The sequence below is a fragment of the Cyanistes caeruleus genome, chromosome 3, assembly GCF_971803275.1.
Source record: "Cyanistes caeruleus chromosome 3, bCyaCae1.hap1.1, whole genome shotgun sequence".
In the NCBI taxonomy this organism is placed as follows: Eukaryota; Metazoa; Chordata; class Aves; order Passeriformes; family Paridae; genus Cyanistes; species Cyanistes caeruleus.
This window is the reverse complement of record NC_141703.1, coordinates 17,494,491-17,566,579: the sequence shown is the minus strand read 5'-3', so window position 1 is coordinate 17,566,579 and position 72,089 is coordinate 17,494,491. Positions and strand designations below refer to the sequence as shown.

Below are 72,089 nucleotides of genomic sequence, written 5' to 3'. Positions count from 1 at the left end.
ATGTGAGTTTTCTAGCAGCCAGGCTTTGGGATCTGCACAGTCCTTTTCTCTGACTCAGACCAGAGGTAATCTTTTCCACAGCAGCAGATTAGCATTAGCAGGGTAAACTTTGGACTAGATTTTCCTGATTGCCTGCTCACTTGGGCAAGAGCTATGCTGACAAATCAAACAGGGACAGGGAGCTGGTTTTCCAAGAACTTTATCCATGTGGATTTTGGATGTAGCAGCCCTGTCATTGGCAAGGTTGGAGAGTGTAGGCACGAACTGTGGAGCTGTGCTATGCCAAGCTTTAGATAATTTTATTCATTAGTAAAGTTGCAGCCATGAAACCTTGGTCTTGCTTATGGATGAGAGTGAGGTTCTGGTCCTGCATGTTATCTTGCAGAGGTCCAGCACATCTTTGGTTAATGTTGTAAAGCTTTTGTCTCTTTCAGCTGTGTTTTATGACCAGGGCTGCATAATGTACAGATTTGTCTTGGGTTGCAAAGTCCCTGTAGTAGGGCTGTGAGCCCTGAGAGCTACATTCCTCCTTGACACTTTTCTTGTTCAACCAGTTTTCTCATTTATTCCATTTGCTACTATCTAAGAGAAATCCTTCATTGGAATACCAGATATACCCATGGGTTGGGTTGCTTGATCTTGTGAGCTCTGGACACCCAGTGCAGGGCTGAGGACTCTCTGTGGTGCTGAAATAGGCAGTGCCAGGCACTGCAGTGCTGGGCTCTGCCATGTGGTGGATCAAGTGTAAGAACTTGCAGTGAACACACTGTATTGACATAAAAAATGGCGAAATATGTATAGTTGTGATGAAGCTACTTCCTGGTTTTCTTATGAAGAACTAGACCTACATGAAGCACCACAAAGTCCAGTCTGCATTTGGGGTGTGGCACTAACATATAATTTCTTTCTATTTTACTGCATAGTCTGATGCGTATCATTCCACATGATATCATGATAGTGCAGATGTTGTCTTGTTAGATCATCCCCTTGGTAGCAGGAACTCTGTAGACTTTAAAAAGAGCAGATTTGATCTATCACCTAGGCAGACAACAAAACCTAGGCTACAAGTAGAAGGAGAAACCCTTATCTTACTTAAAATTGAGCCAGAGAAATAGTCTCACAGATGCATGCCAAAATTTTTACTGGTGCTTAAAGCTCTGACTTCACTGGTACAATGATGGCAGGATGGAGTCTCTGACATCTCATTTTCTTTACATTATGTTGCATTGCACAATCTGTTGTTGTTAAGATAATACTTCATTGTCTGAGTGGCATTTTTTCTTTCTAAATAATGCTGCAGCTGCAGATGCTGCTGGTACATTAAAAAAACACAGGGTCATAAAATCCACTCACAGAAATAAACATAATCTAAACACCTATAAAGCTCTCTCAAAGTTGGTAAGAAATTATCTGATCATAGCTGCATTTTGGACAGCTAACCAGGTAATGCTAAAAAATTGTCTGTTTGTGTGTGTCATCAAGATGAAAAGCTGACTTTGTCTAATTAGCACTGCAGAAGAGAAACAAAAATCAGAACCAGAAGCAGCATTTCAACAGGGAACTGGCAGTCTTCTGGTGTGTACTCAACACTGTGAAAACCCTGACTTAAAGTTCTTGTTATAAAGTTTCCTATTTATAGTGAAAAAGTAGGATGTATAGTTTATTTTAAATTATGATTTATGATTCATAATGTCAAATATGAAACGAGAGTGTTTCTGAACTCTTAATCTTTTTAACCATTAGATTGGGAAGTTTTTCTAATTCCTGGTATTGACTGATGTTGTTTGCCTATTTGATGATTAACTTCTGAAATCAATTTGGAGCTAACTTACTGCAAACTGGCTTTGAAAGTAGATCAAAGAAGGATTTCAGAATTACTTTATTGTATTTTCTGTCGTGCTTGTGCAGTAATCTGAATAAGAGGATTTCAGAAGATGAGGGTGATTTAAAGTGGATCATTGGTAAGAAACTACACAGTGTTTACATCTAAGAGATAGAAGTAAGTTGATCTTGCATCTCATTTGCATGCTGAGGAAAATACATGTTTCCATCATAGATTCTACAGGTAACAATAAAATAGAGACCACATTTCACAGTAAGAAGGTGAGATATCTAATTTATCAGATTTTTTTTCTGCTTCTGAAGAGTGGGAGCTAAAAAACTCATGTTAACTTGCAAAGGAAGCTCCAGTAGGTACTATCAATGATATTACAAAATCTGACAAGAGTAGGAGTTTTTCAGATAAAAGTGCCTTTAGAATAATGCACTGGCTGACCCCTACAGATCCTTTTCCTAATGGAAATGCGTTGCATTTGCATTTCCTAATGCAGTGCTCTCACTGACATCGTAATTTCATTGTGCACTGACACATTTAATGAATGTACCTATTGTACACAGAAACTACCACTTAGATTCTCAGCCCCATGGAGCTGATTTGAAAACTTCCCTCTGAGTGACTTGAATAATCTTGAAAGAAAGGGGGGTTCATGCCCTGGTGTGCTTAAAAAGAGACCAACTGTCAATCTAAACTTTGAGGCATGGGCTGTTGCATGCCAGGAGTGTGGTGGAGGGTGATAAACCTATGTTTGCATTTCAGATGACACTTCTACATAAAAGGAACACCTATAAATAGTTTATGGAGGGTTAATTAGTGTTACCAGCATGTTACAGACATAAATAGATAGATACATGCACCCCAACAGAAGGCAGCAGGTAGGGATGAGATACTGTTTTAGACAGCCTGATCACCTGATGGTCTTGCTCCAGCTGGCTACAGCAATTTATTAAAATGTCTATTAATAATGTAGATAGATGTAAGCTAAATTTATATACTCCAGCTGACTGCAGCATTCCCTACAGAGGTTTGCATCACTTCAATGTGAGCTGGGAGTAAAAGTCAGGTCACCTGACAGGGATGTCAGGGCTGCTGCTGTAAAAGCAGAGAGCAAGCACAAGTGTCCTGCTGGAGAATTGGGCTGCAAGAGCCCAGCTCCATGAACACAAATGTCTTTCAGTGCTCTGATCTGTGACTCTGTTAGAGCACTGGCTTCTGGTCTCTGGGCTGGTGCAGTATTATGGCTAATAATAACTCATGGGCAGCTGATGGAGCTATGGCCACAGGGACTTCAGTCAGATCCTGCATCACTATAGTACAGACATATTCTCCCTTTCTCCAACCCAGGTGAGCTGTAGTGTGATACAACAGGACAGAGAGTGGATGGACTCACCACCAAACAGACTCTGACTATCTGCTCCTTTAAGGATAAGAGATATGGGTGTGAGCTGCCCGAGGGTGAGGATGAGCCTGAATCCAGATTTTCTGGTGTATGCAATGGCACTTGTAAAAGGCAAGAAGAGTAAAGTCTTACTCAGTTTTCATTTGCTTTGGGAGACATTTCAATTCAGGGCTTAACAGCCTCATTTCTGTGCCTCCACACTAGACAAGACTGGGCTTTCAAAGTATTTTCAGCCACATCTTAAAGATGAGCAAGATACAGCCCTCCCTGAGCACTGGGCTGCTCTGGCTCTCCATAATACAGTGCCCACAAATCAGCTCAGCAGTAGTGCTGCTCAGCATGAAATTCCCTCCTTAGAGGTGATGACATTAAATTTTTTGGTGATTAAATCCAGTTTTATTGGTTTCTAGGTGTGCTTGTTTCCTGCATATCACAGGGCAGGACTGTTAGCTACAGGGAAAGTGGTGGTGGGGGCGGGGGTGGGGGAGAGAGGGAAGGGAAATAGAGACAGAGGAAAAAAGGCTATGGTAGCCTGGATCACTGTAACTCTCCCAGAGCACAGCAGCTCTTGATTCTCTGGATTTTCCAACTGAGCAGGGAGAAATTGGAAAAATATACTTTTAAATAGGACAATTTTACTTTTTCACAGTAGTTTTTTTTCCTGGATATTGCTAAAAGTTGTTCTGTGATGTCTACCTACATAATTAACCTCTAACCCATTTCAGTTTTCTTTTTGCAAGACTGCATCTGCTGCTGATACGTATGGCTAGGACTAATCCCATTTAAAATGTTATATTAATTAGAATTTGCCATTGACCTTTCACTTTCACATAGATTGTGGCTTGAAGGAATCTTTTTAACTTATTACATTATAATTCTTCTTTGTGATGACTGTGTTGTTTCTTTCAACACACCAGCTGAAAAGTTGTCTCTCCTTCCTGCGGGATATGCTTTGGTTCCCTGCTCTTAGGGGACCTCCAATCAATCTTTCATTATTTTCTGAGGATTACAGAGAGGATAAAGACAAGATTTTTCTGAGTCTGTGTTTTCTGTGCTACCCTGTTAGAGGCAATTTCGAAGAGTACAAATCCAAATCAAAAACATACCTGGCATTGTCCGACTCCCTGCTTGTCTTTTGTGAGTCTTCCCCTCCTTCTATCACTGGGGCATCTCTGTGGCTTAGTGAATGGATTTCTTCTTGGAAAAACCTTAAAGCTCCATCTACAGTACATGTTTGGATTTACAACGGAAATTTACAGTAGGAATTGTAGTAAAAAGCCCAATGACTGGAAAAATGGACAGGCTGGGGGAAATAAGAAAGACATTTTTAATTGTTGCTATTTCTTTGCTTCAAAAACAAAAAGGAGGTGCCAATATTTCAAAGTGAGAATCAATAGGGAACTTAGCACTCAACACAATATTAAAAAAACCCACACGGTGTTGAAGCACAACAAATTAAAAGGCAGACACTATTCAGAGAAGCAAGTAAGTTACTAGGGAATAGCTCTGTAAAATACAAATGTAGCTCAAAAAGCAAGAGAGACTGCTGTTTAAATAAAGCAGAAGGAATTTTTGTCTTTCTAATTTTGCAATAAAGTGACAATTGTCACAGGGAGAGTCTGGTTTTGGGGAGAAACAGTGAAGGAGGGAAATTTAATTTGAGTAATCAGCCAACCAAAATTCGAGATTCAGTTGCTAGGATCCAGACTTTGATCTCATCATCAGGAATGTGAGTTAGGAGTAAGAACAGTGGTTTACCTAATGAATCCTGGCGACACTGAAGAATTATTGCAGATTTTTATGCCACCACGATGGCGATCACAAATTGACCACTCATCTTAAAATCTATAGAAAGAGAGGCTCCCTTCACAATCACAGCAAGTGTCCTGCCCTGCCACATTGTGCTAATGAAGGAAGAGAGCTCTTGTGATAAAATGTTCAAACAAGTTGTGTTGAGCTGATGACAGGCAACACAGAGCTTTTTCTCTAGCAAAACAATGTCTGTTTAGTTTTGCCAGTTTATGCAACCATCCCCTAAGAACAGCAACTTTGTGTCTTCAAAGTTCAAGTAACCTGCATCCATTTGATGGTTAGGCAAACCTTAATTACTTAGTGACTATCAAAACATTGCTATCCTTAAGAGACCTAAAGGTTGCTCTGGGCAGACTGACTACTCATCAACAGAGCCAGTACAGTCAGTCCAGACGAAATAATGTAGGAAAACCTATACTTTAGAGGACATAATTTGTATTTACAGACTCCCTCTGTACTTTAAATTCAGCTGATAATTCTCCTCCAGGTAAGGAGCCATTCTACACATGTTCATTGCTATTCTAATTCATGCTTTCATTTAATTTTTAATGGATAACAAAACAATTTGGTTATCTTATCTGTATTACTGCTGTAAGCCTTAAGAAACTCCAGAATTATTTAAGCTCACATCACCATAAACCTACAGAACTCAACCCTTGGCATCTGAAAATTTCCAGCAAGTAATTCAGTTAGCATGAAACTATACCACTTCAAGAATTCACCATACCCACATATACAATATTTCCACAAATTTCTGCATTGTGAGACCTTACATTTCCATACTTGCTTTTTTATTACTTTGTATCAAATAAATTTTCTTGTTCAGTCTTTTGTTGTATTTAAATCTCGATGTGTATTATGTAACTGTTTATTAAAAATACAGGTGTGAATTCCAATTTCAAGAGATAAAGAGGTTTAAGGTGTCTTCTGTTTAGATTCCATGAAGTTAAATTAGAGACTTCATAACATTTGCAAAAGTATCTAGATGGCTTAGGAATTTAGACCTCAGTTATTTAGGAAAAAAATTATTTGTCTCTTTGGTATGCATCCTATGCCCTGTTACATTCACATAGGCACTTTGAAATTTTCCCTTATCTTATTCTGACCCAGATTTTAGTGAAAGATCTGTGTGGTCTTTGTAGTACACTAAACAGGTGTCTAGGACATGACTGAAAATAATGCCAAAACCACTGAAAAATAGAAGATAAAAGCCAGACTTGCACCATCTCTGTGAAACAAGACCATTATTTCCTGGCCAGCTGACATGTGAAAGGTGGAGTATTCAGAAAATGGAAAACCAAAGAAAGATTTCCCGGGGTGGGATTTTCTCTCACAAAATGGTCTGCGAGTGGAGCAGCAGGACATTCACAGTGTCAGCCCAGCAGCACCACCTTGTGTATGTGTGCTCTCGTTACTCCCTGTATCACCTGTAAGGACCTCGTGAGGTCTGCGAGTTCTAGGGTTCATCCTGATGGAGTAGCATATTACATCTTGCATATAAAAAAAATTTAGACATATGTCAGTGGTAGAGGAATTAGAATACTTCTTACAGCCAGCAATCTTTATGAGCACACAGTGTTGATATGTGCACGTTTCACTCAGTCTCCAGGACTGTATTAGGGATATTTTCATGGGGTAGTATGTACATCTCTGCAGAGTTCTCTTATTTTCTTACAATGAAAGTTGAAACTATTTTTGGTCTGTTGTCTTCATAAGGTAAGTTTGATACATAAATAATTTGTGAACCACTTTATGAAACTTGTTCCAGATTTCAATACAGCTGGAACAATTTACTCCATGACTACAGAACTGGGTTTCCATGAAGGTTGGAAGATGTTTCTAGATGTTTCATGACATAAAACTGTGCTCCTTTTTATGTTTTCAGTACTTTCAGACTTGCCTAGTCCAGTTTACACTCAGTACCTCTAGAGCTGTATTAAGGATGCCATCTGCAGACTGAGGATGTACTATAAAGACCTGTAAAAGCTCTGTTTTTAGAAACAAACAATCTGGAAATAGAAAAGCCTAATGTGGACAAGACTGAGAACACAGAATATGATGAGGACTCACACACATTTGAGAAACATATTTGTTTCTATTTCTGTAACACAAAATGTGTCTGGTTAATATGTGTTCAGTTTGTGTTTTTCCCCTCAAGAGGATTCCACAATCAAGATTTTTGACTTGACAGGGACATCCCTGAGTCATCTACAAAAGGCAAGAGAGATAACATATTCCTGAGCTTGCATCTAGGGTTTATACCTGACTCTGTATAAGCTCTTACTTGCTTTGAAGGGTAGTAAGGTAACAAAGATGTTTAATGTAAGTTGTCTAAAATACTTTGCCAAATATAAATATATACCTTGTAAATGTTGCACCACCTCACTTTGGCACCCAGAACTAATATCCCTGTGTGCCTACCTTTGTTGCTTGGGGCAGAGGAAACTGTAAGAAAAAACTGCTTAAACTGTGTTATGAATCACAGAAGTAGAAAAGGCATGAAAATAAGCCCTGCTTCTTTACAAATCTTCTCTGCAGGAAAATAATTTTGGGTGATATAACTTGAAGAATACATATGTAAAAGATGTGCTCTTAAAGAATCACATAGCCAGTAAGGGGTTTAGTGGTCTAGTTCTCTACAAATTTGGGTATCATACTACTGGTTTCATTACACTCATCTGCAAAATTTTTGACAGTGCTGCCTGCTGCTAAATCAGTATTTGCTGTTGGGTAACACCCTTTGTTTCTTCACATTGAGATAGAAACAGATAATATCTCCTGCTTGACAGTATCATTCAAATACTCTGCAGAAACAAAACGTAATTCACAAGGCACATCTAGAGCTCACAGCTCTCAAGGGAATTAAGTTACACAAAAGCTGCTTTGTGGCAGTAAATTCCACTCCTTTTTACACATGTGGAAATAGAGGTTTTGGAGAGACTATCAGAGCACCAGACCAGAAGGTAGGTTCTGTGGCTCCCAGGACTGCCTGACAATAATTCTAGATTGATATATGTGTTAAGAAAGTTTTGAGCCAAAGGTCTTTACTGTTTTCACAAACATTTACCACTGTATTCAAATGTTTTATGGAGTGTTAGTGTTAAACCCTTGCTAAGCATGAGGCTGGCAAATGGCTGTGCCAAGTTCTGCTCTCACCCCTGCTGCGACTGCAGATGATCACATCTGAGTTAGCTCCAGCATCCTGGAGTGGTGGCAGCCAGGAAACTGCAGTGATGTGGGAAATAGTGAGCACATCCTGAGCACACACTTGGGCAGTTAGACCATGCTGGTGTCTATACAGCAGCACTGATGGCTTTTGCTGACTGTAGCTAGCTAATTATTAGCTCTGGCTGCAATCCTTGTAGTCACAGCGCTGCACACACATATCTTAGTCAACAGTTCAGCTTTTACCCAGTGAAAGTGGCAGGTTACTACAGACTCTTCCATCAGCAAATTCAAGCCCATTAGACATAGAAGCTCTTCCAAGCTGCTCCATTTTGTCTTTCTGTTATTGAATAAACTCTAACAACATTATCATGACAAGGAATATACAGCCACTTTCTATTTAAGAAAATGATGAAATTAAATCTACATTAGTCCCTGGAGTGGTGGAAACATGTCTGAAAACAAATAGTCATCCTTTCTAGTGAGAGACAGGTGGTTACCAGGAATTTACAGAAGACATCTCCTTTCATGTCAGTATAGCTTCCTTTTCTTTTTTAAGCTGCGCTGTTGGCTAAAGCTGAAAATGAGCAGTTGTCAGTGACAGATTTAAATTACTATTCTTTCTGTATTGACTCTGAAGACTTTTGACATGATGGATTAAATCATCAGTGCTGTTCCTTCTTATCCTCAAAAATAAACTTAACAGCAGAAAGCCTGTGTATCCTTGTTCCCATGTTACCCACATGAGGCCCAGCTCACACTGTTTACTCATGCCCATTTAAACATTGAAAATCACACCCTCCTCAGCTGAAATCATGTCTGTCTTCCTGCAGTCTGCACCACACTTTATATGAGGAAACTGAGCATCCATATAATTAAAAGTTATTCAGAGTCAGCTGCAGAAGACACAAGAGCACTCTGGAGTGTGTCCACTCTTCCTGTGCACAGCCTGAAGCTTGCCTAGCAAGTGCTGCTGCATTCCTTGTGTTTGCTCCCTGTCTTGGCTGTGGGAGCACTAACCACTGCCTCACTGCTTGGTTTGGCTTCCACAAGCTGTCAGATTAAAGGCACTCTGACTGCTGGAACATCCCACCATGCTCAAAGAAACTCAGAAGCACCCACTCCTGCGAGGTTTCATAGCCAGTTTTCAGGCTCCACTTGACTGTTTTACAGCAGAAAACATAATGCTGTCACAAGTGCTGAGGATTGGCTTTGCTGAATCAAGGAGTCTATAAATGGGGGGGTTCTTGAACCCCCAAACTCCACAATAGTTGTGATGCAATTGAAATGGGTTTCTGGCCCTTATTTCACTGATCCCCTTTTTTCAGGCAGCATTGCTAAATACAGACCCACTTCATTCTGCAACAACTGCAATGACAGGTGAACTGAAATTATTTCCAAAAGCAGGAAGGTACAAAAGACAGTCACTAGTCAGCCTTTGTGAATACAAAATCACTCCTGACCAACCTGGTAGACTTCTCTGACAACCTGACTAGCTTGATGGACAAGAGGAGAACAGTGGATGTTTATCTTGATTTTAGAAGGCTTTTAATACTGTTTCCCACACCATTCTTATAGTGGAAATTAATGAAGAAGGGACATAAATAAGTTAGGTGGACTGAAAACTGGTTGAACTGCTCAGCTCAGAGGTTTCTGACCAGCAGCTTGAAGTCCAAGCAGTGACCAGTCACTATTGGTGCCTCTCAGGGATCAACACTGGGGAAAACACTGTTTAATAACTTTATTAATGACCTGGATGAAGGGGCAGAGCACATCTCACAAAGCTTGCAGATGATGCAAAACTGGGAGGCACGACCACTGCAGCAGATTCAGCCTTGACAGGCTGGAATGCTGGCCAGTGAGGAATCTCCTGAAGTTCAACAAAGGCAAATGGCAAAAAATACCCCAGGCACCAGAACATGCTGGGGGCTGAACAGCTGCAGTGCAGCCTTCCAGAAAATGTCTCTGGGGTCTTGGTGGAGGTCAGGCTGACCATGAGCCAGCAATGTACACATGCAACAATTTTACTGTAGAGTTACACAACCCAGGAATCCTCCTGGTCTCAATTTGCCAGAAGGGAGGTAGTCCACTATGCCAAACATGCCATGTCTCATGAAATATTTCTTATGCTTATGGTTGATCATTTGCTTGAAGAGTTCTCTAGTAAGACTGTTGTAGGGAAGAGTATATTACTATCTAATAAAAAAAATTAGTTTCCTAAAAACAAAATAAAATGCATAACAACAAATGCAGTTTTGCCAAGGGATTTACTTCTTTCACTGCTAATATTTCTTCTTTGGAATAATTTGGAAAATCTGTTCTTTTGGGATTAAGGGAAAATCCTGACTTCTTTCCAAAACACCCCTTTTTATATGAGACATTTTAAGACATATATAGAGCATTTATATAGAGCAAATTTTTTCAGCACCCAAATTTCTGTTCCTTCTCCTCTACTAACTTTTCTATGGCAAATGAAGAATAAGCCTCCTGTGTCATTTCAGGGAAAAAAATAAAAGAAACCTGATGCTTGGTGCACTCTTACAGAAGTGTAATACATTTAGAAAGACACTCTCCCAGCAACTGCAACAGGTAGTTCTGAGTCCTGCTTATACAAATGGGTGTAAGAAACTACACATCCACTTCACATCTGCACCAAGGCAGACCTGAGCTAAATAAATGCTCACAGTGAGGGAGCAGAGTCCTGCAGGCAGAGCTGTGAATTCCCTCTTTTCTGTAGATTATTCAAGACAATTGTGTTAATCAGACACAGTGGTGCATGGAGGAAGGGTAAGGGTAGGCCTGGAGGAAGACTGGAAACAGCTATGTGGTACCACCAGGACACTTTATCTGCCCACAATCCTTTGTTTTTCTCTGAACTGAGCTTAAGAACAAAACAGAAGATACCATGGGTTAAATTAGTGGTGCTTGTGGCCAATTGCACCCACAAGGCACAGACCCAATTGGTAGAGCAAGGTAAAAGGTCAGTCTGAACAGAGGGTCTGGAGATGATCAATCCTTTTTGTGTGAGTCTCCATTAGTCTCATACCTACCTTCCTGTGATACCCTGGAACATATCTTTGGTGGCTTTGGATATCCAAATCAGGCAGCTGTGTTGCTTGCTGCATGTGGACCATGAGAGGAGTCAAGAGACAAACAAGACCTGGTGCCATGTGAGATGTCTGAGACACCTGCACAGGCTGGCAGGTTTGTCACAGGACCTAGGAAGACCCACTGTTCCCTAGAAGGGCAGGTGTAGCTCACCTGAGGTTCTCTAGGGTTTCTCAAACACACATGTGGATCCTACTCCCAGTTATTTTCTTCAGAGAGTGGTATTGGCAGTCATATAGCTGGTTGCAAAATGAAGTTTTTCTTTTTTCTCTATTGTAATATGTCTTCAGCTAGCAGTGTCTCTACAGCTAATATTTGTGTGGGCATGTGTCATCTTCCAGGGCATCTCTGAAATCTTTGCTTTGGTGCTTCTGTCACTTACTAACTGGTAGCTTTTCCTATTCCACACCAGGTGTCTGGGGACTTTCTGGGAGAAAGAGGGAACAGAGGGCAGAGCAAAGTTGTGTGTTCATAGTATAAATTGCTATGAATTGCTGGATAAAACAACGCTTTGTGACTGCAGAAAGGCCTGCTGCTGCTCACTCACAAGTTCCTCATGACTGAGCACATGGGACAGTGCCACTGTGCTACCAGCCACTCAAATAGCAATGGGGACTTAGCATGGAAAGAAAGGAATTTAAAAAATAACTGTAAAAGAGTTTCCCCCCATAAAAGGCAATTTGGGGCATACACAGATGCAGAACTTTGCTCTGACAGGCAGAGTGTGCCTCTGCAGCCTCCCCTGCCACACTGTGATTCAATCAAGCCATTCTCCTCAAAGCATTAGAGACTTGTTTCTTTTTTTTTGTCAGTTGCACGTATTTGGAGAAGACACAGGCAAGTGAGGTGCTCTTTGTGGAGTTGGCAAAAAGTTCCAAAAAGTATCACTTCAATGTCCAAACTATGACTGTAGAAATCAGTGACTTCATGTCTTCTTCCATTCTAGCCATCTCTGCTTTATCTGAAATACATGATTTGCTACCTGTCTTTTTTATTTTCAGGTTCTCTTGTCATAACCTAAGGAAATTAGCACACCAGATGTCTTTTAGTCTCCTTATGTAGTATCTAAAGCAAAATTTTAAAGAAAAATACCCTCTATTGGGTGAAAAAATGCTATTATGATAATATTTTAGTCTAGAAAATTGCTATCTGTGGAAACTTGCTCTCTGCTTTGCATCACCAAATGCAAAATGTCATTAAACACTTTTGCTTATTTTTGGGAAATCAGTGGCAGACACAGATCTTGCTCTTTGGCATAAGAAGAGTAAGATTTTGTTTGTTTGTTCTTTTTTTGCAATTCAGATCATGGTTTGCATTGTTTCAAACCCTTCATCTATGCTACACTCAAATCCTCAGGACAAAAACCTTATTCATAAGTCAAATGAAGGGATTTTTTTCTCTGGGGACTGTGCTCAAGTTATCATAGAACTCAGCAAGAAAATGTATTGATATTTAACTTCTGGGCCACTCAGTGTTATTGCTGACCTTATCTCTCACAGATTTGTGCTGTGAAAAACCCCACTGACTACTTTTGTTCTTTGCTGGCATAAAAAAATGCTGCAACGGTTTTTTACTCCCCTGTCATTTGTCATCTCTCGCCTCCTTTCCACCCTCTGAAATCCATCCTTTCCCTATCTGTCCAAATCAGTAACATGCCTATTCATCTCCGTTCTCAAGGGCACTAGATTTTCAAATCAGCCTTCTTTTGCCTTCCTCTAGACCTGGACAAAAATGAATAGCTTAATTTAATGAAAAAAAAAAAATAAAGAAAAAAGAAATCTCTGCATTCATTTCATTCCACATTTGAATGAATAAATTATGTACAGCTGAAAAAACCCCACAAAAGTGGCATGTTAGGCAGGCAAGAGCCCTGTTGCAGAATACCCACCTTCTCAAGAAAATCCTGGCAGCATTTGATGCTCATCCCACAATAACAGAGTTTCTGATTTCCTGGAAAGTGGCTGGAATTTGGGTCTTTGTATGTGACTACCATTTTTTGTCTTCTAATGTGTCAGTCTTTCCAAACTGGATAGAGAAGCCTAAGTTAAATGAGATGAATATAGGCCACACATTAGACAGATGGTTTGGGAAAGAGGCCAGTCTGTTGTGTATTTGAGCAGTGCCTAACAACTTATTTAAGTCCTGTGCAAGAGTGGAGAGAGGTTTGTAAGTGCTGTGTTAGCACAGATGACAGGAATACACACAAGAGCTGACATAAACATACCACATTTAGGTTTTGAGATCTCTTCTGGGGTATATATGGCACAGTATCTGAGAAGAAATATTCATCTGTGACAATTTCAGAATGTTTTACTCAACTGAAATGTGAGATGATCATCCTAACCTTTACATTAACATTTACATTACATGCTCTTTTTTCCACACCCACGAGCATATTTTACTGCTCACATATGTCTAAATCACACTACTTTGAATAGATCTACAATTCATGTGTGATGTAATATGATGTATACACACAAACAACACAATCTTCCCTTTCAATATGATTTTAAAACAGGCAGCCTATACTGGAAGCTCAAACATGTTTTTAGTATACTGATCCGCACAAGGAGTTCTGCTTAAAGAAGATGAGCTGTTCATTTAGATTTATTTTCACATCTATCAGGTACATTTTTGAAAGGTCTTTTCAGAAATCCTCTGCAAATGCAGCTGCTTTTTCTAAGATAAAGTACAACAACTAATTGGATGTCTATATAAAAGTCTTCTAATGGAGCTGAAACCACAGTGACATGAACCCTGACTATAGGTAATTAATTGCAAAATAACATGGCAATGGCCCTCTAAAAGACTGCCTGCCAGTAAGTGCTTAAACAAGGAAGGTCTGCAACTAATTTTTTCCTGGTCCTGTAAATCATTGATTCCTTCACTCAAGACCAGAGTACACTTTTATTTCCACACAAAGTTAGTGTTAAAATGCTTTAATGAGGTTGTTGGAAAGAGTCTTACTGATTCCAATGGATTTGGGGTCAAGTCTCTTGACCCTGGACCAACAAAGCATTTCTAGAAGACTTTCTATGTGCTCAGATACATATTGCTCTTTGAAGGATTTTTTCAGATTAAGGTTTCCAAAGGCTATTCTATAATTCATACTAATTTATGTTATGTTACTGTCTCAGAGTTCTTGTAAAGATGAAGACTGATCTTGACTGACGAAGACTCTGTATCTACAGAACAAATAGCCCTCACTGAATTGAAAACAAAGTCCAAGAACATATTCTACTAAAGGACCCCACTGACAATTGAATTCTTTACTCTGTCACATTTTATTTTGCCCAAGCACCAAAAGGATTTTATTTCACTCCCTGTGTATGAGAAGACTTCCTTGGACTTTGGAATGGTAGACATCTGTAAACCTGTGACAATTCTTCTGTATGGCCATATACCATTGACCAAACTCACTAAAATGGTTACCTCTCCACAGTTTGAAAGTGATGGATTTAATTAAAAACCAACCAAAGAAAATTTAAAATTTATGTGTTCACAGTAGCCATCCACAAAAAGATACAAAACAGAAGGGGTAGTAGACCTTAAATCTCCCTGTAGTTTGATTAACCCTAGTTAAGGGTAATTTCAGCTTGGTTTCATTTTTTTCAGTAGTTCAGTGGCATCAGACAGCACAGAAAAAGGCTGCAGAGCACAAAGACATCTCTGCACAGGTCAAAAAATAAAATTACTAAGGAAGCAGAGATGTGCCTCACTTATTTTTAGTGTTAAACTCATACCTAGGAATGTCAGCCTTGTGTTCAGCCATGACCTGGAAAGCTGAAATCACCCCAAATCCAGAAGTGTGTAAAGATATGTCCATGGGGTGTTTGGTAGTTTATCACATACAATAGAATTGCACAGGTTTACATCACTCCTGCTGTTGCCATATTGCCTATAGGGCAGTAGCTTCCTAAATTACCTCTCACTGAGAGTTTTACACATCTGTGCTCCCTCCCAGTCATACTTAGGGCAAAACAAAAATTATGAGACTCCACAAAGGGATATTCTTCAGCCCAGAAATTAAGATGTTCTCACATTGATATATAAGAGTTCCTGACCAACTTCTCCTTCAGGGGTTTGAACATGCACTATGTCACCTGCCCATCTGACTTTGCTAAACCAGCAGTGAGGCTTTTATCATCCCATTTTATTCATCATTGCTTCATTCTCATGTTCTGGGGGATTTCAAGAATTTTATACGAAATTGCTATTAGATCAGAGAATGTAAATTGCCTTCCCATTTCTTTTATTCTTCAGGTGTCCTTTACACTTATCCTGCACTCCAGCCAGTGTGGGTTTTTTGAAGAAGGTGCAGGTCACAGAGAACTTGCTCCAGCAGATGTCCAGACTTCAAGGAGACATGGAAGACTTGATTGTAATGAGGTATTGCTACTGAGAGATATTGCACTGGATGTACAGTAGCATATGCCAACAATCAATCCCTGGCCAATAAAATAAAATGCAGTAACTTTGGCTGGAGAATTCAAGGCATACATCATGCTAAGACCTTGATGTGTCCCAATGCTCAGGGCATGTGAGAAATTAGTTCAAAACTCCTCTAGCAGAAAAGGAATTCTAGCCACGTTACTCAGAAAATCTGTATAAAATTTCTGCTGCATTGTGAAACAAATACTAGAGGCAATGCAACCCTATTATTCTGTGTATAAGATTCAGTTGCCTGCAAATAAGTTTCTGGTGCTATATCAAATGCCCAGAGTTATTCTTCTACATCTTTCCCAGGTGGTATTCCAAAAATGTCCAAATGTCCCAGAGATTATTTATCAAATTTATTCCCATGTGGATGTCACAATATCAATGGACGTATAAAATGGTGCTGAAATAATTTAAGAATATCTTCTTATCTTTTGAGATTAGACTGTTGCAGTTATCTAACAACAGGACAGTTCTCAGGACATGTGCTCTTCATTGGCATGAGGAAGGAACCAGTCTTGTCCCAAACCTTGGCACCAGTTTTTGTAGGTTTCACCAGAGTTGGGAGTTTCATGGGGTGAGAGGGTACAAAACCAGAATCATCAGTGCTGCACAGTCTTCTGATGTGTAAATAAAAGCAAGCTAAAACCTGACTCAAAGCAATTCCTCAGGAGTGGAAGGCAAGACATAGTCTCATTGAGGACTGTGAATTTTAGTCTGTTTCGTTCATTTAAGGGCAAATCATGCCTGGTTATACATATATCACATGCCCAGAACACCCAGAAATGCACAGTCAGGAAGCTGTTACTGATGAGAAGGTTAAATTTAAAGTAAATCCTTATTTCTTTCAATAAAAATACTTTTTTTCAGAGGCTGAGTTCTTTCACTTTATTATATTAAATTTTAAGGACAGAGGACGTACTTCTGAGTACATTAAAGGAGGTGTGAATGAGAAATAATTTCACTGGGTTGAATTTTGTTTCACTTACACATCAAAGTCACAATTTTTTCTGAAGGTCTTGCTCTTGGGTTCACATTCAATTGAACACATGCAGATTTTGAAACACAGAGGAGCTGAATAAGCCTTTTAAGCAACTCATGAAATTACCGCAAGGGTCATTAGACTATATCAGGGCTCAAAAAATTATCTTTTTTTTGTGTGAGAAATTCTAAATTACTAAAATGAATAGTAAGATGTTCACAGGGTTCTCTAGTCACAACATAACGAGTCATACACTGGCAACTCAGCTAGCGTGTCTAACTTAGCTGCCCTTCATTACTGTGACACCATTATTATAGATAATTGTAAAAAGACATCCAGATTGGCACCAGTGTTTGCTACTAAGAACTTCAGCTGATCAGTTAGATATGCTTCAAAGAGCGTAATTTCTGCCCTAGGGTTGCTTTAATCTCCACATATTTGTGTGTATATGAAACATATAATAACTGTTTTTTCTCCTGTGTGAAATGTGTAAGTCATTTCAGTTTAGAGTACACTGTACATGTATATGGCACCAGATTTAAATGTTACTGAAATTCCACAACATTAAAGGAAACATGTTCTCCTCAGTCAGTTAGTCCTTGACCTGATACCTTTTTGCAAGGTAAGTTAGCCTTTTGAGAAGTGCCTGAAAGGAGGCCTGGGCAGTATCTTACTACCCCTGATATTTTTTATGTCCCTGTGAAGGAATTACACTGCAATTCTATGTGGTAACCAGATGGGGGTAGGATATAAGAGCAACCTGTGCTCGGCAGTTCCTTTAGGGGAGGAGCAACATGGACTAAGATGGCTGAAAAGGGGTTGATTCAAGCTTTGTCATCAGGAAAAAAGAATGTTGCTGCTTCAAGGATGAGGGATAGATATATTGTTTGATTTTGACCCAGGGCCAAACAGACTCAGACTCAGAGGTTTTTTTGGTTTTCATACAACAAAAGGTTTCCCTTTCCCTCGGTGTTACTGAGAGATGTTGTTCACACACTAAGCAACAACTGCAGAGTTACATGAACAGCCCTGCATGTCATTTCATGCAATAAATAACCCTGTTCTTGTCACCTGTGGGCAGTGGGCTTTGGCTCCAGAGGGTCTGGCTTTCTCCCCCAAAAGAGAAAGATCACAGAATCTTTGTGTCCAGGACACCAAGGCCTACTCACCTGGCTTCTGGCAGAATTACAAAGTGAAGAAAACTGCCACTCTGCCCCTCAATACCAGGCAAGCATTGTGTGAAGGCACCCCTTAATGTGACCCTTGGGAGTCTAGCATCAGCCTTCCCACCCCTGTAGGTACAGCCACAGAGGTTACAGAGATTTTTGTCCCTCTATGTCCTACTGAAGGATCAACACAAAGCTGCCCCTTTCTACCTGGTGCTTCCTCCACTGAGGATGCCAAAGGAACCAGAAGGAACCAAAAACCCATTCCATCTTTCTTTGTGTCTTCAGCCGACATCAATTCAGAGCTAAGCACTTTCTGAAAAGCATGCTGGAAAACTGTTCTTACCAGTAAGAGGTTTGCGATCAAGGGACAAAATTGTTGTATTTGGATAGAAAATCCAAGTTTCAGAATTCTTTATTTCCGTCCCATTCCATTTCAGTAAATTCCACTTTGAAACTTACTGTTCAGAGTGCCACCAGCTTAGTGCTATTTGTGTCCCCCTTTCTTTTCTTCCTGTCTTTGCCTGCTCGGTTTCTTTCACAGTGTCTGTCTCTACCTGTGGCAGCTCCCAGACCAAGACCCTCCCTTGTTTTTTACTCCAACTCATGTACTAAATAAACCGTGATTAAGTTATGAAGGCTGGTTGTCAAACATCATTGTAAGATCTTGCTCCACTTGGGCTTCAGCCCTAGAAGAGCTTTGCCTTAAAGGGCAGGGACATTTTTCCTTGCTGGAAACTGGAATTCTAGACCATTGCTGTGTGTGCCATGGATCCCAGAGGGGAATTACTGAGGCTGCCAGGCTGCTGGTTCTGCTGTGCCTCACAAGGGAGATGTGCAGGTGCAGGAGCAGGTGACAAGGTCCTGAAGCTGTGTGGGTCCCCAGAGCAGGCAGCAAAGGCCTCTTTGCTGGACATTTTCTAGCACATTCCCAGCTCAAAGCAGTGGGAAGAAGAAAAAGGAAGTGAGGAGCTGACAGAATCATGGAATGCTTGTGGCTGGAAGGGATCCTGCCCAAGTGTCACCATCCCATTAGAGACAGATGCCTCTTCCTCAGTGAAGGTGCAGATGAGACCATCTGCGGACAACACAGGGATTTTTTTTAACATGGATTTCATTTAACAAGAAAGGGGCGTTAAGAGAGATAGAAAGAAATGGGAAAAAGGTCTCAGAGCAGAAGAGAATCAATAGGAATTAGATGATCTTTAAGGCCCTGTTGTAATATGTTTATCTAATCCTGTTGAAATTGTTAGTATTCTGCCTGTTGGTATGTTCCTGGTTTTCCCTCATTGATTACTTTGGTAGGTTCCAGTTGTCTGTCATGTAAAACCCTCCTGGTTTTCTTGAATGTTCCTCATCAATCACCTTAACCCTGCCCCAACTCCCCATCCATCATTGTAAACCACACCTCTCCTTCCAGATCCTTCCATGTATGTCATCCCTTCTTCAATACTTTATTGGTTGATATGTTATATTCCCACTTCTTTGTATCCCTATTGGTCCCTGAGATTGTAACCTCTTCCCGTCACCCCCTCCCACCGCAAGGGTCCCATTGGACCCTGGACTGTACCCTCCCCTTGGATAAAACCCAGTGCAAAGAGGGGCGAGGGGCTCTCTTCCGTCCTGAACTCTCGCAGCCCAGACCCTCGTGTTCCTCCCCTCTCCTTAATAAACCTGTTCCTGGGAACTTCTACCAAGAGAGTCTCCTCCATAATCCTTTTACCACCACCCATGATGACTGAGTTGGCAGAGCTCGGTGTGAACCGGCACTCTGAAGGTTCTGCAGTGGGATCGCCTTTCCCCTGCAGTTCCCCACTCCTGGCGACTGCCCGTGCCGGAGTGGCACCGTAGAGCTAGCCCGGAGCTCCAGTGCGGCCAATAGAAGCAACAAGGCTCTTCCCTTCATCCTGTGATTCTGGAAGATGTGTGGATGTGTCTTTTAATTCGACATTACTACTACTACTACTACTACAATTTGATCAGGTTCTTATTATCCTTTTTATCATTATTTTTTACTGCTACTATTTCTTCATCTTAGTCATTTTTCTTCTACTACAACCACTACTATTTCTTCTACTTCTTTATCTTCTTAGTCATAGTCTCTTATTATTTTTCTTATTATTATTTACTTATACTATTTCTTCTTATTCCTATTGCTATTGCTATTCCTATTCTTATTCTTACTCTTATTCTTCTTATTCCTATTCCTATTCTTATTTTCCTATTCTCTTTATAATTCTTTCCTTGTATTTCCAGGCACAGGCAGCCTGTGTGGCTCTCTCAGGACGCTGGGCAGGCTCCGAGCCATCCACTCTCTGCAGGGCTGGCGCTGGCAGCGGGCGCTAATCCTCGGGCTGTGGCACCAGGCAAGGCCAACAGCAGCAGAAGAGGCTGCGCAGCGCCCGCCTGATGCGGGGCAGATGCTTCTTGCAGGGAGCCTTGGCTTGCAGCTGGGGAGTCTTGGCTTGCAGCTGGGGAGCCGAGGGGCTGGAGCAGCCGTGTGGGGCAGGGACTGCGCTGTGGGGAGCCCTGGCCCAGAACGGCACCCAGGGACACCGCTCAAATGCCCGGCGCTCAACCCAGGCCTGCCGAGGGACAGAAACTGGGAGCTCATCCTCTGCAAAGCCTCCTCCTTGCTCCCTGTCCTCCTGTTCAGACAGCTCGAGGACACTCACTTCGTCCCAGTCATCCTCCTCCTGCAGCAGGGGCTTGACCCCAGCGCTCTGGACATTCACGTGTTCCCAATGGTCCCAAGCGAGCTCGTTGTCACTATCATCTTCCCAGCTGGACTGGACGGACGGTCTGTTACCACTCCCTCTGGAGAGCTCTTGGCCAACAGAGCCTTCCTCTTGAAAAAGCTCTTGGCCAACAGATTCTTCCCAGTCAGATGGTTCTTCGTAGCCTTCAGCTTCTCTGAGGGAATACAGATCTACCTCGCTGTGTTCTTCCCAGTCAGAAAGTTGTTGGTCTTCCAGCCAGCTGGGCAAGGGGCTGGGTGGCTGGGCCATGGGGTTGGCCTTGTCCTCCTCCATCTCACACGTCCCTGTCGCGAGGGATCTCGGGAGCTGCTTTGTCCTGAGAGATCTCCTCTACTGGGACTGGACAGCCCAGGGTTCTCCTCCTGTAATTCTTTGGTAGGGCAGGGCTCTGCCATGTCACAAGGGTCTCTGGGCATCCCAAGGTTCTGTATCACCAAGGGCCCTCACACAACGTGCTTGTGCCACGCAAACCCCAGCCCCCCTTCAACAGCCAAACCCACTGGAAATGGCATGGAGCAGCCCCAAGCTTTGGGCACTTGTAGCCCCTGATGTGCCCAGAGCCCTGTGAGTCTGTGGTCCCACACCACAGCCCGAGCCCCACACTGCAGAGCCCTGGCTGTGGAGGGTGGGCTACTGGGGGCACGAGCAATTGGCCAGATGGATGCAGCCAGGCAGCTGTGGGCAGTGGCTCCATGTCCAGCTGCAGGCTGGGGACCAGGGCTGTCCCTCAGGGTCTCCTCAATGCTGGGAGCAGAAGGGGCTGTGAGTGAGCAGCTGGGAGCACAGCACTGGAGTTGCACTGCCTGTGAGCAATGACAACACAGCAGCTTCATCCTGCACATGCAGCATCTCTTGGGATATGTGGGCTGTCTCTTCTGCCTCTGCTGGTGACAGGAGATCACCTGGGCATAGAGGATCTCTGAGGTGTCACCAAGACATCCAGAAGTGCCTCATGTTTCACTTATCTAATGTCCTTGCCACAGCCAGAGCTGGCTGTGAGTCTGGATGGAAGAAAGAAACGCCCACTGAATGAAGCAAAATATTCTGGCACTGAGTGGGAAAGCTACATGGAGGCTGGAACTCACTATGGACTGAATTGTGCAGGCCAGGAAAGAGAGATGGAAGATTTCAGTCCTCTTAACTGATACTAAAGCTACCCAAAGAGATAAAAGCATGTTGGCAAAATGCGAGATGCTGTAATTGATGACACAAAGGAAGGAGAGACAAGAAGCAGCATTTAGGTGCATAATTTGTGGTGCTTAAGTCCCAAAAGTGAGCTGCAGCTGGCTTGGTACCACTGCCAAACACTGAGTTAAACACCAAAATGCAGCTGTCTCACTGAGATGCCTTGGTGTGTTACATCCTGCACATGCTTGTCTTTCTCCACTGCACAATGGAGAAGTGAGAAGCACGCACTGGTTTCAAGACTGGTGTTTTGTTGACTACATAGCCTTACAGAAAGCTCCAAAAATAATTGCAGACAAATTTACTTTCCCTGTGTGTAATAGGTCACTATGGTAACTTGTTTCTGACTTACTGCAGTAGTCCTCTGTTGGAGGAAAGTCAACAAGCTCACATTTGTTTCTAGTGATCAATGTTAAAAACCTTGTTGAGACTGAGTCTGCCTGATGCATTAGCAACTTTTTACCAATCCAAAACCTATGGATTTGTGCATCTCCAGCTCTTCAGGTAAAGAGAATTGCAAACAACAGAAGGCATTTTTTGCTTTATCTATTATACAGGTCGAGCAGGTGTTTTCCTTCATGACTGTGCACCAGTGGGCTGCATTTGGCTACCTACAGCAACTATGTGCTGCTGCACTTGTGAATGTGAGTTTCAGGAAAACCAAACAAGGTATAGGGGACTATTTGAACTATCTTTCCTTGGACAGTTAGTAAGATGAATACATAGAAACAGGAAAACTGTAAAAGTGTATGTAATTTTGTATCAGATATCAAAGAAACTCAGGTTTGGGACTTTGCTGGATGTTTTGTCTGTGGCTGGAGAGTTTAATGCAATATAAATTCACAGGTGTTAACAGGTTAGATCTGCAGGCAGTTTTGTATCATTCTTCTACATGGCAACTGTCTTGAGGGTTTACTCTCAGTATGGCATCATATGCCAGACGAGAGAAACATTTGTTTTCATTTTTGATTGCATTTTCTTTCAAATATCTAAAAAACCCAAGTTGTCTGGAAAGCACATATCCACTAATTGCCTCTCTATATGTCATCTGTTTTCTTAGAACAAAACAAATATGTTTTTTAAGTGAGAAATATGAATATAGTATCGTAATGTTGTTAGTACCATAATGGTGTCAGAAAGTGGGACATGAGTTTAGGGGAAGATTTCTTACATGCATCATAAATTTCAGGCTGTGGTCAGTCTTCTGGGGTCTGAGTACCCAAAACTATCTTTGAAACTGCGAGCAGATGTGATAAAAGGACTGAGAGATAAATTGACAGTCCTTGAGCACTGGCTGTATAACTTCTCTGTGATCTCCCTCTCTCAGCTTGAGGCAAAGTCCTGCTTTGTGTGGTAAAGAGTTACAACCAGGATGGTTTACATGGATACCCCTGCACACCCCACATGTGCTACCTCAGTTCCCAGGTGCAGCACAGCAAGAGGACTTCTGTGCCCACTATGGAATGGGTTCCTACAACTTCCAGCTGCAGAGCTGGATCATTTGGAGGTACCTTGGAGATCCATCACAATGGTCTCAGTGTGTCCAGCCTTGTCCATCTGAGTGGGGAACAATGCCCAGACTCTGGAACTTTCGTGTAGAAGATACACTTAGTCTTCTTCCATACAGCAAAGAAGTTTAAATTTACAAATATTTCAGGGAAAAAAAAAACAACAAAGAAACAAGCAACAGCATCAAGAACAAAACCCAAATCCAACAGATGTCTGTCAACTACCTCAATATTTATTCTGATTATGAAAGAAACTCTCATTGCTTAAGCTGAGGTTTAATCCCCTTTGCATACTTTTTTTTTATCTATTCAGTAAGAGCCTTTCTATAGCTGTTTTTATCTATTTGGTGTTCTTCTTTCCATGGCTGACCCAGGATCTCCTTGCAGCATTGCTGTTCATTGTTTTCAAGGTCCTTATGTGCATCTGCATAAATATTTCAAGGGCATTCACTTCCAGCAGAGACTAGTGGAGTCATTCGTCTGCTACATTACACATCAATAAGTGCTGAAAAACCCAATTTAACATTATTTTGGCTGACCCTTAAAAGCAGACTGCCTCTGCTTTATAAGAGATGAAAAGGAAATTATCTGAAATAAAAGGCTTGCAGGAAAATGTTTGGAACAGATCAGACCACTTGTGGCAGTTTTCATCTTGAGGGATGTCTGTTGTCTTACAGGTGATTTGCTTTTAGAAAGAAAAAGTATTTGGCACTATGACTCAAGTTACAAGCAGCTCTGAGCTGAAAAAAATCCAATAGCAAAAAAAACCCAAAAAAACAAAAAAAAGCAAAAGCTGTGCAGCAAGAAAAGCAGGCTATAGACATAAATACTTCTCTCTTACTAGTGTGTCATAAAATAGTGGAAGACTTTAGACAAAGTTGTGGAAGAGATTGTATTTTTATCCTGTGTTTGTGCAGAATTGGCACAATAGGGTTTAATCCATGGTATATACCATGATTGTTACATGTACATACCATACAGAGATTGCGTCTAGACTCATATTCTAGGAAGTCCTATAGGATCCTAGTCCTCTGATTTTTCCAGGTCAAGGAACTGGTTGGAGTCATTTTAACATTCTTCTGCCCTGTTTGCCAGTGCTACTTTTTCCTGGAAGGACAGATGCAAGGAGGAGAGGGTTGAAGAACAAAGATAGATAGGATCTGGATGAGCCCTGGACATGTCTTTTCATCATGGTTTAATCTTAATGTACACACAGCTGTACAGAAAAACAGTCCTCCGCTGCATATGGAGTTATAAAAACATGAGTTTCCATGGCCTGTACTGAATAGACATTAAACAGTGAAAAATTCAGTGATACAAAAAAAAATCTACTCTTTGGAATTTCAAGAAAAACAATCCATGGGAAAGGACAGAAGGTCAGGCTTGCACTTTGGCAGGGCTTTTAAACTACTTTGAGGGACAGGACACGGACAGGACAGGTGTACTTCTACAGCAACATACAGCAGGTAAATCCTGTGTCCTGTGACTTTGAATACACTGTGGACTAAAGGCAAGCATCTCAGATGGAGACCCTTCTCAGAAGAATCAGAAGGATCCTTCTCAGAAGGATTTCTTCCAAGACAGCCATGGCTTGGAAGGAGACTTCTGTGGCGTAGGTACAAAACACTATTTACAGACTAATCCTTGGTGGTACAATATTATATACAGGGCACCAGTGGCCTATCTTGTTATGGACCTGGTACATTTTAGTATTTTGAATAATGGCCTGAAAGATGAAGGATAATATGATTATTAAATATACAGATGACAACAATTTTTGAGGGACAGGACATCTACGGAAGTGCAGGACAGACACCAATTTTGTTCTTTATCTCAGGAGTCCCCACACAAGCAGTCCTGCACCACATAGTGCTGTCATCATGTGGGTGTGGAGATGCTGAAGCAGGTTTCATCTATTCACCAGCAACAGCAGTGGCAGTGGTCACTGGAGCTGCTGGGTGCTGACATGGTCATGACTACTACAGCCCCTTGTTTCCTGGTAAGTCGTGGGGATTTGTGAGGCAATGGGCACAGACACAGCGTGTGCACTTCAGGTCACCACAGAAAAAACTTGGTTATCTAAAAGAGATTTAGCAATGTACAGTGTGTAAGTAAATCACAGATGTGCATACAAAGGCTACTAGCTCAGACATGACCTGCAAGGACTCCACAGCACTCCAGCACATCTTTTATTTCCTTTATTGTTTAGCTCACTAAGTTGTACTGTGATTCACTTCAAGAACAATGGAAATAGGGCTACCTGCATGAGCTCTCTCTTATTTTTATGTTTCCTGGAAATGTCTAGAAAGCAATGAAATTGATGCTTTAATATGCATGGAAATTTATGAAAACAACAGGATTTCATTTCCTAACATAATTGCTGAATTGATTTGCGTATGCAGTGAACTGCTCTGATTTTCTTAGTGGCAATAATAAAGCAGTGTCTGCAGTAATTTAGCAGGTGTTCACAGCTATTCTGAGTGTATGTAAAAGGTTACCACTTTGATTTAAAAGGTTCATTCAAACTCTTCTTTCACTTTGCAGAAGTCTAATGGAAGATGAAAGGTTCAAGGTAATGAGAACAAAGCACATTTGAATCCAGGATATAATTTTTTTCCCAGAAAGTCTGAGGCTTTTTTTCATATCTTCAGGACATTCTGATAAGAGTTGCTTTTTTCTTGCCTATTTTTTTCCTAATATCTTACTCCGCCTATCTTTCAAATTAGGTTTACATTTATGGCTCTAATATTTCTCAAGTGTATTCTAGTTAAGTCTTCTTTTTGTTCAAGAGAGACAAAATACATTAACTTCAGCATGAAACAATTGTTATTTCCCATTCTTCCATTCCCCTTTTAAATAATTCTAAATGAAGAGCTATGTCAGACTGATAAATATAGGTGAATGAAGCTATTAAGCTCCACATTTCTTGCAAGATTCAGACATACTTTTCTTGCATACTTTATAACAGGAAGCTGAGGGCACCCTTTATGATAATACAGACGATCACACTGAAGGGGAATGAGAGGAGAAGTTAGTTACTGACACCGCTCCACAGTCTGGTCTGGTGTTTCTCTCTAGTGAACAGCTGAAATCCGTGTGGTGAGAGCTGTGTGAAATGCTTCTGGCAAGCCTCACCTTGCAGTTAAAGATTTTGTGACTTTTTAAAATCTTAGCCTGTGGTTTTCAAAGCAGAGAGGACTCCTCACACAGGTGATAGGCAGGAAATCTTTCAGCAGCCTTCTCCCTCATCACAGCAGAAACATAAGCTATTTTATCCCTATTTCTATTCCTGCAGGATAGAAAGTAGGAAATACTGTCAAATGTATGATACGAGTTAGAAACTATAAAAGGTGAAAAGCAATTGCTAAGAAATCCTTGGAGGTATGGGTTTCTTTAGAAAAGGAAAGATTTTGGTTAAGAACCAGACAGTTCTTATGATTCTTCAAACTGGTTTCTGGACCTCCTAAAAGCTTATTTTATAACATTGAAAGAGACTCTCAGGCCCAGACCATATTTATCTTCCTAATTTCTTATTCCTTATGAGCACCTGAATTTCAAAGGAGTCTTTGGAAGGGGCATTTACTCTTTGTGCTTAATTTTTCACATATACCAAATTGGGAGTAGCTAATCCTGCCAGCTTCCACAGGAATGTTGTGCAGTTAATGGCTTGCATTTCCATGAAGTGCTTTAATATGACAAGGAGAATTATTACAGGTAGGCAGAGAAAAAACACTGGAGGCACTTCAGTCCATCAGCTTCTAAATATGTCCTAGAGGTCTTATTGCTGTGTACATTAAAGCTTGAGCAGTAAAATCTCCTTTTGTTTGCTGAGCACAGTATACATGGCAGAGAGGTGAGTTCATCAAGTTCACTCTTCAAACACACAATTGGTTCTACTGAGTCTCTAATAATTTGCCTTATGGAACCGGCTAGGGGCTTCTCATTTTAAGAGTTAAATTGATTTAGTCAAGTTAAAGGGAATCATGTATTTACTTCTGTTCCAAACCCATTTATTACTCCTCCATTTTCTTTCTATCAAAGCAGTGCACTGCAGTCCTATTTCATCATTTTACAGGGAATCATCTTGTTCTGCCTTCTGTCTTCTGCCAGCCTTTCAGGAATAAATAATGGAGAAAAGGGCATACCATGGGGTCACCATGGCAAGAACCACTCAGAGAAACTGTGTTTGTGGTTTGAAAAGGGCACAGATGTGATATTCCTGGAACAGCACACATGGCAAAACAGCAACATGGGGCAAGAGATGGAAATTCAGGACTGCAATAAGATGCCTAAATCCTTCATATGGCCAGAGATCTTGGGTAAAACTCAGTTGTTGCTTAAATAATGGACTTTGAAGAAACAATCTATTTCTGCTGATGGGTGAAATGATTCCTATCAACAGTAGTTGGATCTGGGTATATGGGTTTCTTTCACAACACTCTAGAGTCCCAGATACCTTCCTTTGGAGTTACAAGCGAGACCACAGAACTTGTGCATATTCAACTGTTAGAGGCATTGTTGCTGATGGAAAATTTAGTGAAATGTTTGTTTCACAATTTGGCTAGATTAACTGTGGGAAAATAGTGCACACCTGAAAAGACTTTGTAAAGTTGCATGAATACATTTTTGCATGGACCTTCAGTTCTCAAAATTAACTTGCAATTCTTTTGGTTCACATGGGACTTACAGTTTTACAGTTCCCCACATAACATCACATCCCGTCACTGTTGGCCTCTCTGAAGACTGCAAACACTGCTTCAACAATGAAGAATATAATTGCAGGAAGAAAAGAGATTTCTGAAACTAGTGGGGTGGCTTACTGTCTTTTCCCCAGGCTTCTTTGCTTTGAAAATGTCTTTTAACATAATACCACAAGACCAGATACTGCCATGAAACTGTCCTGTCAGTTTTAGCTTTTAGCAAAGTGAACAGGTTGCAGAGTCACAGACTGATTTTCTTTCTGTCTTTATCTGAGCATCAGATTTGGTCTGTGTTTCTGAGCTTCAGGCCTGGCACACAATTATGCTGAAACTTCTAAGGTGATGTAGTTTTATAGGCACTTTTAGACTAACACTTTCCCTTCACTTTATTAAATCCTGTGATGCTACTAAGTCAGTGATAATCTTTATTCCCAAAAATAATATCTTTGCAATAGAAATTCACTTGAACATTTTGAATCACCTCTACATTCAGTGGAACCTGGTCCCACTGATGTTCAAATTATGTAAATAGCTTTCATGTGAGGTGTTCCATTGGTTTGTAAGCCATTTTTGCACCATAAACTTTTGTGTCATCAGGCAGCTTTCTGAAGCATTTCTTATTTTGCCAGAAATACCCGTTTTTGTCTGTAACAAAACAGATCTATTGTAGAAAGGATGTATAGCTAAACTGAAATATAGGACACAGAGCAAATGGTCTTTCTTCTGATATGTCTCTTTATATAACCAGCGTTGTCATGACAACTGCAGAGCAGAGTTGTGTTTTCAGTAGCAGACACATGATGAAGGGCCTTTATTGTACTGATGAACATGTCTTCAATTCTCAGCCTCTCAGCAACAGAAAACACAAATGACCATCCCACACAACTTGTTCCTACTCACAGAACTTTCGGTGTAAATGGCACATTACTTCTAAACAGGGGAAACTTTTGATTCTGCCAGCACTTTGCAGTTCAGAGACAAAGCAGCTTTGCAGACCACATGTGGGTGCAGGAACACCAGTTGAGAGGGGAGCAGAGGGGCTGCCCACAACCTTCTCCCTCATGATATTGATGGGATGAAGGAACCAACCATTCCTTTAGGTTCTTGCTAAGTCTACTCCAATTTTTAGGTGATACCTTGCAGTGAGAACATGAATAAAACAACAGGTATAGTAAGTTACAGAAATAAAAGCCTGGAAGTTTAGGTGCTTTCTTCATCTCAATGAATGAACTCATTCTTGGAGCCCACAAACCTTATGCCTCAGTTGTGTCACTTTAAGGCTGCGGGCAATATACCTTCCTCACTGTCACAGCTGCTTTAACCAGTGTTTTATTGATGGCTGTGAGATGATCCCCCCATGAAAAGAAGTACAGAGGGGAATCAGCATTAGCCAGTGACAGAGAAGGAAACTAAGAGTGAGCTTATGCTGCATTTAACTGAGCTACTGTGATGTCCTGCTTTAGTGGACAGTAGAGTGCTTTGACAAAAGGGCTGAGTGAAATGGTGTGTTTGTAAGCTGAGTTAGTTTCAATTCAGATTTATGGTGGACTCATATTACTCTGGCTGATTCTCACAAATTCCCTTGGACACAGATTCATAAAATATCTTGGGTTGGAGGAGACCTTAAAGATCATCTCATTCCAACCCTCCTGACACCCCAGTCAGTGTCAGGATAAGCAGAATATACACTGGATACAATTTAAAAGGCTAGGCAACACCTGGGTCAGAGGTAAAATGGGAAGTAGCTGAATATCACTACAAACCATCAAGAAAATAAATACCTCAAAACAGGACCAGTAATCTTTGGGAACTTTGTCTAATCTACCACTGATTATGTAAAAACCACAGAAGCATGAAAGCATGGAAAATGAAGCTGAGTAACTAATTTTTTCTTTTATTTTGTAATTATCCAGTGGTGTAGTACAACATCCAGCTCTGTCCTCACTGCCAAGAAACTGAACTTGAAATAGAGGAATAGCCTTCTGCAATATTCACTGTCGAGGCAAGGAAACTTAAACATCCAGAGTGCATTAAGGCCATCTCTTATTACAGGGTTTCTTGACACTGGGTTTCCATCAAAAAAAAAGCTCTGTTATGCTGTGGTGCATGGCCTGTTGTAATAGAATGCAGTGCTCTCAATTCCTATTTTATACAGGCAAAAACACAAGCTCAGAAATTAATACCAGTCAATTATCCCACAAAGACATTTTCTGTTTCCCTGTTTCTGGCTGACATGTACAATATTGCATTGTAATAAAAACACTAATGCTTACTATTCTAGAATCTTTTTGAGTAGCAGTCTCAGAACTTTTAAAACACCTAGCCACTGCTGATCCTCACCTGTCACTGCCTGTGACTTCACTGTAGTTGTGTTAGTTTGGACATTTTGCTGTTTCATATTTCCTTGCTGTTGGTTTTCAGGCAGTAACTGGGACCTTGGGACTGCTGCAACATATTCCATTTGAGAGTTGACCCACTCAGCTTTTGATCTTAGCAAGCACAGGTACCTGCATGTTAGTTTCCTTTAACAATCAACAGAGAGAAAATCTTGCTCTCCACAGACTGTGAAGGGAGCTAAGCTGTGTGTACCTCTGCCCAAGTAGGTATTGTATCTTGTAGCGAAATGAGTTCTGCTTTTTATGAATGCTTCCTATGAACATTTCTGGCTGGAAAGCATTAGCTTAAATAATTACATGAAGCACAGAGCTGGAGTAAGTGTGCTAGGAACCAGAACATTTCTGGCCTTATCTAGCTATGGGGCCCACGCAAGGAGAAGCTTTCCTGAAAACTCATAAGGATGAAACCTGAAGCATCAAACTCAGGAGCAGAGACACCTCTGTTCTAAGCAGAGTTTTAGTTTCCCCCAGTTTACACAGATTTAATGAATCCTGAACTTTGTGTGAACCCTGAAGGCACAAATGCCAATCACAGCTGAAAGAATCTCATGGCGTCTTAGAATATTATATCTGGCATGATGGAAAAGCTTTGAGATCATTTATATTGTCATGTTGACTTATTTACCTGTCATGAACACTGAAAGAAAATATTTATAAGTTTAGATATTTTAAAAAAATCTCCAGTATCCCTCTTAGAAATGTACACAAATGAAGATGACTGGTAATACTGCAAAGAAATAAAACATTTGCCCACCTTAGGAAAGTAGCAACAAACTTTTCAAGGTTTGAAAAGCTCCAGATTAGGGATACACATGTCAGATGTGTGGTCTTTACAAAAAAATGAATTAACTTTTTCCCACCTTTCTGACTGGCCTGGGAAGACGTCTAACAGGACATAAAATGCCAAACACTGTCTGAGGAGCCACCTGATATTTTTTCATTCAGGCAGCAATTTCTTAAGAAGTCCTTTGCCTTTTGTGCATTACTTTGAGTTGTTTCCCTTTGTTGATCAACCACCGCCACCCTTGGTACTTTACTAATACCCTGCTGGGGAAACCATATATCAGACAGATTCCGAATGTGGATGGATCCAGGTGGCTACAGACAGACAAAACAGAAGCTTATGGCCACCCTGTGGTGTTGAAATGTAATTAAAAGGGTTCCTTTCCTGCTATCTGTTTTCAGAGTTGCTGTTGGGAGAACGCAGGAGGGGGGACCATGCTGTGCCAGGATGTTGTGATCACTCCTTTGGCTCCACGCTGCTGGAGATGACAGAAGGCAGCAAATCACAAGTCAGCAGGGCACTGAAAAGCTCCTGTGACTGCTTTCTTTTTGTGTTATGTTGTAGTAAGGGAAAATTTGGACCCTTTGACCCACCCTGACACCATGGGAAGGAAATAAAAAGGGAATCACTCATTCTGGAAATTGTTCTGGTTTGCTTTTACCCCCCACAAATTAAAAAATGCTCACACCCTGCTGCCCAGGGCCTGCCTGGCACCCAGCAGAACCTTCCACCCCCACCTCACAGGGTTTTTTTTTCCACTTGCAACACTGATTTTCAGAAAAAAGTTTCCAAGGACAGGTTGGAGCCCGCTTCCCACCCCAGCCAGGCAGCAGCAGCAAGTCCAGCTGCTGTGGAAGGGGCCGCAGCACTGAGTACCACTGTCCTCGGCCTTCCTCTCCTCACAGGGCCTGAAACACAAACTACAACTTTTAGAGGGGTCCTGTCTGAAGAAAATGGTGCCATGAACAGTCAAGGAGAGGGGCAAAGGAGAAACTGTAATTGACTGTGTTTAACATGGCCTAATTACAGTGGTTAGATGTTGCTGGATGCTGGTGAATGTTGTGAAGGTTAGCGGGGACATGGGGCCTGGGTTCCTCGGCCTGAGGCAGGACAGCACACCTGGTGACAGGAGAAACTTGGACTGCATTTCCCTTGAAGCAGAACTGTATGAAGCAGTGCTTTGTAAGGGTCACTGTCACAGCTGTGTACCATATCTGCATGGCTGTATCATTCATTGCTACATTTATACAGTCAGACTGTGCCCCTTTCCATCGCTGGGAGTGTTGAAGGCCAGGCTGGATGGAACTCTGAGCAGCCTGGTCTAGCAGAAGGTGTCCCAGCACTGGGAACAGCATTGGAACAGAATGATTTTAAGGTCCCTTCCAACACAAACCATTCTATGATTCTGTGATTCTATGACTCTGTGTTTCTATGATTCTCTGATTCTATGGCTCTATGACTGTATATGAGGAACCAGAATTCATTTGTGCTTTTCTCCCCTTCTAGTATAAAAGCTATATTTTATATAGCTTTTATGTTTTCCATTTATATAGAGTATTTTGTTTGAACTAGACATATAAGATAGCTTGCTGTCAGTGTAATCTATGCAGGAACTCTGTTGAGCCTGAGGTACAAAAAGGATCATGTCAAATGCCAAGGCTCCTCTTTCTCTTCATTTCTGAGGTATGGAGGGCTCTGCCTACCACATTTACATGTCATTGACTACAAATTGTTGGTTCGTTTGTGTAGCCTGTTGGCTGTTCATTGTACGCAAGGCAGAGAGATATAGAAGTTTCTTGCAAAGAACTGGCTATAATTAGAGATTTTCCTTAGTTTATGTAGCTCTTGGATGACAAATACAAAAGCTATGGGCATGGGACTTCATATGCAGTTGAAATAGCAGGTATTGCTTGTACAGTGCGATTCACATGGAAAAAGGCATTCCGGTGTGCCATCACTGCCAGTACGCAATTAACAGGACAAATTATGTATACAGGTTTGAAAGTAGAGCCAGTCAAGCTCAAATCTGCTCTTACATACCTTATTATCTCCTTTCCCTCGCAACCATCTTCTCTTCCTCAATTTTATTAAGAACCCCATTGGCACAGAAAACCACTGATGGAAGCATAACTTGGAACAAGACTGGAATTTGTTGTGGGATTTTATGGAAATCTATGGGGATACTCTAAGGAGTATTTCAAAAAGGACTCGATTCTACCATCTTTTCTCTGAATTGGCTAGGGCTTCTTTTAAACTTATGAACAAGAACTCTAAAATGCTCTGACACTTGCTGATAAATGACACTGCTGCTTCTCATCAGATGAGCCTTAGGAGGTCAGTTACACATTGGGAGCTCAGTTGAGGAGTGTTTTCTGCCTTAATGGAAAACAGCTGCAGAGGCAAACCTGCCAAAGCTGAGTAGGATATCAGCAAATTTGCACTATATAGGGTAATTACTCACTTGTGGAGGAAGGCAACAAATAGAAAACCCCTTCCTAAATGCCTCCAGGGCCTCAAAGAAAATTATGTAAACTCAAAAGCTGATGACTGGAGATTCCAATACAAACCTCCTCTAGCAACAGCCCAGTAGGGAAAAGACAAAATGGTTTCTCAGGTGTGAGGCTATGGGATATGTGAGAGTATTTATCTATAGCATGGAAATACATGCCAGGTGTGAACTCTCCCAAGGAGCCTCACACTGATTATGGCAGCTCTGTTTCTGAAGCATTAACCTCAAGCAGGGAAACAGCAGGAAATACACGGTTGTTATGTGATCAAAACTTAATCAGCTATGGCTATCACTTGGTGCTCATCTGCCTGTGTCTGTGAATGTGTTTGTGCCAGCTGCAGCAGTCCTGGAGGAGCCCAGTAGTGGGAGTCACTCCAGTGGGTTGGCCAGTGCTTCTGTCCAAAGTGAAAGATGTGGAGAGCTGATGACAGTGGGGAAAACCAGCTGGAGCAGCAAACTACACCTGTGAGCAATTCAGAGACACCATGTGAGGCAACAGCAGGGTGAAAGAAAACTTGTTGGAGCAAGGCCAGAGCAAAGTCACTAATCTGATCACAGACCTGGAACACCTTTCCTATGAAGACAGGCTGAGAGAGTTGGGGCTGCTCAGCCTAGATAAGAGATGGCTTTGTGGATCTCTTATGGCACTTTTCAGTACCTAAACAGACTCACAAGGAGCTTGGAGAGGGACTTTTCACAAGGGTCTGTAGTGCTAGGACAGGGGGGATTGGCTGTAAACTAAAGGAGGATAGTTTAAATTAGGCAGAAGAATTCTGTACTATGAAGGTGGTGAGGCAGGAACAGGTTGCCTGCAGAGATTGTGGAGTCCTCCCCATGGCGCTCTATAGAACAGATTGAATGGGGCTCGGAGTAACCTGGTCTAGTGGGAGGTTCTCTGCCCATGGCTGAGATGTTGAGACTAGATGATCTTTAATGTCCTTTCCAACCCAAACCATTCTATGATTCAACAAATCTATGAAAAGTCTCTTGCCTTCATTTATTAAAAAAATTTTTGCAATTCTCAGCGTGAAGCAGATGGTCTTACTCACTAGCTATCCCTTGGCTAAAGATACATATCAGAACTTTCTTCACTTAAAAGTAATGTTATGACTTGATGAAGATGGTCATGCCATGTGTAATATGATTATGTACTCCTGTCCTGAGACTGGCAGCTCTCCCAGTGGTGCCTTGCCCACTGTGAGCAGCTACACAGATGAGCTTGGGGGAAGCTGAGCCTCTCAATACACCCTGCAGCAGATATAGAACTCCCTTTGTTCTCAGCATTATATCTCAGGGCTGTTCCACAAGCAAAAAAAAACCCTAAATTTAAAGGAATTTTCTTTATTCTTCTTTAAGCATGGAGTGTGACTCGAGAAACAGCCAATAATAAACTTTCTCACTATCTGCCAAGAGAAATGTCAGCGGGAGCAAATTTTCTTCACTGTGAAGATTGTAAGTGTCATCCACCCAAACTTATCACACCAGCAGCAATACCCTAAACACATTTAGAATTTCTTCTAGTGCTGTAAGGATCACAGTGGACCTACAACAAAAGTCAATTGTACTTAATACCTGCCACTATGACATGTAAGATAGCACCCTGGAAAATCGCTGCTACTGCTAAACACCAGCACAACCCCTGACTGGGAACTAGTGACTTGTAATTTTAAGGGCTAAAACAAAAACATTATTCTGTAGTAATTTCTCAGCATAAAACATGAAGTCGAGTCAGGACAATTATGGCCTCAGGATACACTTTTAAAAAGTATCAGAAACATAAAACATTTTTTTCCAGTGAAAATAATAACATTTTGTAAGTTTGTCTGTAACACCTGGAGTTTTAAATAAGAAAATTCAGATACATCAGTACTTGCAATCTCCTATTCCATTTGCCTCATACCTCTTACAAATTGTTAATCGCTTCCCTTGTTTGGTAGCAGAATCACATCACCTGTGTAATTTATATTGCCCTATATGTTTCTCAGTGCAAATGTTCAGAAAGATACTGCCTGGAAGCCTGCTTATTTTCATACATTATCTAGCTGTTTCAAATTCAAAAGATGTCATCTGAATAAGAACTCAGTTGCCTGCTGAAAAACTGTCTGTGGACCTATTGCCATGGAATTTGGTCCCATTTAATATGAAATAGAAGCCTTCTCTGCAACTGGCAGGCATACCTAGGAGGGCATGATTTTTTTACAATGGTTATATAAAGGAGTTTCTGAAAACAGATTGGATTCAGTTAATTAAAGTTCTTAAACTATTTTTGAGCAATGGGATAAATATTTAATATTGCTGGATGGATGGGTCACCTCCTCTTGACAAATGTGCTTTGTTTTCCCACCACTATTATCTTTTAGTATTCAGTTGCAGACATTCAGGTCAGCTATACTGATGCCCCACAGGAAGAAAAATCAACAATTTATTCAAGTATATTCCAAGTGCAATTTTGTTTTATTGCTTACATACGCCAGTCCTGGAATAAGGGATGTTCAAGAGATGCTTCCTGAACTCAGCTCTGGCTCAAAAATGACCACAGGATAGAGACCAAACTCTCTGTATCCTCATTATTCTAGAACAGCCACAATCTATATATAGGAAATTGCTTTTTAAAATATCCAGAACCTAAGGTACTAACATTGTCTAGCGTATCTTTCTATTTCTCCCTAGACTAGGAAATTTGTGAAACTATGGTTGCCAATACTATCTGGCATTACAGGCAATAATCAAGTGCTTAAAGCTGCCTCTGGTCTGTTGTTGTTTTCAGAGACACCAAACAAGTTTGTGGGACCGATGTTTGTAGAAAGAAATTTCTGTTCTCTCTTTTAGAAACTGATTCTGAGAGGATTTAGCTTTGCAGAGGTGACAAACTTCCCTTGTTTCTTCCTCTACAGTTTGATGCTGCTAATGGACGTTTTTCAAAAAAGGCAATGTGCTTATTTATGTAAAGGCTAGGTGACAGGTACCAGAAGTACAACTTTCTTCTCCAAAATGAGAGATGGCTATTTGTTCTGTGTGCTCTGGGTGTCATGAAGATGTGATGCAGCAGATGCTGAGTGTGCAGGAGCACTTTCAGGCACCCCACTCTGCAGATTGACTGTAATCTCCTACTTGAAGCTACTTCATATGTCCTCTGACAACCTGACAAGAGAAGTGAATGAGAAAATCATTTGGAATCTTGGGTACAGAGCTGAACTCTTTAATTGTCTGCATATTCTCTCTGTGCTTTGTGCTTTCAAGTAGTACCTTAAACAGAAGAAAAGCCAGGTAATGCTGGAGGACAATGCTCCAAAGTACATAAACAGGCTGATGCACAGTGGTTGAAGATTTCCTGCTGACTTTGCAACCCAAAGGAGGATCCAGTGCCCAGGGGAGCATTGGTCTTTCCTCTGAAGCTGTAAGACCCTGCTGCCCTCTGACACATTTTTTTTCCCTCAGGAATTCAGATAAGGAAGGAAAACTTGCTTTCACTTTGGCTCTCTACAAGTAATCACTCATTTCCCTTTGTACAAAATGTTTGCTTCAACCAAGACATAAAGGAGTGTCCTTTCAAATCTATGTCAAGTGAAGTATCATGGAAACCCTTTTTATACATTTTGTTTATTATTGCTGGGGCACGAACACACAAAGTCTCCAAATTAATGTATTGTTCTTTGCATTTCTGCTTCATTAGCAATAGGAACAGATCTGAATGCAAATATAACTAGAGACAGTAATTTCATAAGGCTATTATCCATCAGGGTAAAGAAAAGCTAATTCATCAAGAAATTTTGCTTTTTCTAGAAGCTGAATCTATTTTGTTTCCTTAACCCTTCCCTGACAGGTACAGCAATTTTTTTCCACTATAGATTAAGTTAGCAAATTGGTCAAGGTCCCAAATGCATTTCAGGTCATACAGGCTCCCCTGCCCAGCCCTGCATGGACTCCTGGCTTAGAGGGCAATTTTCTCATGGTGCCAGATCCAACATCATCAGTGCCACCAGCAGTCTCTCTACACACCCATTGGTCAGCATTGACTGCCAAAGCAAAGCACGCCCTGCAGATGGGTTCAGCCAATCTAGAGGTACTGTTTCTGCAGTTTTACTGAGTGCAGATCAGGAGCAGAAGCCACATCACTGAAATTGAGAAGAAAATCAAGGAAACGTCACTGTGAACCCATATCAAGAATTGGCTGGGTTTCCATGTTACTTGAACATAATGTGAAAGCAAAATAAGTGTGTTTCTTTCATGGTATAGTATAAAACTCTCACTCTAGTTGTCCCAAACCTCTGTTCCTTTCACATGTAATTCACAGATAGACAGAACTGCTGCCAAATATAAACCATCATAATTATAAAATCCAACACCTGAATGAGTTTCTGGAGAAAGGCCAGGTCCTTAAGTGTATGAAGGCACTCACTTTGGTATTTGAGTACTTATATTTTTTTCTAGGGATCAAATAAATCTTGGGCTTCAGAATAACTTTTCAGTTTGGCTGTATGCTGCTCTTTTCGGGTACTTTAAACTTTATTCTGTGCCAGAAATACAGAATTCTCTTGACAAAAAAATGAAATAAATAATATTAAAGCATTTGATTGTAATCCAAACTAGCCCTGACATCTTCAGGCCCTATGGCCCAAATCATATTAAGGAAACTAAATAGGTAGTATTAAGATACCGAGGATAGTTATTCTAATTTGAAAATAAGTGGCCACTTCTTTGCTCTTCCTTGATTTCTCACAGAGAAAATCAAGTAGGGGTGGTAAAATATATGCAGGTAGATTGGAGAGTAGTGCACATTTGGGTATGACTCTACTTATGGTACAGTTTGAGCCATGGAATGTCATTTCGGAGACTGTGGAACACTTTCCAAGTGTAGTATTGACATAGTTAATGGAACTTCTGCAAATATTAAAAAGAATGTCAAATTATATGTGCAAAAATAAGCACTTTAATGGAACTGATAAAATGACCATGTTGAAGAAATATTTTTACTAAGTTGCAACAAAATGACATTGTTGAAATGAAATGAGAAAATAAATGCATGCATTAAGCTTTTCACAAAACTTGATGTGTTTCCCTGAAAAGTCTTTCTTCCAGAAAAATGGTCCCTTCTAATGAAAAAAAAACAAATATGCCATGAGATTTTTGCATCACTTCTCCCTTTGGGTTTATAGCTTTCAGATGATTTTTGAAAATTTCACTTGTCTTGTTCTATTAAAGAATTAGTCTTTATTTTGTACTCTAAAAGATAAAGAGAAAATACTTTCTCCTTTCTCATTAAACAAATGTTTAAAATACATTGGGAGGTTTAATTGAAGAAAGAAATCAGGAAGAGGAACTGCATTGTTATGCAGGTTGGGTATGTGCTATGCAGTAATTAGCAAAGTGACACATGACGAATGTCTGCTATGAAAAAGAGAAGTCAAGTGATGAATTCTTGTCAGCTTTATTTGTAGTCCCTTACAGATGAAGGAATTTATTTGCTTTACATAGCCAAAATATCCAGGTTTGCCAATAATCATTTAAATATTCTGTTGCTGAAATCTTCCTAGTGTTGAGTCAATACCAAATTTTCAAGTGAGCCAAACCTGACAGAGACTTGAGCAAGTCTGTCTGGTGATTCCAGACCCAGAGTGCATGAGTCCAAGCTTAATGGAGCTTAAAATTTAAGCATTTTAAATATGCTTAAAATAAGCATATTTACCTGCTACAGTCAGTCCACTGACTCTGGTGTTGTTTTGTACAGTTCAGTGACTCTCATTATTGACCCTAATCCTGTCTTAGCTAGTTTGTAGTGGAACAGTTTTGAGAAAGTGGAAAGAAAACTCATGCTTTTTATTGAAATATTCTATAATGGCTACTGCAATGTCTTTGGCAGGACATCTGTGGAAGTGGAAATGTGTGGTGTGGTGAAGTAGAACCTTAATGACTTCACTAAAGATGTGTTCTTAGCACTGCCCTCATTGCTCCTGGAGCATAGCAAAATTCATGCAATACAACAACCAAGCTTTGAAACTTTTGTGCTGGTAGAAACTGGAAAATAACCTAATTTACCTAAAGCTAGATCTAGGCTTGTGGCCAAAATAAAACAAGTACTGAAGTCTTTGAAAACTTGAAAAGGAGCTAAAATCAACAGCTGGATCTTCAGCTGGTGCAAACAAGAATAGAATGATGAAGGCTGATGGACTGGCTTTGTAGTCTGATGTGATTCCCTTTTTATAGCTGCTTTTTATTCTGAAATGATCTGCTTAAAATGGTTAAACAGCAGACCATTACAGTCAGAAATTCCATCAGCACTCAACTAATGATCAATTCTTGCCTGTAAGTCATTGCTACTTGTCTGTGCAGTCATCTGCCCAGCTTTTAATCACTAAAGCACACTGTGACCTGTGTTTACAAACATTTTGTTCTGCAAAATAGCAAAGATTCTGGTTTTGAGAGCAAGCTAATAAAGTCACTTGTAAACAAGAACAATGAATGCTAAATATTAGTTTCTTAATTACATTACAAATTAAGAATATTTCAAAAGCATAAACCCCAGGCTTTGTGATTATTGTGTTGTTTGTTTTTTTTTTTTCCTGTGCCTGCGCTCATGAAATTTCTAATTCTCTCCCTCTTCTTCAGTGAAGAAATAGCTTAGAGTTTCCTATTTCTTTAAGGAAGCATCAGTGCCAACATCTCAGTACCAAAGAGCTGCAAAATAGTGGACTGGTACATTCATGCAGCAGGAAGAAAAATGTCTATCTTGACATACCTTCTATTTCTAAGTTTTCTGAGGGATAAGGGAGAAGGGAAAAAATCCCTATTCTCATCTGCTTAGTGCGGTATATGAACACCAAGCAATTAATCAGTTCTGGAATTGCTTTCCTCCAGTTATGGCAACTGACTGCCTCAGAAAGACCCAGTAATATTTTAATATAAGTAAGAAAGAGCTGAGAAACTTTGAATAAGCAACCCAGTGTTATACTCCGGTGTTAGTACACAAATTAATTTTAGAAGTGAGTCGGAGTTGATGCCAACAATACATGTGACTTTTCATTGGCATGACCCATCTTTCCAATAATCTTCCTGGATTATTTTTTTCCCTGTAAATTAGGGCAAATATAGGTTATCTGGATTGTCAAATAGAATTACATATTACAGAAAAGTATTTTTCTGCTTCAGAGGCACTTCTACAATTTTTTTAATCAGTATACATACTATTATTCAAAGTTTTAAGGAAAAAAAAAAGTTAAACTTAAAACCCCCCCATTTTTCAACAAAATTCCATCAAACCCAAGCCCTCAGCACTGCAGTGAATGCAGGACTTCCCATCAGTTTAATAAAGAGGCAGGTAATATTCAGAGCTGTGTTAGGGGTTTGGCTGATGTCACTATCTTAGTCTGAAAGTGATAGAGGGACTGTGTCTGGATATCATTCAAGCCTCAGATATGTCTCCTAATTTTGAGGAAAGAAGTAGCACCTCATTTAATTGCCTTGGTGAGCAGTAGCTGGCATGACAGCCAGACCCCATTCAGAGATGGCATAACTTGATTCTCTTCTACATGTTCTTCACGTCAACATCTTTGTAACTGCTCTCAAGGCAGGAGTAAGGGAGCAGACAATTTAAGCAGCCTCCTGCCGCACAGCAGGGAATCGGAACTGCTATGGAAACAAGAGCAGCTTAGCAGAAGGAGAATTTAGTGGGATAGGTTTCTGCAATCTCCTTGACATTTTACAGATGCATGGGGAAAAGAAGTTAAAAACCACTGAAGTGTTACCACATCTTCTTCTGCATTTATCTCTTGACAGCCTAGTTAGGAATGGGTTTGCACACAATAAATTGACCTTGACAGAATGTTCTCGATCTTGTTTTGTGGAGCAGCCCTTATGTGTAAAGCACAATACAGCCCTGGGTCCCACCCCCAGTTATATTACAAGCCATATAAATTCTATCTGACGTTTACTAAATAAAGATTTAAATTATAATTATAATTAATACTTCATCTGTGAGTGTCAGTTTTAAGGAACAACTATTTCTGCCTTTTTTCCACAGATAAATTTGAGAAGCACCAGCTGTCTGGAAAGAAACCTGGTTTTCAGGATGTCTTGAGGATGGTTTTTATCCCATATCCATTTTTGTTGTTGGCTTTTTGTCTTGCGTCTGGAATGGTCACTGCCCTCCGCCCAGCCCGTGCCTGGCTCCAGGAGTATTGCGATGAATGATGGCCAGCCCAGGATCCCTGGAGAGCTGGGGGTGAGGGGAGCCTGGGGCAGCGCCGTGCCTGGAGCCTGCTGTGCCTCGCCTGTGCTCAGCCTCGGCACCAGCCACGGCCAGAGAGCTATCCCGGGGAGCCATCCCCCGCTCAGCCCTGCTGGTCTCTCTGCTGCTGCTTCGGGATTTTCCCTTCAAACTATCATCGAAGAGAGACATGCTCTCCAACTTGTCACCCCTTGTCCACTCAACTCCACAGCTCCTGCTAAGCTGTGGAGGTTCTGCTACATTTTGGTTGTCACCCTGGGCGTGCCTGCCCCTGCTGTTCCAGTCTGTTGCTCCAAGGTTCCTGCTGCAGTCCATTCAGTTTCCCAAGTGGCTCTGAGACTGGCTGCCCGGTGGGTTTGCAAAGGAAAGCCCCTTCTCCTTCTCCCTCTCCCTCTCCCTCTCCCTCTCCCCCACAGGCCTGCCCACCATTTTCTTGTGGAGAGGGGCGGCCGAGCCCGCGCCACAGCTCCCCCTGCAGGCGTGGGGGAATCATCACCCCTGCCCTGCCCGGCCGGGAGCCAGCGGTGCCCCTGCCAGCCCTGCCCAGAACTGCACCAAAGGGAAGGTGCTGCGGCCGGGTGAGGCTGTTCCTGGGTTTGTGGTTCTGTTTGTTGCTGCTGCCGGTGTGGCTGTTAGCCTGGTTATACATATACACACCAGGAAAGAACTGTTATGCCTTAGCCCATATCTTTGCCTGGAAACCCCTTAATTTCAAATTTAATAATTTGGAGGGAAGGGGGTCACATTTTCCATTCCAAGGGAGGTTCCTGCCTTCCTTGGCAGACACCTGTCCTTCAAACCAGGACATACGATTTCCAGAGCAGAGCTGCAGAAGTGCTTGGATAACCTCCAGAGAAACAGTGACTCTCCTGTATGCTGATGTGAAGCACATTTCCAAACTCTGAGATTTGTCACCAGCATTATTCAGGCTACTTTATTTGTGGACTAACTACAATATTATTCACCTCTCTCCAACAGTGCTGCCATCATCCTTTACAATGATGGAAAGTGAAAATCTGCTGTCATGTCTATCACAATGTAAACAGATTTATAAAGAAAATAATGCCAGCTGATGGGAGAGACTCAAATACTTGTTCTTGCACTTATGATGAGTGATTATATTTGGTTTCCTGCCCTTCTTATTTATGCACAATGCTGAAAGAGACCTGTAAAATAGTATGAAGTCCTTGCCATTTTAACTGCCAAGTTCAAAAGACACAGAACACCTAGATTTGATTCCTACGTAGCATTATACACATTCCCTTCCATTAGGATTTATTACAATCAGAACAAAATATCTTGCAGAAAAAAATCATTAAAAAAATTGCAAACTAATTATGGAATCAATATGAGGTACTAAAATATAAATTTTTCACTTGTGTGGGAAATAAAAGTAAGTAGTTTTACTTACTACTGGATCTGAGAAACCTGTCCTAATCTGTACACAGTGTAAGAAAGATGGATAATCCTATATATGAAATTAAGCTGCTGGTAAGTGAGGAGGAAGAAATTAAATATATATATGGCACTTCTGACAGCTAGGGCTCAGTTCAGATGCTTAAAAACAAGAACCTAATACTGTTTAAGTTACCTGATAATAGCCTGGTCATGCTTCATTTTAGGTAATTGCTTTGAGCTATTAAAGTTATGTAAAAGGTTTTCTACACTTGTAAACACCAGGAATCTTAGGGCACGTGAACTTCTGACAAAATTACAAGTATCTGTGATAGCTTATGGAAAGAGGGGAGGATTTGTGCCAAAGATCATTAAATCTGATGTATTTTCATGCTACATATAATCAGATTCTAAAATAATTTGTCACCTTTTTTTACTAATTTTTCATATTTCTGTCTAGATGTTTCTACTGTAATTATAGTGCTCTCAAAACCTATGTAGAAAGTGGAATGATATTGTTTGGCTATATTCCTTGTATCTGTAGAGACAGCTTGAAATGAATTATTTTCAGGCTCCTGCTTCTGAAGAATGAGGTGCACCGTTGGTTCTGAACTTCTGAAATTTTCTACTCACTGATCAGCCAAACACTAACAAATCAAGGGTAGCAGGATGCTGTGACTGAGTGGCTCAGCTCAAAGTTATCGGTGATGGGTGTGGAGAGGGGAGTCACCTTGCCTATGATGTTGAAGACTGCTGAGACTAGCCTGGTGGCACGACCCTGAAGTCAAAACATTCTGAAAATGTGAAAACCAATGTTTCCTGATAGAAACTGGCACTGTTGAGGATGTACAAAATAAAGAAATCAACAAATGGAAGTACTGATAATTTATCTATAGCTGCTGAGCTAGAAGTTCCTGAGCTGGCACAGCCAGCCTACAAACATATGACTGACATTCAATCACTTTTTTTATAGTACAAGTGCAGTCTCACTTATTAACAGTATTTATATGAGTTGTATTGCTTCGATTAGCATGGTGCTAAGCCAGGTCTGTAAGGCTTGATGAGAATCCTAAGACACTGTCATAGGCCCAGCCCCAGAATGTATCTTGGCAGGACACTTCTCTTGGACTGTGGGCAAAGCTTGCTCAGGTTTATTTGTGCCTTGTGTGTGTCAAGTGCACATATGCAAATGGACGGGTTTTCAAGAGAATGAAACAAATCCAAGTTTTCACCTTCTTTTCCCAATCATCCCAAATACTTGCTTTGAGAGACAAATGACTGTGTTTGTTCTTCACTGTGCTTTGTAATAACCATGACAAACAGTAGGGGTGTAACTGTCAAGACTTTTTATTTCTCATTTGCTCATGAATTTTCACCATCAAAATTCACTAGAAAACATGCAAATTATGGAGGGCAAATTCAAAAATTTCACATGAAGTGTGAAAAGCCATGGGTATCTGTAGGAGATAAAACTAAGACTATTTTTTACCTTTGTTAAATATATTAAAACTGTAAAATTCTGTCCACCAAAAGGCACTCAGGGAAGGGCTCAGCTGCAGATTGGGTGGTTGGTGAGAGTTGGTTGAGAGTCAGCTGAACGCCAGTTGAGTGCTGCTCGGTAGCAAGGCAGTGATTGCTTGGGGAGATGCCAGGACCATATGAGCAGGAAGCTGACCGGATGCAGGGATGCCTGAGCAATGATGCTGCAGCTGCAGCAGCCAATAAGTGACTTTCTCAGTAAGGTTTCAGCTAAGTTCTGTTGAGTTTAAAGTACACAAATACCTGGTTTGCTACAATACAACGATCTTCTTCAGATGCATGAGGAGTTCCATGTATCTTTGTTCCCCACTGCTACAGGTTTCAGGGCCCTGACCTGCTTCCTTGTTCCTTCATAAACATTTGAAATAAGATGGAAGTACTGTCTTAGGTAAGGACTGTGCTTAAAAATTTGTGAGCTATATTGCAGAAGTAATTCCCTGAGTCGTCTCTCTTTTTTCCTGCATAGAAAAAATGAGTCCTGGTCTAAAAGGGTATTAAAAGTAACTACAGTTAAATATATTCTTCCGTTCTCAGGTATAATCACCTGGTGGCTATTGCAGAAGGAAGGAAACAAGACCTTCTGGCTATAGCCTTTATAAATTATCCCTTACATTTGCTTAGTCACCTAGTGAGGCAGGTAAACCAAGTACACTTTTATATATTGCTTCTGGCCATTAGTGGGGTAGACAGCAATGGCTTTATTAGTATGATTTTGAGTCCTTCTGCTTATTAACTTTTCTCAGCTTTTCTACAGCATAAGCAATACTCTCTGCTTGAGTTTTATGGGATCAAGCCCCAAGAACAGCTGTGTTTAAAGTATTATTTAAGTCTGAGCTGAATCACTAAGAGTAAATTGTCACGGAGAAGCTGCTACTTAGCAAGCTTATAAGACACTATGGCTTTAAATATTAAGAACATAAAGACAGAAGAAACATAAATAGGAGTTGCCAACAGATCCTGAAAAACTTGACAATGTCTTCCTTTTCCACTTGATGAACCAGTATTTACTCTCTTTCCCATCAGTACAGAATGAATAATTGAGGGCAGCAGAAAATCCTTACCTGCCTGCCATGAATTTCAGATTCATAGTTTATAGTACAGAACAAGCTAAGGGAAGCTGTTCTGAGCTGTGTTGTAGTGGGACCTCTGGATGTAAACCCTGTGCCTAGTCAATCAACTTCTTATGCGTCATACACCTGTACTACTGAGGCTAGAATTAACAAGGCTTCTTTGTTCACAGTGTAACCTTCATGCCCTCTCATAGACAAAGAAATGAGCAAACCAAGAAGAACAGTGAGATGGCAGGCCCATGTGAGATTTAGATTTCTTCTCTCTCAATGCACACACTCTAGCAGAGAGTGGCATGGCATGACATGTTCCCTATCTCTGTGCTCACTTTTCTTCACAGTATCTCTATAGGGTCTCCCAGTGACTATTGTCTTACTGTTAGTTAGATTTTCTTCTATAAATTTATATGCCTCCTGCATAATTGGACATTTTCAGTGGTGTTTTTCTGTGCAAAAGGAGAGTTCTGAAGAGTTATTGTGGTGTATTCTTGATTGAAATATAAGCTTATAACCTGCTGGTATTAAAGCAAGAACACAAGTAAACTAGTGATATTATGAACATATAAAAACTTTGCTGTGCCGAGACTGTAATTTTCATTTTATTTTTCATGTGATGTGTATCATATTTAAAATTTAACAGAGCTCTGAATATGAAAGTGCAGGATGAGATTTTCATGCGTGGCACAGGATGAAAGAATTCACAGGTGTTTTGCTCAGTATGCTGAAGAGCAGGTTTGCCATGAATCTCAAATAAAGAGAAGGTTTTCAGTTTTTCTGCTTCATGAACAAACCAGAACCCTGTTTCGTTAAGCAAACTACCAATATCCTAACTTTAGCCATTCAAAAGAGTTTGAGAGTTAATCAAATTAGGCAAATAGCAAGCACTAAAAGCAGCAGTAGTCAGTCAGGAAAATGCTGTAATCCTTTATAGAAATATAGTGACCAATAAAAGCTGATTCATCTCAACATTATGAGTGGGAGACTAATGCACACAGAATGAATCATCCCTTGCAAACTTCTGTTATGAAGAACTTAGAAGTTCAGATTTTACACAGCTTGTGTTAAGGGGAAAAGAAAACACTTTCTTTTTTACAAAGCTGGTTCTGGCCCATCACTCTCTCATGTAAAGAAGTGAAAGTCTGCCTCACCAGGGTCATCACCCTGAGCCCACAGACTGCAGTCTGACCTAAGAGTGTCTGCAAATGCAAAAGGCAGTGATAGCTATCTCACTCCAAATTATTGGCCAGGTACTAGGATCAGATCCTAAGTTAAAACCCTGGGCAATCTGTAGAGAGAAACTTGATATAATGGTATTACCTAATATTTGTAATCATTCTGGGAAGTTATGTGATTAAAACAGAAATGAAAAGTGATTCCATGGCATCTTCATAGCATATTGAAGTGGGTTGAGTTTTTATTCCTCACCCACACAAGCTTATCCGTAGTAGATTAATCTCATTTTGTTGCTTTCTGAAAAAATTTTTACATTCAAATTTCCTTTATATTTATGCAGCTAGAACTGCACTCCTTATTTGAAGTTAATTTCATTTACTGTTTGCTGTTTTGCAATTAGTAAGAAACAAAACATGGATTTGTGATGCTCACTCATATGGCTGCTTGCTTCAACTTGGTGTTTGGTCACATCTGGTTACACTGTATGGACTTTAGGATAGTTTTCATGAAATGTGGTAATTCTGTTGGAAAGTAAGTATTTAAATAAGAGGCTGAAAACCTGTTTAACAAATTGATATCCGAATCATATAGACTTTATACTGCATATTCACTCTGTCTTTTGACTAATCATACATGGACTTATTCAGTTTGTCTTGCTTCATTGTGGACTAGTAATGTACCGATATGTACTCAAGAACCAGTTCATTCAATTTGCAACTGTTGGAAGATCAATTTTGCTGAGTAAAATTGCTGATCAATTTGATTGCAAGGTTGCAGAGACAATGGCTGTATGTTGGGTGGTTACATCAATGATAGACCAAGTCACTGTGTCACTTGTGTGCCTAAAGCAACATGAATGCAACAAAGTTATGCACACCTCAGACAGAATGCCTCTCCAAGAAATGACAACTGTTAGACTTAGTGTGAATCTTCCATCTTTAGGGCATCTTTGTGTGGCATTGCTGTGTCAAAGACATTTATTTTAATGTGAAAGCTCCCTGTTTGTTTCTGGTGTGGTTAAATATGTTAAGTGAGACGAGCTCACCAAGATTAGAAAGCAGAAGTTTTCTTTGCAGTGATTTGTGGCAGTGAAAAATGAACCTTTTCCTGACCAAACTCTCAGATAAGTCTAAAACATAAAATTCAGACTTCTGACCCTTCCTCAGAAAATGTCTCCATCATTGAAAAGTAGAAATAAAATGTCAGTTTTCATGTATTTTTATTATTGACCTTACAGAAAGGGATTGAGAAGTGACAGAAGCAGAGAAGACAAAGAATGATGTTCCTTTCTTAACTGAAAGGCAAGTGTCATTGTAGAATTAATGTACACAGCTCCCACCCTAGCACCTGTGGTTGACGCATGTGTGAGGTGTAGTGGCAAAAATTTGGGATATGAGCTGTAGTGCTTTAATGGAAATGCTGTGGGGTATTTGTCAACCCAACTTGCCCTTAGAGAGGCTGCAAACATCCATGGTCTGTAGAGACAGACCTGCAGAGAGAGAGAGACTGGACTTGACAAGTTGCCTATGGGAATGGTGGCTTTATAAATGATCTCTGCCATGGAGCCCATAGCAGAAGGTATACTGGCAATACCTTCTACAAGTTGACATCAGCTGCCAGAAATTTGAATCTGAATTAAAAGATAAAGGCAGCTAACAAGACAGAAAACACAGATCATCTTTTCAGAACTCTGAAGATGTACAAAGATTCATGGCTTGCAGGTGAATGAACTTTTAAGGATACCTTTATTTATAGGCAGATATTGATCTTAGAGGGAGAACAAGATATTAGGGTAAAAAACTGGTAATAAATGACTATTCCTAGTCCTTGTACCTATGCTAATGGTCAAGCAATGTCCTCATTGCTGTTCAAAGGATAAAATAAAGGAAAGAAAAAAGGCAGTTCTTTCTCCATTGTGCTGATTTGGGCGGGGGTAGAGTTAATTTTCTTCACAGTGGCTAGTATTGGGCTTGGTTGCTGGCTGGGGTTAAACTATTATATCCAGCTCTCACACCCAGCTTTAAAACACAAGAAGCCAAAGAAAACAATGCGAGGGAAGCAATGGACTTTTCTTATGCTATCTGGTACCATTGCAGTCACTGACTGGGAACAGAGCAAAGTCCAAAATCATCCGCTGAGATGGATAGCAATGGTCAGCCTCTGCTCCTCTTTGCCCTTATCCCCCTGCCCTGCACTGGACATAGGTTTTGAACACCAGTAAAAGATGCAAAGACCTCCAGGTTGCAAAGGAAATAGAAGAGGGAAGGAAGCCACACTCCAATCCTTCTCTTTCCTAAAGCTGCCAGGGAGTCCACACAGCCCCTATAGCCTTTCTTCATCTGGGAGATGCTTCATTCCATTAATCACCTTCATGACTTTTCACTGGCCTCCCTCCAGTGAAGATGCAGCACTTCAGGTGTGGTCTCATAATTGCTGAGCAGGGGGAAAGGATTCCTTCCCTCAGCCTGCCTGGCAACACTCCTCCTAATGCAGTACAGGCTGCCCTTAGCCTTCTTTGCCGGAAGGACATGCTGCTGGCTCGTATTAAATATGCTGTCAACCAAGAACCGCAAGTCCTTTCCACAAAACTCCTTTGCATCCAGCTGCTCCCAGAATGGGCCACCACCTGGAGGTGTTCCTGCCTGGGTGCACTGTGTCTTGCAGAACTTTGCCAGATTCCGGTCAGCCGGTTTATCCATCCTGTCCATGTCTCTTGGAATGGAAGCACAGGCCTCTGGTGTGTCAGCCAGGCCTCCCATTTCTGTGTCACCAGCAAACTCACTGAAGTCCTGCCCTACCCCACAATCCAGAAATGGCAGAAGGAGATGAGAAGAATTCTGCCAAGGATGGGCAAAAAGATTACTTTCTTTATGTAGAGTGAGGCAGGAGAGGTGTTCAGCAGCCCTCCAAAGACATTGGTGTCATACACAGAGGTTTTGTTGGTTTTCATACAACAAAAGGTTTCCCTTTCCCTCAGTGTTACTGAGAGATGTTGTTCGCACACTAAGCAACAACTGCAGAGTTACATGAACAGCCCTGCATGTCATTTCATACAATAAGTAACTCTGTTCATGTCACCTATGGGCAGTGGGCTTTGGCTCCAGAGGGTCTGGCTTTCTGCCCCAAAAGTGAAAGATCACAGAACCTTTGTGTCCAGGACACCAAGGTCTACTCACCTGGCTTCTGGCCAGAATTACAAAGCCCCGTGAAGAAAACTGCCACTCTGCCCCTCAATACCAGGCAAGCATTGTGTGAAGGCACCCCTTAATGTGACCCTTGGGAGTCTGGCATCAGCCTTCCCATCCCTGTGGGTACAGCCACAGAGGTTACAGAGATTTTTGTCCCTCTATGTCCTACTGAAGGATCAACACAAAGCTGCCCTTTTCTACCTGGTGCTTCCTCCACTGAGGATGCCAAAGGAACCAGAAGGAACCAAAAACCCATTCCATCTTTCTTTGTGTCTTCAGCCGACAACATCAATTCAGAGCTAAGCACTTTCTGAAAAGCATGCTGGAAAACTGTTCTTACCAGTAAGAGGTTTGCGATCAAGGGACAAAATTGTTGTATTTGGATAGAAAATCCAAGTTTAAGAATTATTTATTTCCGTCCCATTCCTTTTCAGTAAATTCCACTTTGAAACTTACTGTTCAGAGTTCAGAGTGCCACCAGCTTAGTGCTATTTGTGTCCCCCTTTCTCTTCTTCCTGTCTTTGCCTGCTCGGTTTCTTTCACAGTGTCTGTCTCTACCTGTGGCAGCTCCCAGACAAAGACCCTCCCTTGTTTTTTACTCCAACTCATGTACTAAATAAACCGTGATTAAGTTATGAAGGCTGGTTGTCAAACATCATTGTAAGATCTTGCTCCACTTGGGCTTCAGCCCTAGAAGAGCTTTGCCTTAAAGGGCAGGGACATTTTTCCTTGCTGGAAACTGGAATTCTAGACCATTGCTGTGTGTGCCATGGATCCCAGAGGGGAATTACTGAGGCTCCCAGGCTGCTGGTTCTGCTGCGCCTCACAAGGGAGATGTGCTGGTGCAGGAGCAGGTGACAAGGTCCTGAAGCTGTGTGGGTCCCCAGAGCAGGCAGCAAAGGCCTCTTTGCTGGACATTTTTTAACACATTCCCAGCTCAAAGCAGTGGGAAGAAGAAAACGGAAGTGAGGAGCTGACAGAATCATGGAATGCTTGTGGCTGGAAGGGATCCTGCCCAAGTGTCACCATCCCATTGGAGACAGATGCCTCTTCCTCAATGAAGGTGCAGATGAGACCATCTGAGGAAAACATAGAGATTTTTTTTAACATGGATTTCATTTAACAAGAAAGGGGCGTTAAGAGAGATAGGAAGAAATTGGAAAGAGGCCTCAGACAGAAAGATAGAGAAAGAGAGAGCAGAAGAGAATCAATAGGAATGTGATCTTTAAGGCCCTTCCCTTCATCCTGTGATTCTGGAAGATGTGTGGATGTGTCTTTTAATTTGACATTACTACTACTACTACAATTTTATCATGTTCTTATCCTTTTTATTATTATTTTTTACTGCTACTACTTCTTCACCGTAGTCATTCTTCTACTACAACCACTACTATTTCTTCTACTTCTTTATCTTCTTAGTCATAGTCTCTTATTATTTTTCTTAATGTTATTATTATTTACTTATACTATTTCTTCTTATTCCTATTCCTATTCCTATTGCTATTCCTATTCCTATTGCTATTCCTATTCCTATTGCTATTGCTATTCCTATTCTTATTCTTACTCTTATTCTTCTTATTCCTATTCCTATTCTTATTTTCCTATTCTCTTTATAATTCTTTCCTTGTATTTCCAGGCACAGGCAGCCTGTGTGGCTCTCTCAGGACGCTGGGCAGGCTCCAAGCCATCCACTCTCTGCAGGGCCGGTGCTGGCAGCGGGCGCTAATCCTCGGGCTGTGGCACCAGGCAAGGCCAACAGCAGCAGAAGAGGCTGCGCAGCGCCCACCTGATGCGGGGCAGATGCTTCTTGTGGGGAGCCTTGGCTTGCAGCTGGGGAGTCTTGGCTTGCAGCTGGGGAGCCGAGGGGCTGGAGCAGCCGTGTGGGGCAGGGACTGCACTGTGGGGAGCCCTGGCCCAGAACGGCACCCAGGGGCACCGCTCAAATGCCCGACGCTCAACCCAGGCCTGCCGAGGGACAGAAACTGGGAGCTCATCCTCTGCAAAGCCTCCTCTTTGCTCCCTGTCCTCCTGTTCAGACAGCTCGAGGACACTCACTTCGTCCCAGTCATCCTCCTCCTGCAGCAGGGGCTTGACCCCAGCGCTCTGGACATTCACATGTTCCCAATGGTCCCAAGCGAGCTCGTTGTCACTATCATCTTCCCAGCTGGACTGGACGGACGGTCTGTTACCACTCCCTCTGGAGAGCTCTTGGCCAACAGAGTCTTCCTCTTGAAAAAGCTCTTGGCCAACAGATTCTTCCCAGTCAGATGGTTCTTCGTAGCCTTCAGCTTCTCTGAGGGAATGCAGATCTACCTCGTTGTGTTCTTCCCAGTCAGAAAGCTGTTGGTCTTCCAGCCAGCTGGGCAAGGGGGTGGGTGGCTGGGACATGGGGTTGGCCTTGTCCTCCTCCATCTCACACGTCCCCTGTCACAGAGGGATCTCGGGAGCTGCTTTGTCCTGAGAGATCTCCTCTACTGGGACTGGACAGCCCAGGGTTCTCCTCCTGTAATTCTTTGGTAGGGCGGGGCTCTGCCATGTCACAAGGGTCTCTGGGCATCCCAAGGTTCTGTATCACCAAGGGCCCTCACACAACGTGCTTGTGCCACGCAAACCCCAGCCCCCCCTCAACAGCCAAACCCACTGGAAATGGCATGAAGCAGCCCCAAGCTTTGGGCACTTGTAGCCCCTGATGTGCCCAGAGCCCTGTGAGTCTGTGGTCCCACACCACAGCCCGAGCCCCACACTGCAGAGCCCTGGCTGTGGAGGGTGGGCTACTGGGGCCACGAGCAATTGGCCAGATGGATGCAGCCAGGCAGCTGTGGGCAGTGGCTCCATGTCCAGCTGCAGGCTGGGGACCAGGGCTGTCCCTCAGGGTCTCCTCAATGCTGGGAGCAGAAGCGGGTGTGGGTGAGCAGCTGGGAGCACAGCACTGGAGTTGCACTGCCTGTGAGCAATGACAACACAGCAGCTTCATCCTGCACATGCAGCATCTCTTGGGATATGTGGGCTGTCTCTTCTGCCTCTGCTGGTGACAGGAGATCACCTGGGCATAGAGGATCTCTGAGGTGTCACCAAGACATCCAGAAGTGCCTCATGTTTCACTTATCTAATGTCCTTGCCACAGCCAGAGCTGGCTGTGAGTCTGGATGGAAGAAAGAAACGCCCACTGAATGAAGCAAAATATTCTGGTACTGAGTGGGAAAGCTACATGGAGGCTGGAACTCACTATGGACTGAATTGTGCAGGCCAGGAAAGAGAGATGGAAGATTTCAGTCCTCTTAACTGATACTAAAGCTACCCAAAGAGATAAAAGCACGTTGGCAAAATGCGAGATGATGTAATTGATGACACAAAGGAAGGAGAGACAAGAAGCAGCATTTAGGTGCATAATTTGTGGTGCTCAAGTCCCAAAAGTGAGCTGCAGCTGGCTTGGTACCACTGCCAAACACTGAGTTAAACACCAAAATGCAGCTGTCTCACTGAGATGCCTTGGTGTGTGTATTTGTCCTAGTTTAGGGCAAATTAGGGAGGAAAACTCCAAATGGGGATTTCCCCAGGGAAATGCCCCCTCTTCACCAACTGGTCCGGGAAAGGGAAAAAAGAAAAAAATTCTTTGGAGAGAAGTGGAAAAAGCTGTTTATTTAACAGAAATTGAATAATATTAAATAATAAAACCTCTCGCTGTTCGATGGGATGGCAAGTCTAGGAAGAAAAGTCTTTTACATGTGGTGTAGCTCGGCTCACTCAGGTTCTTATCAGTCCCTCCGGCGCTGGAAAGTGCCAAGGCCCAGGCCCCGGTGGGCCACAGGACTGAGCTCCTGGGGTTTGGCTAGGTGTTCAGTCCAGAGCAAGCTTGCACAGATCCAAGAGAAAAAAGGAGGAAAAAAAAAAACAAAGGTCCAGGGAACTCCTCTGCCTCAGCTAGCTAAAACTAACTAAAAGTCAGAGAGAAGTTCTGTCCCGCTGTCTGTCCGTGCTGCAGACACCACAGTCCAGGAGCAGGATGTGGGGGAGTGATGTTTTTCCTTAACACACTGCGCGCTTCTTCCTTCTCCTTCTCTTGCTCTCAAAGCCAGTCTTAAAAGTGCAGGACTTAATATATAACATAAACCAGACGATTGGGGATACCAGTATCATAAAGTCACCCCAGGACAGTGTGTTACATCCTGCACATGCTTGTCTTTCTCCACTGCACAATGGAGAAGTGAGAAGCACGCACTGGTTTCAAGACTGGTGTTTTGTTGACTACATAGCCTTACAGAAAGCTCCAAAAAAATTGCAGACAAATTTACTTTCCCTGTGTGTAATAGGTCACTATGGTAACTTGTTTCTGACTTACTGCAGTAGTCCTCTGTTGGAGGAAAGTCAACAAGCTCACATTTATTTCTAGTGATCAATGTAAAAAACCTTGTTGAGACTGAGTCTGTCTGATGCATTAGCAACTTTTTACCAATCCAAAACCTATGGATTTGTGCATCTCCAGCTCTTCAGGTAAAGAAAATTGCAAACAACAGAAGGCATTTTTTGCTTTATCTATCATTCAGGTCTAACAGGTGTTTTCCTTCATGACTGTGCACCAGTGGGCTGCATTTGGCTACCTACAGCAACTATGTGCTGCTGCACTTGTGAATGTGAGTTTCAGGAAAACCAAACAAGGTATAGGGGACTATTTGAACTATCTTTCCTTGGACAGTTAGTAAGATGAATACATAGAAACAGGAAAACTGTAAAAGTGTATGTAATTTTGTATCAGATATCAAACTAATAATTCAGGTCTGGGACTTTGCTCAGCTTGATGCTTCAAAAACCAGTTTAGTTGGGTTGTACACTTAAAGCTCAATAACACACAACATGCAGCAAGATTGGGTGGGTGGAAAAATAGAATTCTTTCCAGAATTTTATTAAATCTGGGTTTTTTAGATATAAAGAAGCCTGCTGAAGGCCTACTGTCTTTTTGCCTAACAAGATATTCTTTAAAATTGGTATGACTGTCACATGCAACATTATTTTGATAATGAAAATCAAAGCAGTAATTAGCTTTTTGTAAGGTTATAAGCACATCTAATTATGAAACTCCTTGTGAATTGAAGACTCAACCTTTCCATGTATTAAAAGGTAATTTCTGTGCTGTCAGTTTCCTCCATGGGAAGTTATTTTAGATATGAAACAAAGGTTTTAATTTTGAATTATTTTTTCATGAACCTTGCACACCAGGACTGCATGTAGAATATAAGCCTCTACTAACTCGCTTCTCTTTAACATTCTTAATAGGAACACTCAGTTGCAGGCAAGATTTAATTTAGAACTAGTTGCTTTACAAAACCAGAGATACATAGTGTAGATGAAAATAAATAGGGTCCTTTGTCACTGACAATTTAAATTAGCCTGTTAATCCTATTGTGACTAGAGTGGAATAGTCTGCATAGTGTAATAGAAACTTAAAAAAACAGGTTACTCTTTTATAAAATCAATTATTTTACTATCAGAGATATCCATCTGTAACTGTAATGGAAGGTTCTGATACAAACTTGAATTTCAGTAAAAATCATCAGTAGATACATATTCACTACTACAGTAATGCTTAATATTTTTTAAACAATTTAACAATAATTAAAATAAAACTTATCCCCTTAAAGCTCAGTTTAAGCATCCAGTTAAGTGTTTTTAGAGTTTCACTATTTGAGAAAGTAACCTGAGAGCAGATTGTATGCTATGGGTTCAGAATCTGACAGTGGAGAATGAGAGCAGCAAAATTGAGTCATATTCCCTGATTAAACCGGGAGATTTAAAAATTGCTTTAGAATAGCTCATCTCACCTCAGAGGTGAGATGATTATATTATTCAAATATAATTCTGACCCCATTACAGGCAAAGGGATCTAGCTCATTTAAGTGGGAGAAGCATTAGGGCCTGCCTGTGCTCTCTTTAACTGTGAAATAAGAAGTTCTTGAGCTGCACTAAATGTTGAAGTTGCCTAGTTTAAGAGCTGCCTTTTACCCAAGGCAAATGTAAAAGGGGATATTCAAGTGCTCTGTGGAACCAGGTAACAGAAATGATAAGAAAGCTGTCACAACCATTGGTTTGCATGTTGGGAAGGCTGAGAACAAGATGAATCATTTGGTAGTGGAGAAGGGCAAGACAAATGCAGGCATGTAAGAACTGATTGCTGAAACTGTGATTGCCTTCCATCTGTGACAGAAAGAGGAAAGGGTCCCTGACTATGAGGAAAATGGTAGCAAAAAGGCACTGCATGCATTAACAGCCTCATTAGCAGTCTGATCTGAGAAAGAGATAAAAAGTAATTTTTGTGGGAGACTGGGAGCAAAAAGCTTGTCCTCTGATTGCTGCTGTGGCCAGAGAAAATGGGTCCCAGCATTTTTTTTTAATTTTTTTTTTTTTTTTTTCAACTAAGTATCTTTGATCACATCAACAATGCATAAATCCCTTTCTTCCTTGTGGGCAGAGCTCCCCACTGAGCCTCAGCCTTTTAACTAAGGTCAGAAAGGACACAGAACAGTTAACAAGATGGGTTTTTCTGAAATTGTACTGTTATGGGAGCCAAGGTAACAGTTCTGATACCCAATGTTTTTAAGATAATACACTTTCATTTATCAACCTATCCTTTGCCTTATTATCTTTCTATGCAGTGTATTAGTGAGTTTTCCTGGAGGACTTGTTTTAATGTGTTTGCATACAAATCAACGAGCTTGTTGCATCTGTCTGGAACAGCCACAGCAAGGTCTGCTTTGGTTTGTTACAGAGTAAAATCTCATGGGTTCATGTCTGACAAAAACCCAGTCATTTTCTTAGAGTTACCTACTGCTTTTCCCAGGAAAAATGGGAGGGTCCTGGCTTCCTCCACTGCCATTCTCACCTGCTCCTATTTGACATGTCATGCACTGGAAGGTATCTCATTTGGCAATGTAATCGAACTGGAGATTCATAAATCCATATCTATTTTTAAACTGTATTTAAGTTGGTAGTGGAATGGTATCATTAAATTGCAAAAATGGATGTATTTCTGAAGTAGCCTTGAAATCCTTGCAGAGGCAGAGTGCTTTATTAGAATAAAAGAATTATAAATAAACAAGATAATGAAATATTCTGACCTCACAGTGTATCAGATTAATTGTATTAACTTAAGGAACACAAGCCAAAATAAAAGGAGTCCAAAAGAAAAGCAATAAATTTCAAAGTATGTCTGAAAGTCTACTTAAAGTCTACTTTGGCAAAGGAAGTGAAGACATTTTCCAAGCTGAATTGAGAGGAATGTCAAGAAGGTGAGTGAGTGATCTGAGAACTGTATTTAAGTTGGTAGTGGAATGGTATCATTAAATTGCAAAAATGGATGTATTTCTGAAGTAGCCTTGAAATCCTTGCAGAGGCAGAGTGCTTTATTAGGATAAAAGAATTATAAATAAACAAGATAATGAAATATTCTGACCTCACAGTGTATCAGATTAATTGTATTAACTTAAGGAACACAAGCCAAAATAAAAGGAGTCCAAAAGAAAAGCAATAAATTTCAAAGTATGTCTGAAAGTCTACTTAAAGTCTACTTTGGCAAAGGAAGTGAAGACATTTTCCAAGCTGAATTGAGAGGAATGTCAAGAAGGTGAGTGAGTGATCTGAGAATGAATAAAGGAATGCAGATGAACAATGTAAGGCTAATGCATTAATTCTCATCCTGTTTCTTTGGTTAGATTCATCCTCTGCAGTGGCAGCCATAAATTCAGATTTTTGACTGACTGAAAAGGGCACCACTTTTAAATCTAAGGTACTCATCAAAAGTATTGAATGCATGAAGTTTTTTCACATGTAAAGACCAAGTTGGCAGGTGTTGAGTTATAGAAGAAATGTCTTTTTCCTCTTTAAGCGATTTAAGGATTGATGCTTTAGGCCTTTCATTATATGGATCACTGAAAGAAGCAATCATTCCTATATTTCACTGTCAAGTTAATTGCAGTAGTGGTCAGCTATATTGCTGCTAAATCTCAAACTTGGTGCATCTCAGTATTTCTCGAAGCATCATCCAGACAGAACGTAGCTTTCCCCTGGGAGTTCAGCTGATGAGTTTTCATTCAGCTCCTGTCTGCCTCAGGTGATGAGTATAAAAGAAGTGCTATCCCCGGCTCTTTACCAGTATAAATACATACACCAAGTTTAAGGGTGGTTTTTGTTTTTTTTTTAATGATACCAGCTTTTCTACCTAAAAAGATCTCTCATCTGCAGAAATGTTCTGTCTTCCAGTGGGACAGTTTGCAGTTTGATTTATTTCTGTGGCTAAAATAAGAACATCAACATCTGACATTAAACATGAGTAACTTATTAAGCCATCTGTAGCCCTCTCACATTATGAAGATCTTCAGTATCTCTGGGGAATGGTTTTCTTCACACATTTGCTTCATTAAGCCTCTTACAGCACAAGTGATCTGTCTACAACCAAATAAAAATATGATGATGAGGTTTGCCACCTTAAATATGATTTATAAAAAATATGATTGCTGATGTTTGCAATGTGGATACCTACAGCTACTGTGGTCACAACCTCAAGACACTGGTTCCTCACATCCTAAGGCAGATGTCTGTCACATGGAGCATCCATAAAACTCTCTGTTCCTCTCTGCTGACCAAAAAGGAGCCTGATAATGACTAGCCCAGATGTAAATTATTTGTCTGTACCAGCTTAAAGTTTTCTGAGATGACCTCCAGCATATCTTTCACACTAACCACTGCTGAATACAATAGATGATAGTGCCCCTACACCTTAACAGGACTAAGATGAAATGGTGTTAACTTCATTTCACTGTACTTTTTGAAGTGTCGTCTAGCATGAGAGTATGAGTCTCCGTTCACACGATAGAAATGATTCAGCCTTACAGCTACTTTGTATGGATAGAGAGTTAAATGTTTAGTGATGTTTGCATCAGGAAGCACCAAGATCCTGGCTGCATATGCCTGTGTTACACAGAAACATCAAGTGGGGTGCAGTAAAAAGGTGCCTACCATGGAAGAGTCACGGATGTGAATTTAAGTTAATACTGTATGCAGAAATCATCTGAATGTTTGATCTGGGAAATGAAGAGGAAGGAGAGAGAAGTGCATCAGAGAAGAATAATAATATGCACTGTTGATTATCACCTAAAATAAATCCAAAGAAAAATATTTTTCCTTGCTGTTTTGCATCTTTCACATCTGTTGGACCCATGAACACTCAATGGCATTATTCGCAATTACCATAGGAGAGGAAAAGAATTGGGCAAAGTTGCCTTTTATCTCAATTAAAGGTATCACATGCACCTAACAGGTGATCAATGCTAATGCACATTTAGGGGATACTGCTATAATCAAGCCTATAGTGACTTGTGAAAGGGCACACACATGACTGGAATTCATATTATGCTGTTCTTCCAAGCTTTCTGATACCAGAGAACTCTTTTTCATCAACTCTAATCAATACTTCAAATTCTGACAGTTAAATCGGTCCTTGGACTGAATAGAATACTGAATTAAAGAATCTTCATTATGCTAGCACAGAGAAACAGCAGCAGAAACCTGTCCTTCATAATACTAGGTCTTCTTTTTTTCTTATAATATTGTTATAAATTACCTCAAGAAAAGCCTGCTGCTATTATCAAACCAAAGCCACCTCTCATGATATATTCTGTCTGCTCTCAAAACAGCACCTATGTACTTCTTCATCACTGAGCTTCATCTGATACAAGAGCAGTGAAGTGATTAGAATCAGGGTGATTAGGATCAGATATAAACACTACGCTCAGCAGCAGAGCCTGTTGCATGGTTATCTTGCATGCCAAGAACATGTCACCATGAAAACAAATTCACATGGAAACTGAAACTGTCCTTGCTGTGTCATGCTACTGTTCACAAACTGACACAACAGTCAGGGGCTCCCACCTGCTATTGTGACAGTGCTTTTTTTTTGCAGCAGAAGCAGAAGGCATGACTGCTCCCTCAGCGTTGCAAAGGAGGGCACAGCTGGGGTTGGTGTTAATGCTAGGATCAGGGCTACATCTGAAACTTTCCTTCCCAAACTGCTTTTCCTGTTACAGGCATCTTCCATGTCAAAGCCTCCTCATACGGCTGACTGGCAGTCTGCTGATAAGAGGGGCAATCTAAGTAAGTGAATTACTTCCCCCTAAGGAGAAACTCTGGGGAGCAAGAGCCTTTGCAAGTGCTCTTATACATGTTACTCATTTGTTTGCAGTTTCATGATCATGGAATCATGGAATATGATCATATGAAGTCTAGAATCTTATAAAATCTTGGGTTGGAACAGACCTTAAAGATCATCTTTAAGTTTTAGTTCCAACCCCAAATGAGAAAAAAATTGAAATAATCACTTCAAGAACACTGGGAGTGATTTCAGAATTCATTTCCATAATCCTAATCATGTAAAGGCTCTTGAAGTGGACATAAGGATCTGGCTGAACTTTTCTGTATTTTCCACTTGGAATCCATCCTTTTATCTCTCAGGTTAAAAAACTTTTTTCAGTGTAATGGGAAAGGGAAGCAACATGAGATCTGAGCAAGTGTCTAAGAGCATTGTTGCAGGAGCAATTTCATCTGAACTGTCATCTTCCCTTACTCACTGGGACCACGTGAAAGCAGTGCTTGTTAAATTAGCTCTGGACACTCAAAATGACCTATCTGTCTTTTTAAAAAGGTCATTCTGTATTTTTTTCTGCTAGTACCAGATACCTGAGATGTGAATGCTGTGCCTGGGCTAAACCCACCATAATAATTTAAAGACAGGCACAGTCATCATCTTTCAAAGACATTTGATGATTCTCACCATAGAATTGTACCCAGGATTTAAAATAATTTTATTTGAGGGAAAAGGCATTGCATGCCATTACCTTTTTCCCAACCTGAACTGCTAATGTCTATCAACACTGTATTTTTTTATATCAAAATCAAGAGATTTACCGGTCATGACAACATATGAGAGGGGAAAACTATATTATATAAAGCCATAATAATATTAATACACTTGGCCAGAAAAAAAAATCTTATATTTCAATATTTTTCCATCCTGAAATGTGCCTGACATTTTAAAAATATTTCCAGAGTAAATCACACATCATATTTTGAAGCTGTCAGCTCTGCAGTGGAGGTAACATCATGTTAACAAATGGTAAAATATAATTTCAGCTTCTTGAAACTAACAACTCCTACTAATAACTGTATTGAGATAAAGTTGCTGTTACTTTTTGAACCTCTATATAATTTAAATGTACACAAATCAAAAAACAGCATTTAGCAGCCACAGAAAAGCAGAGAATTAGCATGAAGTGGATAAGAGATGGGTAGCTGGAAGAGTAATGGAGTGAACATCAACTCACAACCACTAGCAACAGTGAACTGGCCTGCTGGCAGCAGGTGCACTAGTTCAATGGCTACGTGAACTCATTATTAAATTATTACTTAATAATACTGTCATGAACTGCATCAAAAAAGTACCACATTTAGAAGAAAATACATAATTCAAAATTGTTAAAGAGAATGGGATAGTTTTATGCTATGCCAAATGATACTTTGTCAAACTGACACCTAAAGCAGAAGAGAATAAATGTTTCAGGCTTCATTTTTATTTCCTATTAAGGAATAATATTTGCTTCTTAGTCACTGGGCAGAATCGTTGACATTGAAGTTTTGCAAACTGTTAGTCACTCAAGGTACTTCTTTTTTCAGGAAAATACTTAGAGTCATAGATCTTTTCATTTGGAAAAAAGATCTCTGAGATCATTGAGTCCAGCTGTTAACCCAACAGTGCCAAGTCCACCACCTGAACCACAGCTCCAAGTGCCACAACTACAAGTGCTTTAAATGTCTCCAGGAATGGGGATCAAAACACTTCCTTGGTCAGCCTGTTCCAATGCCTAATAATCCTTTGAGAGAATGAATTTTTGTTAATATCTAATCTAAACCTCTCTGGAACAGCTTGAGTCTGTATTTCCCTGTGTAATCTTATGACATCATTTTAGTTCTCCTGAGTGGCCAGCAGGAATGAGGTTGAGAAGCAGATATGGACTGCTGACCTAGGGTCAACCCAGTAGGGGAGCATCAATGAACACCCACCCACAGCCCTCTGACCTACTTCCAGAAAGGTCAAGAGGAATGAATTGCTCATGATAACTAATTCACATAGGAAGTAAGAAACCTATCTCGAGGTGGGGGAAAACTATCTATAAAAAGATACCCCACAAAGTCTGGGCACCTGTTCCTGGGATTCTGGACATTCTGTTAGCTGAATTGGTGCTGAGGCCAGGACTGGTGATCTCTCTTTCTCCCGTTTTCCTCTCTTTCTTTTTCCCTTTCTCTAATTTCCCCCTCTCTCTTCTTTCACCCTACTCCTTATTCAAAGCCCACTCTCCCTTGCTAGAAGGTAAGACCCTAATATACCAGTTTCCATACCAAAATGCAAAATTTACAATAAAACTCTCCAAGTTTCTTTTGTGGACCCTTTGATTTTTATGATTTCTTTTCAACCATGAGCATCTGCCAATCTTGGGCACTCAGTTTCCTTATGGGTAAGACACCAAGATGATGAGTGGGATGGAGCACTTCTCTTGTGAGGAAATCTTGAGAGAATTGGAGTTCTTCACCCAAGAGAAGAGAAGGCTTTGGCAGGGTGATTGAATTGTGGATTTTCAGTACCTGAGGGAAGCCTATGAGAAAGATGAGACTGTTTTTCTACAAGGCACATAGCAGCAGGACAAGGGGAATGTCTTCAAACTGAAGGAGTAAGTTTATGTTAGATATTAGGAAGAAATTCTTTACGGTGATGGTGGTAAGGCACTGAAACAGGTCAAGGGAAATTGTCCAGGGAAAATTGTGGCTATCCAGGAAAATTGTGGATGTCCCATCCTTGGAAATGTAGGATGAAGCTATGAGCAATCTGGTCTAATGAAAGGTTCTCTGCCCATGCCAGAAGAGTTGGAACTAAATGATCTTTAAGGTCCCTTCCAACCCAAGCCATTCTACGATTCTGTGATTCTATGAAGCTACAAAAGGATACTCAAGTCGCCTTTCTTTCATCTTACGAAAATGTGGATTTGACACACTGCAATTAACAACCACATGCCCCTGTGTTATTCCTTGTGCATTTTCTTTTCAAGTGATGATGCCAACATAATTTTAAATGAACAAATATCATGCAGACTTTGAAGTCTCTACGGAAAAGTGTCAGTTTGGGGGATTCAAATGAGATATTGGCCTGGGAGTCATTTCAGTATGGATCTTACAAGATGTCTGCCGCTGTTTTAATGAGGCTGGTATTTGAAACAACCATTTGAAAAAAAAGGAACAGTGGATACTGTCATCATTTTTATATAGCTCTCACTCATGATAAAATTTCTGACATTAAAGAAGTCTTGTCAGAAAGCTGTTATGAGATCTTAAATGCTGCTGACTCTTTAACATTTCTTCTTCCATTAAAGGAAGGATTGGTAAGAATGAATTTGTCATGGATTCTTCAGAGACTGTGTAATGAGAGCTGTTAAAATGTTCAGGTTCTTGGGGGGGTGCCCACCTCTAATTACTCTGAGGTTTATTTTTGTCTATTATTAGTAATTTTATTTTAACCTTTTTATTTTATTTGCTTGAAGCATGATAATGTATATCCCAGCACTATGCTAGTATGAGCTACCTTTCCTTCCTTCTTTGCCTGTGTGATGTGGCACTGCACCGGAGCTCCAGCTAGCTCCGTGGTGGTCTTTTGCACTCCGGCACAGGTGGGCACCAAGAGTGGGGAATCACTGGGGAGCAGGCTTTTCCCTCAGTGAAACCTCCAGAGTCTTGGGCCGCCCCAAGCTCTGTGCTGCACGGCCTCAGGGGTGGAGGCAAGAAAGTAGAGGAGTCTCGCTTGGATTGACGTTCCCAGCAATGATTTTATTAGGATGGAGAAACGAGGGATCCACACTGGAAGGGGTCACATTCTGGAGAGGCACAAGCACTGCTGTGCAAGGAGTTAAGTACAGCCCAATCTCCAGGGGACGGTACAAACCATGGACCAATGGGGAATCTCGAGAGGAGGAGTAAGGGGAGGGGATCACAAATTCAGGGATACAAAGAGGGAGGGAGCAAGATACACTAACCAGTGGGACCTCGAGGGACAAATGATTGACACAGAAGGGTCTGGAAGAAGGGGTGGGGTCTACAATGATGGATAGGGAGTGGGGGCAGGGCTAAGGTGACTGGCAGGGAACATTCTGGAAAATTGGAGGGGTTTTTACATAAGTGACAACTGGGGCCAAACCAATACAATCAATAGGGGGAAACAAGAACATACCAACAAGCTTTAACGAAGCTTTAACAAAATTAAATAAACTAACTACAACACCTGTGCTTATGTTTTATAGTCATACCTACCAAACTGGAGTCCTTGCTAAACATTAAGCAATTTTCTGTCTCCTCTATGACCTTGAAATGACAGATTTAAGTGTTTAAAGCTATTTAATAACTGGTCCATTGTTTTTGTGTGAGCATGGCCTGTAGAGACTTCAGAGAAACTCTAGACAGAGCTGAAGTTCACAGGATAACAGGAAAACACTGCCCTAAAACTGCCACTTGACAGATGAGGACATTCCGAAGCTACCCATACTCATGTTCTCAACTCTTCCAGCCCTGATTTAGGATGCAGCTTAAATGACTCCCTGGAATGCAGATTTGGTTTCTTAGCTGATGGATAGGGAGAGATCAATCTTCAGGTTTGGACACTAAAGTGGAGGTGCTTTATCACAGCTTACAGGTGTCCCTGATGCCGCTGGGGAGATGCAGGGGATGAGGCAGATGCCCTCAGCTGCATCAATCAAGGGTCACAGGGTTGCCCTCCCCTGCAGTTTTCATTTCATTTCACATATCCTTGTCCTGCTTGCCAGCCCCTGGGGACATTCCATGGCATGACAAGTGCCCCTGCACACCTGTGAGTGGGCACCAAGATGAGCCACAGGTGATGGATCCACAGGAGCTGGGAGGGTTATTTGGCTGGTTGTTCAGGCAGAGGGCAGTGATTCAGATGTCAACACACATAGGTGTCCAGTGCTGTTTGAGGTGCTCTAGAGTGTTTGAAATGCCCCCAGCTGGTTCTCAGGCATAGCCCAGGGCCAAGTGAATGACCCCACATATTTGGCCCAGCAGCTAAACCAGACAGGGTGCCCAGGGGTCCCTGCACAGTGCTAGGTGCCTACATCTGTAATGCTGAACTCAGTCTGGGTATGAACTGAAGAGTTTGGCAGGCTTCAGCTGACTTCTCTGCCTGTAAGAGGAGCTGAAACACCAGACTCCCATACGGCCATTGAAATTCAGGTGCCAGAATTAATCCAATTTAAAGTAATCTGCTGTATCCCACTGCTGGTGAGGTATCTGGGAGGTACCTCTGAGCTCTTCCCTCCCAGGAACGGTTCTGTTTCTCTGTTCTTGAATTCAGGTCACAGCAGCTACTAGAGCACTTAAATCAAAAGCTGACAGGAAGAAGATTGTACAAAACAATGCAATTGAGATGGCAGGTTGTTTGATAGAGGTTTGTATTTTGGCAAAAGAGATTCCTCTTAGTCCAGCTCTGAATGCAATCCAAGCTGGACATTTTCTTCACCTGTTCTTTTCCTGATATATCTGCAGATGGACCGAGATATTCCTTATTCTCTCACCAGTAAAAATGATAAGCAGCTCCAGAAAAAACTGAAGTTATGCTGTTATAAAATAGTGTAAGCAAGAGAAAAGAAAAAAGGGATCTGCAGTGTGTACTCTTTTATGTTCTTTAATCTGGACTTACAGATATAGCTGGAAAAGCAAGAGGTAGTTTCTTTAAAGACCTGCAGTAATTTAAAGTCCTGTACCTAGGAGATTTGATTCAGCCTTAAACTCAGTGTTCTGCAATTAGAGTGAATTACTAAGGTTTAAACTGAGGGACAATTGAATATAGAAAAAAAATTCCTCCTGTTAATTTTTGACTTGAAACCAGAGGCAAAAGTACTGCTTTTAAAAGTATGCATAGTTTGATCTATAGCTTTCAGTTGGGCAAACTCCTGGGAAAATTAGTACCTTCCTGTGATGTACAATGGAATTCTTCCAAAGGACAAGATCCCTAAACTGATACAAATCAGCATAAAGCCTCTGAATATCATCACCTCCAGATCTAACCCACAGTATCTTATCTATAAATACTGTTGTGGAGTGGCTTTTAAATAATCTGATGCCTTTGATACATTCACAGTTTGTGCACATTAATTCATTAGGATGACACCAATTAACATCAGACTTCACAGAAGTAATTTTTTTTCCTAGAAGAAATTACTGCTGTCTGCTTTGAATAAGATGTCCATTACTCACCGCTGAAATAAAATGTATATGCAGAACCCAGTGCAGCAAGTGAAAGCCTCATCCATGGATTCTGAAGTGCATGTAAACGATCATGGAAGGTCTAGGGGGGACAGATCATTAATTACCCAAATTACAATTAGACCAGGACACAGGACAATAACTGCCCTCTGCTCTGAAACACTGTAAAAGTCAAAGTGACCACAAATCTCGAGAAACTCACTGATGAGAAAAATGATTCCAACAACATGGCTGGCCTATGGGTCTGGATTCACCCAGAGCTCAAAATTCTTACCAGTATTTCAGTGAGGTGAGTCAGACATGCTCCATTGTAGCCTGGGTTCCTAACAACATCTGTAGTGCTTACAGGGGTTTCATAAAGAAACTAGGACACACAAGCAACCAAAGGTCTTGTTTTCAATCGAAGAGTAACTGAACTTTCAAACTGAGAACATGGTTTTTTATCAAGTCTTTCCTCCTAGGTTTTTAAAAATTTGTCAAAAGCACAGACTATTAAAGTGCAATCCATTTTCATTTAAATATCTCATTTGCAGATGTTTCAAAAGATAACTAAGTATAGAGAAGGACTAGTTTTAAGGTACCAGTTCATTTTTCATTAATGTATTTTTCTTTATATCACTTACAATTAATATATAACTCTAATTTTCTTTCTATTTTGTTATGAAAAATTATTTCTTATAATAAAATGAGATATACAAAAAGAGTTTGCCTCTACATTTCTATGGGCATCTTCAGAGAGTACTGAATATTTAAAAGATATTATAAATAGAAGCGAGATCCATATGGTAAGATAATAAATATTCATAAAATTACGGATAGATGATTCTCTGACTCATTTTTGCAATTGCAGTTCTGTAAGAAACAAATACACCTCTCCATCCAACTGCTGGATAACACCTTGATCTGCCTGCTAATTCCATCTAGGCAACTTGGATAGGAATATTTTTTTTTCATTGAATTTCATAAACAGCAATGTCTTTTAGCCTTTTACCTTTTGAATATTAAGCTGTAAAGTTTTGGAGTCCTTCATTGGATGTGACAGTACGTGTAATGTACAACTTGGAAGGAATATTCTTTGTAGATTTCTTGAAGAGCGTAGTGCATTAAAATGTATAAATTTTGTGCAACTGACAGAAAAAAGAATCTTGGTGTTGAGGATCAGGTGGGCCATGTGAAATTAATAATTTCTCACTCAGTTCATTTCCCAGTGGAAACATATCTAGCATACACAAACTCCAGCTTTGCATTAACTGCTACCCTTGTTTAAAATCTTCATTCCACAAATAAATACTTTCTTTAAATATGCACTCCAGTTCCCATTAAGACAGCTTTGAACTAGGCCAGGGAAGCTCCTGTGGGGTGGTGGGCTGCCTCTGGAAAAGGAGGCTTTTAGTCTAAAGCTCCCCATGGGAAAAGCAGCCTCTTTCAGAAGGGACATGTGTAGGTGCCTGCTGGGCAGCAGGTGCAGTGCTGGGGCTGCCTGTTCTTCCTCTGGGGTGCAGAAGGGGGTTCTGTCACCTGCACACTCCCTGATGCCTCAGATCCAAGAGAAGTAAGCACTTGCTGGTTTTGCCAGACTTGCTCCTGAAATTTAGATTTCAGGAAAAAAACACAGATTTAACCCAGCAGAAACTGAGTCATGGGGAAAGGTTCCCCACTCATCTCAGTTTTCCCTCATACAAGCTTAAATTATAGCAGAGGAGAAAGACAAGCACTAATTGCTATCCTGCAACAGGATCCTGGGCCAGTGCTTTGGAATAATCCTCTCCTTAAACATGCCTTCATCTCATATTTTATGTACTTTACTAATTTTCCTTCATTTGGGAAATTCAATAGGCTCTCTAATTCTTACTGGCTGCTGCTGACATTTATTTATGATTACATCAAACCTATATTCATCCTAGTTATTTTATTGTCATATTTGTGTCATTATTACATAAATAATAATGTTGCTTTTGATTATTAGTGAGAAATCAGAAGTTTTAATTTACTAGATAATTATGCCTTTGATTTTCTAATGGAAAACCACAGTGTAAGGGTAATTGCTTCTGCGTAACAACTTGTTATTACATGCATTTCATGCTTGTAATTCTTTTGCTGATACCAGGCAAATATTTTCAGCCTAAATTTTCCCTGCATACATTCTGGTAACAGTTTTGAGCTCTGAGGATGCACAGACCTCTATTATTAACTTTTAAGAACCAGTAAATAATTATAGTTTAATTTTGTTTTAATTCAGTTGTTGTTTACTGAGTGCTGACTACCACCCTCTCAACCAGCCCAAGATATAATGAGTAAGATGGATTTCCAATGGATTATATAATAGATAAAGGCGTGGGAAATGACTTAGGGAATGCTGCCATATTTTGGTTATTACCAAAATAATATGGCACTTAATAATGGACACTAAGAAGTGATATAGTTAAACTACTTCTCATTTGAAAGGGAGTTTTGAAGAAAAATAAGCAGCCTGTTTGAAAAGAAATTATATTCCAGGTATCACATTTTATCACTCATTTCTGGGAAATTTTATCACTAGCATCAGCTAATGTTCTAGCATTACTCACTGTCATGGTTTTAAACCAGTAACTAAAAAAACTACTTATTGGTCAGGAGGAAAAACTCCCATCAGCCACCAGCAGCTTCAACTTCCTCTCCCTCTAAGCTGTCTTAAAGGTAAAGCTACCCCATGACACTCACCCTGCCATGGTCTAGGGGACTAAAATTAGTTGGAATATGTCAGCTCAGTGCACTGACTTAGTTCCTTTCTCTTTCAAACTGAAGGAGAGCTATATGCTTTGATCACACCACTGGAAGATGATGCTCATCTTCTATCCTCCTTCTATTTTCTCATAGAAACTATAATGTAATGGAAATCAAACCTTCTAGTTCCTTTCTGGCAACTTTCCAAATATTAGAGGGGAAAAAAAGGTACCCTTCTTTAATCCAGAAAATGAAATAGAAAAGAGGCAGGTGATTATATATGTTCATTCACATTTCTACCCTTAAGTGTGAAGTTTCTGCAGAATCCCTATCATTTTCATTTATGCTTCTAAAGTCTTTATCTGGCTTCTGTGTGGATGAATATCATCTTGTTTTGTATCTGTCTAACAGAGTGAGTAGAAAGACAGGTATCCAGTATGGACCCTTATCCTTTTCTCTTTGGCTTCCCTGCAGGTAAATGGCTCTAAACAGCAAAGCTAAAGCTATGGATGGGTAGCAAGAAAAAGGCAGAAAAATTTTAGCATCTTTTTCCCTGCTCTCCACCATACAATGTGGCTTTAAGAGGATTTCTAATGGAATTAGCATCAGATCAAAAGGGATCAAATAGGTTAGAATATAAAAGGGAAAGTTTAGGAAAGACAGTGTAGCTGTGTTTTTTTCAGCCCAGCTGGGCCTGGTGAAAATTAATGTAAGATTTAAAGAATGGGCTGAACTAATCTCCCAACAATCCGAGGTCATCTGTGAGAATGCCTGCTGAGGACAGGTGACACTTCAGAAGGCAGAAGATGAGTAATTATAGCACCATCTTCCAACAGGACACACAGGAACTGCTGGGGAGCTGGAAGATGCTGTGCTCAGCTTCAGAGCTAAGAAAACTGTTGGCATGGGTTATTCAACAAACAACTGCAGAGGCTGAGAAAATAGCAAGAATTTAAGAAAAGAGCCAAGATGAAATTCTAAATAACATGTCATACCAGACTATTGATTTTCTTCCTGATAGTGCAACAATTCTAAAGAAAAGGGAAGAATCAGTAACATGACATCACTGGATTCCAGGAAGCCTATTCAAACTCTTTTGCCTGACTTTCTTCCAATCTAAGAAACACAGTCTACAAGAAACTAATATAAAGGGGTTCTAAACTGTTTAAATGTATGTAGGGAATAGAAGCAATAGGTCACTACAGCACAAAGCAGAAGTATTGGACAGCACTTGTGAACTATTCATTATTTTCACCATGTAAAAGATGGAAATACAAATAATAAAATAGAAAACTTTCCTATTTAAGAGTACTCTAAGATGACCCTATATTGAAGAAGAGAGTTAGAATTTAAAATAATGATGATCAGTTGGAGTTACAGTCCCAAATTGTTGGGTGAAATTCAACTCTGATTGTGCAGCTGCAAAGAGAGAGTGGGAGAAAGGCATCCTGCAGAAAAGAGCTGCTGCTTTTAGCAAATCATAAGCTGAAAATGAGATTACAGGGCTACAGACATCCTGCAATAGGTAAGCTTTCCATGGAGAACATATCTGAGCATAAGTGTGTAAAGCACACAAAAAAATTATTCCAGTGACTCTGGTTAACATATCATCCAAAACACTCTGGGGACTCAAGCTTCAGAAAATACATGAATGAGAGAAATGCAACAAATAAAAGTTCAGTTCTAAAAGTCTGAGGGCAGTTATAAGAAATAGAGGTTGCCATTAGGAATTAGACGGAAGGGAGACACCAAATCAGTCTTTCTGTATGAAAAAGCTGCTGAAGAGAGAAATTAATTGAACTGCTTTCCATGTCCCACATGAATGGAACAAAAAGTCATGAACCTAACCTACAGGGTATGAGATTTTTCTTTAGACTACTGAAAAAAGCCAATTTAAAGAAAAGAGAATGATCTGGATTGGATTTCCTGGAAAGGTGGGGGAAAGGGTTTTCCTCATTGGAAGTTACTGAGATGATGCTAGATATACCTTTGTTAAGACTAGCATTCACTTTTAGACCTCTTTTTCTAATTTTCTGTGACATCTATTAGGAAAAAAAAAGAAAAAAACAAGGAGTAATGGTCAAAACTACTGCTCAGACTTCAATGCTCACCTCCCTGTCACTGGGAGTTGCTTTCACTCTCTGCTGATCCGAGTGCCTTGGGGACTCAGGACCACAGAAAGAGGTGGGAGAAAAAAACCTCACAGTCCCATGAAATCCAGCTGAGCTTCTGGCCAAAAACTCACTAATATGCTGAGTGGTATTTTGATATATTCTTGGCTTAGTAGAATGGCAAAAAATTTTGGTAAAATTTAGACTTTTAAAGGTACCAAAGAACACATCAGGCCATGACTGTCTGCTTTTTGCCCTATGTTATTTACCTATTTTTTTCCTAAATGGTATCTATACTGATAAATTTGTACTGTATAAACAAAGACCTGAATCCATAAGTTGGTTTTCATATCCATGGTACAGACATCACCCACAAATTAATTTCTGTATGTCCTAGGGACTAACACATTAGTCTTGAATTACCATTTATCAGACTGTAGTTGCCTAGAAAGCCAGGTACTGAGTAGAAGAGAGCCATTCTTCTTTCTTTCTTTCTTAGCTAGAAAGGAAGAGATGGTTAAATCAGCTTGGCTTAAAAACAAACATACCCACATCAGTATATGAAGAATTATACAAGTCT

General features: G+C 40.8%; 1 protein-coding gene and 2 long non-coding RNA genes across 7 annotated transcripts; 1 reads left to right on the top strand and 2 right to left on the bottom strand.

The window, feature by feature from the left end:
- The first annotated feature begins 21,092 nt into the window (after positions 1 to 21,092).
- Positions 21,093 to 31,879, top strand: LOC111922933 (uncharacterized). 5 transcript variants are annotated; one of them, XR_002860819.2, is made up of 4 exons: positions 21,111 to 21,229; positions 22,408 to 22,494; positions 25,196 to 30,561; positions 31,640 to 31,879. It is a non-coding gene; the product is annotated as an uncharacterized LOC111922933 (long non-coding RNA). The 5 variants fall into 5 exon arrangements; XR_015284187.1 differs by having other exon boundaries at positions 21,142 to 21,229; positions 25,196 to 25,357; positions 25,903 to 31,879; XR_015284188.1 differs by having other exon boundaries at positions 21,142 to 21,229; positions 22,408 to 22,519; positions 25,196 to 25,357; positions 25,903 to 31,879.
- An 11,936-nt stretch (positions 31,880 to 43,815) lies between these two features.
- Positions 43,816 to 56,961, bottom strand: LOC147653986 (uncharacterized). The gene is made up of 2 exons (XM_086880034.1): positions 51,898 to 56,961; positions 43,816 to 51,833 (listed from the first exon to the last, which is right to left on the bottom strand). Exon 1 carries the CDS (start codon positions 52,743 to 52,745, stop codon positions 52,056 to 52,058), a length of 690 nt encoding a protein of 229 aa, XP_086736160.1. The 5' UTR covers positions 52,746 to 56,961; the 3' UTR covers positions 43,816 to 51,833; positions 51,898 to 52,055.
- A 1,545-nt stretch (positions 56,962 to 58,506) lies between these two features.
- On the bottom strand, positions 58,507 to 64,340 carry LOC111922835 (uncharacterized). Its single transcript, XR_002860752.2, has 3 exons — positions 59,944 to 64,340; positions 59,340 to 59,404; positions 58,507 to 58,769 (listed from the first exon to the last, which is right to left on the bottom strand). It is a non-coding gene; the product is annotated as an uncharacterized LOC111922835 (long non-coding RNA).
- Between the last annotated feature and the right edge of the window lie 7,749 nt (positions 64,341 to 72,089).

Bases quoted from the DNA above. Each gene is read 5' to 3' on its own strand.
- LOC147653986 (XM_086880034.1), bottom strand. From the start codon at position 52,745: ATGGAGGAGGACAAGGCCAACCCCATGTCCCAGCCACCCACCCCCTTG.